Source organism: Ipomoea nil, unplaced genomic scaffold, assembly GCF_001879475.1.
Source record: "Ipomoea nil cultivar Tokyo-kokei standard unplaced genomic scaffold, Asagao_1.1 scaffold0317, whole genome shotgun sequence".
NCBI classification, from domain to species: domain Eukaryota; kingdom Viridiplantae; phylum Streptophyta; class Magnoliopsida; order Solanales; family Convolvulaceae; genus Ipomoea; species Ipomoea nil.
Genome location: NW_017616745.1, coordinates 6873205 through 6939505, shown reverse-complemented (window position 1 = coordinate 6939505; position 66301 = coordinate 6873205). Strand labels below are relative to the sequence as shown.

Genomic DNA, 66301 nt, shown 5'->3' with positions numbered 1-66301 from the left:
ATCACTTCTCATCTATTATAAATAAATATAACAAAAGAAAGAAAGAAAAGAAGGCCGAGAAGAAGAAAAAGAGGAGGAGATAGAGATCAACAATTTTCCATATCTCACAAGTGGTTATAATTGGTCGAAGTGACGTTTTTTTAATCGAAAGGTCTAGTTTTCCATTCTTCCAAAAGGTTGAACCCTAACCCTAAGGTTCCCCACACCCTGATCCGACAGAGTATTTGGGAGAGAAAGGTCTAATTTTCCAACTAGTACTTTTGAGTGGTAGAAAAATGTGAGGTTTTCAGCTAGGATGACGATTTCAATTTGCCCCGCGAATATTCACTCAACATGGATCGACTTTTTTTTTTTTTTTTTTTTTTTTTTTTTTTTTTTTTTTTTTTTTTTTTTTTTTAGGTGATAGTGGGTTGTGGGTCTTAAAATAAGTATGAGTATGTAGTTAATTATAAAAATTTGTAAAAATTTTGCTAACTTTTTATTATTTTATTTTCTAAACTACTAAGTTTATTTAAAAGAATTAACAATTTAATTATTATATTTGAATATTTCTATTATTTTATGTTTTAGTATAAATAATAAAATTTATTATTTTATTATGTGTAAGTAATTTAAATATTACTTTTATTTTATTTTATTTTTAAATAAGATAATAAGTGGTCAGTACACGTAGTGGCATTCGCACCTGGTTGGATGGAGGTGACTTTTGAAAAAAGTCCACCCGATGCAGGGTGGGAGTGGGTGGAGAAAATATAAGGTGAATTGAGTGATTAATGTAGCCCTCCCCAACTCACCCCGACTCATTGTTATCCCTATTTTAAGCTCCGTGTGTTAAGTAGTGTATATTATGTAGTTATTGATTTTGTTCTTTAATGTAGCATTAATTCTCAAAATAAGATCCTTCCCTAATAGAACTTAAATTAATTTCAACATCCATATATAAAATTGGAATAAGGGTCAAATAGGCCATCGAACTGCACATGCACAATAATGCAATTAAGCCACCGAACCTAAAAAAGCTACAATTAGATCCCTAAACTAACCATTTTCTTACAATTTGTCTATTTTGTAAGTTTTCTAGGTTGTTAGAAGGTCACCTTTAATTTAAAATATTTTTTAAAATATTTATTATTTAAAGAATTATTTTAAATTAAAAAAAAAGAAGAAGAAGAAGAAGAAAAGGGGATCGTCTCCGGCCATGGATTCGTCTCCATGGCCGGAGACGGTCTGTTTTTTATTTTATTTTTATTTTTTTAATAATTATTTTAAATAATAAATATTTTTTAAAAAATTTTCAATTAAAGGTGACCTGCTAACAACCTAGAAAACTTACAAATTAGACAAATTGTAAAAAAATGGTTAGTTTAGGGATCTAATTGTAGCTTTTTTTAGGTTCGGTGACCTAATTGTATTATTGTGTGCAGTTCGATAGCCTATTTGACCCTTATTCCTATAAAATTTAATCCGTGAAATTCGTAAATAATTTTACAATTTTAATATTCTCAATCACATGCATTTTAAAGTTTGGGATTTGACTCTCCCCTTTAACCATTGTTATATTGTTATAGAGTTAATTCCAGCAATAGTCCTCTGACTATTGCGATTTTCTAAAATTAGTCCTTAACTTTTAATTTGGACAAAAAAGACACTTGACTTTTTAAAGTGTTCCACCAAAGGTCCTTCCGTCCAATAAGAGTTTGTTGACCGTCAGCGTAGGGGGCAATTCTGTCTTTCATATTGCTTTCTTCTTCCTAGTATATCAGTACACTTACGTTGCTTGGCTTATTTGACGCGATCCAGCCTCACCTATGACAGTTCCGGCGGCCTTCCAGGCTGGCGATGGCTTCTCTCAACCTCTCGGAGACGTCGTGGAGGCTCAACAGAGTGATCGCCGAGACCGGATTGAAGATTGACTGCCGGCTGCGAAGTCTGGGGTTCCGAGTCGTCCGTCGCATGTGGAGTCTTTTCCGGCGATGGAGGCTGTGCATAGCCAATCGGAGGGTGGAAATGGAGAGGGGAGTGCATCGCGACCCTTTCCCCCCAATCAATTTGACGATCGCCAACCTCCTGAAATTCTGGGTTCCGAGGGGTCGCCGAGGGATTCCGGCCGGTTGCGGAAGCTGCCGTCGTTCGGGATGGTGAGGGGAGTCGCCGTATGGTCGAAACCAACCACCACACCGGTTAGATTACTTCTCCGGCCAGGATGCACATCGACAGCCTTCGGCTGAGATTGATGGAGGCACGCCAAGACAGATCAATCAGGCGGTAATTCATTTTCCCGGACCAAAATTCTCCGAGAGTAGGACATTTAGCCTCTTCGCAAACAGTGTGGAGCTTCAACTCCCTCAACTTCTTCTTAATTTGTGTGTACTTCTCTCCTACAGGGATCGCTTCCTTCATCCACTTCGGCTTCGGGAGCGGCTTCTTCTTCGGCCCGACCTCAACGGAGTACTCGTTATCCGATTAAAGCCCCATGAAGTTTCCCAGCGTCGGCGACTCGGAGGCTAGCCTGCTCCGCAATCCATCCAAGGTCTGGGGGTATTGATGAGTAGCACGGGAGGAAGGCGGGGCGGAAGATGAAGAGGAGAAGGACTGTGGATAGAGAGAGTGGTGATGAAGGGGCAATAGAGAGGTGGGACTGCCGCAGTGGCGGGTGGATTTCAGTGATCGGAAAGCGAGGGATGCGAAGCGGTAATTCATTTTCCCGGCGATTATCTTATCTGTTTATGTAATTTGGAGAATTGATTTGTAATGAATTATCATTTCCAATATGCTATGCTTATCAGTTAATTGCCGAGAATTTGTTCAGTTAAGTGTTACAATTAGGGATTTTAGCAGTCAATTAGAAGACCAAGTAATATAATGTACCATTCTACCCTTCACTTGATAGACACAATATAATGAAAAGACACAATTATCCCTTAAATTAACATCCAACAAACGAAAACCTAACGGAAGGACCTTTGGTGGAACACTTTAAAAAGTCAAGTGCCTTTTTTGCCTAAATTAAAAGTCGAGGACCAATTTTGAAAAATCGCCCTCGACTATTGCTGGAATTAACTCTATTGTTATATTACAGTGTGCACTTATCACTCAATTGTAAGAGTGAAAAAAATATATAATGTGCGTATACGTACATATATTATATGGACATATTATTGGCTAATTTTCATGGTCTTATTTAATATAATTAAAATAATATCTCAAATATGCACATATCTTTCTTCTATTATATTTATATATTATGATTTGAGTAATGTTATTTCTTAGCTTTATTTGGTGTCCACATCTTAGTTTGGTAATAAAATTCTTTTTATTCATTAGCTACGTACCGCGAATGGTCTAAACTCACCTGGCCCTAAAAGAATAATCTATTTATTAATCAAATACAAAATGAACCGATCAAAACTTGCAACTAACGTAGAGAGATGAAATCAAGAAGGAAATGTAACATTACTCTTCTAATTTCATCTTAGTTTAATAAGATGATAAATGTTAAATCAACTAGTGTGGTATTAGGTAAAATAATCGCTATTGATCTTGATTTTTGAACTAAAATATTGTATTATTTCTCTGTTATTGTTTGTGTCAATCAATTATTTTTCTAACTTTAAAAATACTTAACCTTAGATTTGAATAACTACAATTAAATTTATCTGAATTTGACAACTATATTGGGTATTTAGTAAGTCAGTTGGTTGATTAAACTTTTGAAGTAAAATATTGTATTATTGTTTCTTTATTTTATGTGTACACAAATTATTTTCTTTGATTGATGGGAAAATTCACAGCTACTACCCACCTTGAACATTGGATGAAGTCTATCCTCAATATAAGATCTTAGCCGTTAAAGTACCCTGAAAACGTAAACTAGTCTAGGCAAGTCCTGGTTGACCAACTCAACTGCGAGGTTGCCCAACCAACTCAGTTAGAGTCTGTTGGTCTCAAAAGAGATAAAAAGTCTACAGAGGGGGAGGGAAGGGAAGGGGGGTTGAATAGACTTTTTCAAAATTCTACTTAAAATAAATTGCGGTTAAAAACAAAGTGTATTAACCAGTTGGAAGCTAGTTAATATGCAGCAGGAGTCTAAAACTTGTAGCGCGTTTTGTTTGTTTGTTTGTTTGTTTTTTGTTTTTTGTTTTTTTAAAAAAGTGAGCTAAAAAGCGTGCTTTGTGTGTGAACTGATTCAATTAGCTGAAAACAAATAAATCGCATAAAGTAAAGTGCATAAATTAAAAGATAGAGAGAATTTTTATAGTGGTTCGAAAATGCCTACTCCACTCTTCTCCTTAACGTCGAAGGAGGTTCCACTAATATTATATGCTTAAATATAGTGGAAGGGCCACACAGTGTATCATGAAGGATTGTTGACCAAGGTTGATGCTCCTTCGATCCAGATGTACACTTCGCAGATCTTCAACACCTGATTTGTTACTCCAAGGATCAACCACCAAGTCCTCTTGAGCAAGAAATCTTGAACCACAAACAAAATGATTATGATTTTTTCTTGTTTGCACAAACTGATGGACGTAAATATGGATATTCACAAAGAAAGCTCTAAGTTACTTCTGAATACAACGATGAAGCTTTGTCTTTGTCTTGCACTTGAAAATCTCTTGAAAACTTTGCAAAAGCACCACAACAATTCATTAGCAAATCCCAACAATCCAACTACTTTTCTGAGCTCTAGAGTCCTCTATTTATAGCAAAGAGGTAAGGGCATGCTGGTTATTCTCCACAAATTCGAATTTGACCGTTGCCCCCTAGGCCCCTAGTGTGACAAGTCCAACGTGCTGCAAATGTACCTTTGTCTTCTTATGTGTAACAAACTTTGTCCTTTCCTCAGAGTTAGCACAATTTTTAAAAAGAAATGTGCAACATAGCACTTTTGTCTTTTCCTCATCAGCCACTAGATTAATACACATGTCTCCTTCTAGAAGAGTCCTCAGTTTTTGACTTGCATTGAAAGAGACTTCGCTGATTGAAAAGACTTAACAATTTTATGATAACTTGCTAGGAACCCAACTTGTCATATGTCCGATGGTCATACTTCTGCTTGTCTGCCTTTGATGTTCAGTTGTTCACTTGTCTGTCTCCGATGGTCTGTTGTTTGTTGTTTTGTCGTCTTCAACCCCACTGAAATACTATAGCAGCAGATCCTTTGACAGAACCTCAGCTGATTCCTACGTTGATCAGCTTGAACAAACTCAAGTTGATTTACAAGAAAAACTCTAAGTTTTGACGATGACTAGAGATAAAAGAGATGAGGTATCTAAAGTCCTAATACATTCCTAGCACCATTAAAATCTAAGACACAATGATTTCCAAGTCCTAACAAAGTCAAAGTCCCATTAATTATTTTTCTAACTTATATATAGATTTGTAAGATTTTTTTTTTTTTTTTTTTTTTTTTTTTGAGTTAAGGAGTTGAAGTAAGCTAGGGCAAAGAATGTAGAAAGATTAGAATATAATGGGTCATGGGGATTATAATTTTTTTTTTTTTATCTTTCATTCTTAATTATAAAATGAAAAATATTAATTTGAGCAGAAAAAGAAAATAAAAAGAGAGGAATGTAGGGTCGTTGCCCATTTAATGAGAGCATTTGGTCCTACAATCCACAATTGATGATTAGATACAGCAGTAAAGCTGAAACTAACCCACACCCCCAAAGATTTCAATTCGATGCTCTTCAAATTTTAAGTGTTTCATCTTACGAAACACTATAAACCTCATCCTGCCTGCCCCAAACCAATTTTAGATTTTTTTTTTTAATTCACTATTCTTATTATTCCACATTACCTAACAAGATAACCCATGTTAACAAATAACAATTATCGCGCACACACACATACAAGCCTCAACAAGTAAAAGATCCAACAATTTCCAGCCTTAGATGCAATTCAAATCAACAACCCAAATTGAATTTTAATTAAAAAAAACGCGGTGGCATATTTAGAATTTTGAATAAAGTCAGCTTGTCTTTTGTATTCGAGTAAACATTTATCCTTCTTCGAGTGCTAATTTTTCCTTCTTCGAGTGCATCACTTTTATTTCAATACTTAGTTTCCCCTTTGAGTGCATATTTATGTGCCTTTGAGTGCAAATCTTTGGCCTTCAAGTGCACGTTTTGTAGCATTCAAGTGCATGTTGTCCTTTCTAATAGTGCATAATTAATTTCATTCGAATTTTCTCTTTTAGTGTCCTTTTTTTTTCCTCTCACTTGCCTTCTAGTGATCCTCTTTATGATTTCAAGTGCTCAATTTAATGCCTACAAGTGTATGTGTGTCTTACTATTGTGTAAAAAAAAAAAAAAAACTTATCATTCAAGTGAATCTTTTTTTTCTTTCGGTGCAGATTTTTTGTCTTCAAGTGCACAGTTTTATGCCTTCAAGTGCACAACTTCTGGGCAGTATTTGTTATATTTTGTGCATTCTTTTCAATAATATATAACTAAATTTCTACTGAAATTTGTGAGATTTACAAACGATTTGTATGGGTAATTGGCTTAATAACACTTAAGTTGAATAACCTCCCTTTTTGGTACCATAAATTGCATCAATTGCACATATATTTGCATACGAATGTAATTTTTTTGCCTTCAAGTGCACAAACCGCATTTTTGCACGGGAAGTGACATGTGCACCTGATCCTAAACACACACACACACACACACACACAATTGCCAACTGTAGATGCAATCCAAATCAACAGTCCATATTGCATATTAATTAAAAAATGCGCGGTGGCATATTTATAATTTTAAGTAATTCAGATTGTCTTTTGTATCCGAGTGCATATTTTTCTTCTTCAAGTACATATTTTTTCTTCTTCAAGTGCATATTTCTCTTCTTCGAGTGCATCTATTTTGTTTCAGTACTTAATTAGTTTCTTCTTTGAGTGCACATTTTTGTGCCTTTGAGTGCAAAATTTGGCCTTCAAGTGCATGTTTTCCTTTCTAAGAGTGCACAATTAATTTTCTTCTAATTTTCGCTTTTAGTATCTTTTTTTTCCTTGCATTCTAGTGATCCTCTTTATGCTTTCAAGTGCTCAATTTCATGCCTACAAGTGCATGTGCATCTTACTATTGTGTTAAAAAAAATAATAATACTTGGCATTCCATTGAACCATTTTTTTTCCTTCTACTGCATGTTTTTAGCCTTCAAGTGCACGTTTTGTAGTCTTCAAGTGCATGTTTTCCTTTCTAAAAATACACAATTAATTTCTTTCAAATTTTTTCTTTTAGGCTCTGTTTGGCAAACCCAGCTGAAAAGCTATAAGCTAGGAACTGAAAGCTGAAAAACTATAAGCTCGGAGCTGAAAACTAAAGAGCTGTTAAGCTAGCTGTTATGATTGAAAGTGTTTGGTAAAATTAGCTTTTTGATAAGCTGATAAATGTAAAAAGACTAAAACGGACATCTTCATAAAATTTAAATTAGTTTGTTTACATATTATAATTTAACATTTTGTCTTTAAAAAAAATTAACATTTTGAAATAAAACTATTAGCATAATCATGATCTAGCATCTCATAATAAAGTAGCAATATTGTTGCAAATCTAATAATAATAATAATAATAATAATAATAATAATAATAATAATAATAATAATAATAATAATAATAATAATAATAATAATATTTGCGGTGAAAGTTGCGGACAAAGGATAAGAGAAAAGAGTTTTAATTAGAAAGGGCAAACTATGTCATTTCTTTAAAATAATAAGGATAAAGATGAATAAAAAAGTTAGGAAGCTAGAAGCTTATTTTGGGAAAATTACCAAACAGAGCTTATAGCTTATTAGTAGCTTAAAATAAGCTATAAGCTCTGCCAAACGGAGCCTTAGTGTCCTTTTGTTTTTTGTTTTCCTTCTCTCCCTTGCATTCTAGTGATCCTCTTTATGCCTTCAAGTGCTCAATTTAATGCCTACAAGTGTATGCATGTTTTACTATTGTGTAAAAAAAAAAAAATACATAGTATTCAAGTAAACCATTTTTTCCTTCAATGCAGATTTTTTACTTTCAAGTGCACATTTTTATGTCTTCAAGTGCATGTTTCTTTGCCTTCAAGTGCACAATTCTAGGCAGCATTTGTTATATTTTGTGCATTCTTTTCAATAACATATAAATAAATTTCTTATGAAATTTGTGAGATTTACAAACGATTCGTATGGGTAATTGGTTTTACAAAAGCATGAAAGAGTGAGTCCAGCATCATGTCATCGAAACATAACCGTACTAACTATACCTTTTGGTGTAGTGGTAAACGTTAATCCTAATAATTAATAATTAGTATTAGAGCAGGTCACGACTTTTAACGTAGCATTAAACGATATATTAAATAATATAGGCTAAAGTGCCAAATCGCACCATGAACCAATTGTGATATGTCATGCCGCACCTTGATCTTTCATAACTGCCGATTTGATGCACAAACCAAATTTTTTTTGTCACCTAGCATTTTTTACAAGTTACTTTTAAGTTTCCGGTTATAAGTTGCTGATGTGGATATATTTTTTTATTGACTTGTTTAAATATGTATTAAAAATATGACATGTCAGCCATTTTTGACTTAGCTTTTTCAACATTTCCAACCTCCACATAAAACCCGATAACGTCTTGTTACGTCAGACTCTCACTGGAGCCTGAAGCTCGCCGATTTCGGGTCGATGAAGTGGTTCAGAGGGTACGAAGAGAAGGTGGCGATGAGTGGGGTGGTGGGGATGCCCTACTATGTGGCACCGGAAGTGTTGATGGGGAGAGAGTATAGCGAGAAGGTGGACGTGTGGAGTGCCGGGGTGATTCTGTACATAATGCACGCCTTTCTAGGGCCATACTCCAGCGGAAACTTTCTTGCGTTGAACTCATTGAAAACTTGGCAGAAGGCGAAACTAACTTAGAACTAGTAATACTTTGTCATTTAATTCGTTTTTCTTCTGAGTAATTTCTGAACGTTGTTCCATTGACTACTACACCATCTATATTGTCTCCTTCCTTCAATATTCCTCCCATTCAGTAGTTATTTCTTTGTAAGCAAATGCAACACATCTCAGGCTCTTACATGTAAAGCTTTTATCTCTCCACTTTTGACATTACTTTCCAGTGCGTTTCAACTCCCTTCCCATGATTCTTCATCACTTCTTTTCTTTTGTGAGTTAAAAGCTTTGACTTGGGTTTCCGTTTTGCTTCTGGAATAAACCCCCAGATGCCTCCACAGTTGGAAAAAATGGAAATGAATATTCCTCCACAGTTTCCTCAACAACAAGCTGGAAAGTTTAGTAGTATTCAGAAAACGTACGGTAAAGTAAACTCACCTAGAAACTTATGAAGAATTAAGGCTTGATGGATCACTCACCTAGAAACTTATGAAGAATTAAGGCATGATGGATCACCTGGTCCAGATCACATCCCAGCATGCCTCCCCAATCACAGCCTCTATCATCATTCCCACCAACTCCAATTAACTATTATCCTAATTCCTATACTTCCAACCGCCAATGAATTCCCAGAGTCCTTAGGCAACAAGATTTTATAATCAGGTTAAAATCCATGGCTAAATCAACAACTGGACCAATGATGAGCAGAACGGAATTCACGATATCACTGGCTTTGGTTTTGCTGCCAATGAACTCCTTGTAACAGGAGACACATAGAGGATTTCTGGAGACAACCGGTTCAGATGAGAGGAGAGGGGAAAAGGGCGGAGCTCGTCCCATCGCTGCTTCTAGACGCCACCAACCACCGCTGTCCACTGCTATTGTCGGATCTGTTCACGCTGGACTAGAGGACGCCAAGGAGTCGTCAAATCTGCATTGCTGCTGGCGCCGTGCTACCATTAACAAGGAAGAGGGGGCGAAGATGAATAGAGAAGCATGAGAAGGGATGGGAGCTGCCATCGTCGCTGGCTACTTGCTTCGCCGGAAAGGAACGCCCGACAACGAGAGAGAAAGAGAGCAAAAGGGATGAGAGAGGCGAAGGCTACGGTGGTGTCAGTTTTTTTTTTTAATAAAAATTAAAAAATACTTACATGTCAATACTACCGGCTCCATGTCATCAGGTTTACCTGCAAACCTGTAAAAAATGCTAGACGTCAAAAAATTTTTGGTTTGTGCATCGAATCGGCAATTTTGAAAGGTCAAGGTGCGGCATGACAAATCGCTATTGATTCAGGGTGCGGAATGACACTTGAGCCAATAATATATGATAGTTCAGTCTATTGTATTTTTTGTGTTGCAAAGTTAAAAATGTTTTTACTTTAAAAAAAGAAAAATCTTTTATATTTAGAGGGGTACGTTAAAATAGTTACATTGAAGGACGAGGAGTGTATTTAGTTGAATTGTTAATGTCGGGTACAAAAATGATCAAAATACTTAAAATATAAGGTTAAATTAACCATATAAAATTTACTGCTTAATGATATTAATTATAGGGGTAGATACATACATATTAGTCCGGCACCAATAATGTAGGTACGAAAGCTGATGATCTCTCTCTCTGGCAGATATATTGCATTTGGAACCCAAACTAGTTAGTCAAGATCATAGCTAGTGGGTCGATCTTACAAGGACCTAGATTCCTGACCTCATGTTAATGTCGAGAGCTCGGGATACAACTCAATCTGTTGATTAAATTTAAAGTTATTATGTTTTACTGACAGTTACAGTTGTAGTAAAGTGTACTGTTCGATTCTTATAAAGGGGAAGTATAATTGATAGACTTTGATCGGTGTACAGACACGAACTTTGAAAACTTTATAAAAAGTTATTGAAACATATCTCATAATTTATCTTTTCGATTAAAATTTTGGGGAGAAAAAACAAGAACTATTAGGGTTGGAATATAATTCAATTGTGTGAGAGGATGGTCATGGTCTGCGCATATATGCAAATAATGCACATATGGTTAGCTGGTGCCACACGCCCACACCCTTCAATTCCTTGTCGTTAGGGCAGCGATTTGATTCCTTTGCCATGGGGGAATGCATTATTTTGTTCCCTTTTCCCACTACACTTACCTTTTAATTTGTCAGACTTCTGGTGAAAATATAAGGGTGTTTGGTAAATAGCTGCTAGCTGATTGGATAGTAAGTTTAATTAGTTGATAGCATTAGTTGATGGGAGAAAAGTGTTTGGTAAATTAGCTGTTTAGCTGATTACATGTAAAAATACTTTTTCAAAAAGCTGATTTTTGAATTTTAATATTTTGGAACAATAAGCTGTTATAAAAAGCTAATCAATCAATCACTCATCTTGATTGTTTAACCAAGTCAAACAGGACCAAAATTAACTGATAAGCTAACTATGTTACCAAACAGGGTCATATAGTGCGTTTATTAACTTAGGATTTTTTTTTAATTTAAAAATGGTTGAAAGAAACTCGTGTCATCTTACCACATTTCTATAAGTATGTTTACTTATCCATTTAGAAAACAAAAAATATGAATAATCTATTAGCAGAACCCTTTTTTTTTTCTTTCTTTTTTTAATATACGTCTACCCAGAATAATCTGATCGATTTAACATAAGATTGAGACCAGACAGATATCTGGAAACATGAACATACAAGAATTATGATAGGGAGATCGAATTAATTAGTGTGGACATGAACCTCATCAGCTCCATATGTTTTAATGCTTTAATTTTGCATATGTTTGGGAATCTTTTTCATTATTGGTGATCATTCATTTCTGGCCTCTAACTTAGCCTATATATGCTGTAGAGGGATCCAGATGAGATGTAAATGTTATCATCTCAGCTAGGTTCAATCACTTGTCTTCACCTCCATCCATCACTTCAATCCATTTGACAAGAAATCACTTGGAATTTTGCTACATAGCCCCATCTTGTAAATTTAATTTACCTCCTAGTATTTACTTCCAAATGTATGTATAGTGTTTGATTGATTAGTTTATCCGAAACCTTCACTTGTTATTAGTACCTAAAATGGTACGGATTAATATGACTTCTTTAGTAGGATTCGAACCGGCACACTACATCTGCTAACAAAACAAGATAAGCTATTACGCAAGTATAAAGAAATAAAATTGTACATTTGTTATTAGCTATGACTTTTAACATAATAGTAAGCATTTAATCCTGACACACTACTGGAAATTATGGAATTTCCGACCACCTGAAAAAGATCTTAAATTAAGTCGAAAGTCTTGTTTCGATCACTTTTGGTATCCGAAAAAACCTTTATTGCTGTTTCTGACCACCTTTACTTTCAATTTGATTTAAGATTACTTTCAGGTGGTCGGAAATTCAATAATTTCCACTAGTGACATGGTCAACCAATGTGTGCCGTGGCTAAATGAATTCTTTTTAAGCTCATAGTGAGATAGCCAAATTCATGGACAATCTAAGGGTGTGTTTGGTTGGTGGGTTTTGCCCATAGGAATGAGTATGAAAGTGATTGTTGTTGTTTGGTTGATAGGTTTTTAGAACACCACTATGGGTTTCGAATACCCCATCAATTGAAAAACCCATACCCAAATAATATAAGGGTTTCATTCCCTTATTCATTCCCAAGCACTACTATTAGTAACCATTCCCATTCCACCCTACTACCAAACATATTAAATACTTTCACCAAAACCCATTACCATTACCAAGTATTTGATACCGATTCCGATTCCAATTCCTACGTGCGAACCAAACACACCCTAAATTCTAAAGAGTTTTATTGAGGTGAACATTAAAATTAAAGATAAATTTATGATATTTATGTTAGCAATTTTAGATTTTTCACAATTAAGCCACCTTTGAGTATAATTTAGGAGCTAGGCTCTTTCTATTATATTCCTGATGTAGTTTGGTAGGGAAGGGTTAGTGCAAAACTTGTATATATACTATCATTATTAACAAAGGGGTGGAAAGACAAGCTGCAGTGAGGAGACAAGATCTAGTGACTAGATTTTGGCAACATTATATTTTTTGTGCAAACTCCTTTCAATCACAGCCAGTTACTTTAAGTTTAAAGTTTCTTGTCACCCCCTTCTTAATTGAGTCCGTCACACAAAATCTACTTAATGCAATTTTTATCTCTCATGTAATGTGCAGACTATTACACAAAAGTGACATTTACCTTATCTCAAAAGGTTAAATCCCTAACCTCAAGGGTCCCCCACACCCCGACCCGGTAGAGTATTTGTGAGCCTTCTTCTCTCAAAAGGTTGATTCCCCAACCTCAAGAGTCCCCCCACACCCTGGCACGGACTCAACAGACAGGGCCAAATAACGAGGCGTACAAGGGATCTGCCCACTTTAATTTGGGCATAATCTCCACACTGTCGCTACTGAAGTTCGAACTTTGGCATCTTCTCTCAAATACTGCATACTGAACCAATGAACTAAATCCATACGGGCAAAGTGAAATTTTCCTAATATAATGAGTACACAATCTCCAACAGTGATAGTAAATTTTTCTCGTTACTTTAAAAAAAAAAAAGAAAAAAAAAAGAAAAGAGAAACGGAGTGTGGTACAACTATATACATAATACATTAATATCTGATTATCATCAATAGCTTCTTGATATTTGAAAATGAAATCTGTTGGTATATAAAGATTGTCCCAAACCTGGGAAAGCAGCATCATGAAGCTGCATTACTATAGACATTTCCTGATTATTGGACCCATCTCACTATGAGAATTGAATTTCCATCAATTTTTTGGAAAAAAAAAAATGCTCCAGGGTGGCTCCCCCTTGTCTTTAATTTGCTGAGTCAGTGCCACTGTTTTTTGTTTGTTTCTTTAATTTTTTAAAATTTAATTGGAGGATCTTTTCTTAAATGCAATGTACTGGCATGCTAATCTAATGTATGCTTGATATAAAAGAGAAGATTTTGTTCCAGTCTCTTTAATTTCTCTTTTATGTATATATATTCGGGTGTCAGCCAAGCACCTTGTGCTCAGATGCACCTCTATGGCTCCCCTTGAGGAAAGGTCACAGAATCGAACTCCGATGGTGGGGTATTGACTCTTTGGACTGTAGTAGTTGAGAAAGTATAAAACATATACTACTTTGTAATAGAGTCAATAATATTCAAAATACATAAATAAATAAATAAATATATATATATATATATATATATATACATATATATATATATAATCGGTACCTTGTAATAGAGTGAATAGTACTAAAAATTAAAAAAAAAAAAATCAGGTGTAATGAACTAAAGCAAGTCCTCGATCTAGAATAATTAATGACTCTAAAGTAAAGAAAAAAAATGCAATAGTTATTTGGTAAATATCACAAACTTTTAAGTGTTAAAAGTTCTATTTATCACGATCAACTTGTAACTTGCTTGGAAACCAATTGTTAAGATCAAACGCTTACCACTACACCAAAAGTTATAGTTAGTAGTAGTGGATGAGCAATTTTATTTCACTACAAGAAAAATACATATAGACAACAGTTAAAAACCCTTATTGTCTTTTAGGTAAAAAATATATACATATATATATTGTTAAAGTCGGCGTTGTTGTAAGTCTCGTTCAGAAATAATGATTTTTAACCGTTGTATTATATATCAAACACAACAGTTAAAAATAGTTGTATATAAATTGTTGTTGAAGTCAGTGTTGTTGTAAGTCTCGCTCAAAAACAACCGTTGTCTTATATATCAAAGACAACAGTTAAAAAACGTTGTCTTTACACTATTGTTGAAATCGATGCTGTTGTAGATCCAGTTCAAAGACAACGGTTTAAAACCATTGTCTTATATATCAAAAACAATGATTGAAAATTGTAGTCTTTCGACTGTCGTTGAAGCCGCTGTAACCGTTGTCTTTGTTCATAACGACAACCGTTTAAAATGTTGTCTTTAACGTTGAAAACTATTGTTGATTTTGTATTTTTGAAGATCTCGGCGTAAAGACATTGGTTTTTTAATTGTTGCATTTTTGCTAAAGACAACAGTTTTTTCCATTGTCGTATATATGTTATCTTTAATTTGTTGGTATTTATTATTATAACAACAATTTTAAACTGTTGTTATTGTAATCAATAACAACGGTTGTTCACAGTCCGTTGTCTTTTAACATGTTTTCATTTGAAGCATAATATGCAACAATAACAGTTTATCCAAACACTATAGATATAAAATTGTTGTTGTAGAAGTGTTATGTATTCAAAATGTGCTTAAAGACAATACACCAATGACAACGGATAAATAAATCAAAACTGTTGTCCTTTAAAAAATGCACAACAATAATGGACTTTTAAAACCATTATTGTAGAGTGCTGTGTATTTAAAATGCGCTTAAAGACAACACGAATACAATAGATTATATAAAACCGTGTAAAAAAAATACACACACAAAGGCAATGGATTTTTAAAACCGTTGTAGTAGAAATGTTGTCTTTTACATAAAAGACAATACTTTTATAAAAACTCGCTGTCTTTGTATTATTGTCTATATGTATTTTTTTTTTTTTTTTTTTTTTTTGTAATGTAGTGTTCCCTTATACTTATTTAGGAGTTAACATTACATTGCAATAGTAGGATGTTAAACTCGACCATCAATGTTGCTGCTCAACAGCCTTCTAGGCATTCCTAAATAATAAATGCATATTTCCTGTTTTTAGATGTTTTTTAGGGGAATAGAAATGAATTTTCTTCATGACTGAAAGAATACAACTTACGGCTGATTGATTTTCTATTTTAGATAATTTTCCACGATTGTATGCTCCCACAACAGTCTGTACTGGTAAAGCTTGACCATATTTCTTGTAACTATTTTTTTTCACAAAGAAATTTACAATTATTATCCGATGATGATGTGCACTGAATAAATTCTACTCTTGTATAACAATTTACAAATTACACAAAAAAACTCTACATGTGTGACGAGCTCGATGGGAGGGTGTTGGATATTTCTTGTAACTTTTGGTTCTTGTTTTGATGTTATTTTTCCCTAAAATTCATGAAGAAACAAAGAAAAAGAAAAGGAGAATGAAACTTATGTGAGGAACAATAGGGAATTAACTGTGGAGTAACAAAATATAAGCCTATGCTGTTGATGATTGATGATGATGTTCAATTCGATCTTGTGTGTAGTTAAAACAAACGTATAGATCTAGAATTTCTACTTTTAGGTGTGTGAAAATTTTGAAAAATAAAAACAAAACGTATTTTTTGCAATAGTTGAAGAAATCAACAATCTCATAAAGGAGTAGGAAAAAATAATAATAACTGCTATAAAAAGAGGGAGCAAAACTAAACCAAATACCAACCAAAATATGGTGGATTTGGTTACCATTCAATTATTCACTACTACCACATCACATCACAACACCTTAGATTTAATTAATTGATAATTTTCACAATAATAACCAATCAATCAAAAAATTGTTCCGTCTCAACTAAAAGCATAAGCGTTGTTCCATCTTAATTAAAAATATGTGTATATATATATATATATATATATATATATATATATATATATATATATATATATATATATATATATAGAGAGAGAGAGAGAGAGAGAGAAAAGGTTCAGGGGAGAACAAGCTACTAAGTAAAAAATGAAGACAAATCTAATTTATCCATTTAGGTAGATCAACGTACGGTTGGGGTTGTTGAATGATAAGGAAAAAGTGCAGGGTTAATTTTATAAATATTATAAATTTGAAAATTTGTAATAATTATAAAATTGACTACATATTTTTTTTTATTAAAATCTTCAACCATTGATGAACCTTGTTGGGCGGTTGAGATCAGTCTTCACTTTTTATATGAGGAGTTATTCACATTTGACCCAATTGTTATATCATGATCCAGGGTCTACCTTGTATTGTGTACCTTAATTAAAAAATTATGTGTCCGCACAGACACATAATATATGCTAACTGCATATATAATTTAAATATCATTTTGGATCAGGGTCCACCTTATGGACACTGGTCCATGGTATAATTTGCCTTTTAACACACCCCCTATATATATTATCTAAAAACATAATAAGTGTGAATGAATGTTATACCTTTCATTTATGTCCATTTTTTCTGTTAAGTTTTTTTTATACATTATGCTATAAAGGTTGTACTTTATAATATTTTGGACAAATATATTTCTACCGTTATAACTTCCGTTATCTTTTCCACTATTGTTACTATGTACCTACACCCAACATATATTTTCTTATCTTCTTCAATAATAATAATATTTATACATTATAATTTGGAGTTATTTTATACAATATAAATATCAAATGTATAAAAATGTTTACATTATTATTATTATTATTATTATTATTATTATTATTATTATTATTATTATTATTATTATTATTATTGTTTATATAATTTAAATATCAAAAATCTTAATATAAAATAATAATATTAGACACCTAATTTTTGCGCATCGCGCATAAGAAAATACTAGTGCTAAACATACGTCCGAATGTGTGTAGGCCATTTACTTTTTGATTGGTTGCAAACATGTAAACCATGACATTTTGTCAGAGTTTGAGTCCAATACTAAATTGAATGATACATTAAAACACTTATAATTCTTTACAAGATCGCCTATCATCGGATTTCGATCATATAACCATCCGATTCATTTTTATAATAACAGAAGTGTTATCACACTACATACTACATAGTAGTTGGTGTAATCAAGTATCAATAACAGCAATAAGATACAAATTTAAATTATTTTATTACGAAACATATATAATTTATCACTAAATTACACTTCACTATCAATCTATGATAATGACATTGGATCAATGAATCCGACATATTAGCTTCCGTCCATGTACGTTTCACATGAAGAAAAACGTGAATTGTCAACAAAAGCCAGCCACCCTTGCCTACCTTTTTTTTCTCTCATGTTCAAATTCATGTCCCTTTTTGTCAATATATAGACAACATATACACATTTTATGTTGCAACTTTTAAACAAACTAACCCCATTTTGATTAATATACTTTTCCCCTCGATACAATGGACCCAATGGTTCAATTATAATACTTCAAGAGTTCAAGGAGAAGAATACGCCTATATTACATAGATCATATTATACTCTCTTTTTCATCAGATGACACGGAGATTCAAATCTATTGACTCTAATACTAAATTAAAACAAGTGTTCCATCTCAATTAAAAAGTTAAGTTGATAGTTGGACTGTACATTTATGTTTATATATTTTATGCTTAACAAATTTTTAATTAATCAGTAATAGTCAAGTACACTACTTCTAAATAAACATCCCAAATGAGAGATCACATGTTCGAATTCAGTGGGGACATTGACTCTTTGTGTATGTATAAACAGATACTACATTGTAATAGAGTTAGTATAGTAGTACTCAAAAAAATATAAATATGATACTTTGAATTAAAGTTGACAAATATAATTATATGAAACTGTTTTTTTTTTTTGAGTACTACTGACTTCGTTACAATGCAGATAACTATACAAAAACAAATTGCGAATGTCTAGACGAAGGAGTCAACAAGATCAGAAAACAACAAGGGTTTTATGCCGTTTTGTGAAGTATCATACATATACAGTTTATAAATAAGAGGTCAGCACAGGTTTAGCTCACTGGTTCAGTAGACAGTATTTTAGAGAAGAGGTAAGGTTTGAACCTCGGCAACGGCAGTGCGGGGATTATGCTCAAAGTGAACAAATCCCTTATGTGCACCGACATTATTAATTTAGTCCTGTCTACTAAGCCATTGAGTCACCGTAATTTATATAATTTCAAATACTCTGTCAGGTCGGGATACGGGATTCATTAGCGTACCAATAAGGAGAAGAAGTTTATAAATAAGAGATAATTAATTTATAATTATCCACCAGAACTATGTGGTCTAATGGTATCCGGGTTGGACTTTCATTTGGAAGGTTGTAAGTTCGAGCCTCAGTGGAGGCGTTATTGGCTCTTTGTGTTTTTAGTAGGTTGAGAAAGTATATGAACAGATACTACAATGTAATAGAGCTAGTAGCATTCAAAAAAAAAAAAAAAAAAAATTTATAATTATCCAATTCGCACATTGATTCGCTTTTATCTACTTCGAGAGAATAGTCCATTAGCTCCAGTTTTGGGTAATAATAGTGAAAAGCATATAGCCACTAGCTAGTGTACAAATTTACACCAAACTAGCTAGTGTACAAATGTACACTAATCATTAAACGCGTTTAGTGTGAATTAATTGTACTTAATCAACAGGAAAATCATCTCTGGGGCCCTCCATATCACCCAAAAAAAGTGTGTTTATTTTAATTATTTTATTTATTTATTAAACTAATATATGAGTAGGAGTACTTGTCCCCCGGCCTAGCATTTATTTTGCTAAAAAAAATTTTTTTTTTTAAAAAATCACTGTTGTAATTGTATTATAGATATCTCTAAATTTTTAACGAGATGGCATATTTAATGTTATGTTTGAGTTTTAACCTTAAAAATCAAATCCATCACGTCCTATAATTCACTAGAAACTTAAGAATTAAATTTACGCCAGATATAGTAACCTGTTTTATACTAATTGTCAAAATTAAATGTTTAACATTACATAAAAATTTATAATTAGTACGTAGCAAAAATATAACTTTAATTATATTCTTTATACGTAGCGGTTACTATCATGTTTTGATGATTAGACTTGACCTTTTAGACATCCGTCCAACCATATTTACTACTGAGAATCTAAAAATATTATTTTTCATAAAAAAGTACTTCGTATATGATTTTTGTAAATATGCATAAGAGTTAATTCCACCATAGGTCCCTTGTCTTTGGTGACAATTTCCAATTTAGTCCCAGACTATCGTTTTTGTCATTTAACATCCCAGACTATTATTTTTTGGACACTTTTAATCCTTCTCATGACTTTTTCTATTTTTAGTAAGGGCATTTTTGTCTCTTCATATTTTTCCTTTGTTATTTTTTCAGTTTCAACCAGTTTTATTGGTTTAGGACTTTACTAAAAACCGGTTGAAAAATATGGTTACTAAAAACTAGAGGTTACTTAAAGTTCTAAACCAATTAAACCGGTTGAAATAAAAAAAAAATAACAAAAGAAAAATATTAAAAAAAAAAAAACAAAAATACCCTTACAAAAAATAAAAAAAAAGTCATGAGAAGGATTAAAAGTGTCCAAAAAATAATAGTCTTGGATGTTAAATGACAAAATCGATAGTCTGGAACTAAATTTAAAATTATCACAAAAAAATAATGAACCTATAGTGAAATTAACTCATATATGCATAATATATGTCATGATGACCTAGGTAGGGTTTTCATGCATGCATGTCTGTAACTATAGTCATGGATAATTGTCAACATACAGTACGCTGTACACTTACACAGGACATAAACTACAGCTGCTGGGATAAATAATTAATTAGAAGTAAAGCATAAAATTCCTGTAATTAAGTAATTAAATTTCAAAAAGTTAACAAAGACAAAGACATCTTAGTATGCTTAAGAATAATTAATACTTTTAAAACAGAGTGATGTTGGCTGCATTAATTTTTTTATTGGTTATATTGTAAATTAGTACAAAGGTTGTTTCTAGATTCGTATCAGATCAATAGCAGTCTCCATCTCCTAATCTCTGCTTAATTAATCACTACTAATCTTTATTTAATTAGCAGCCTCCATTCACCATTTCAAAAAATAATTAATTTTTATTATTAAATTAACAACTAAAAGATAAGAAGTAGAAGAAGGGTTCAAAGTCTTCTCCTAAAATATTAATAAAGTTGCTTGCTTATAAGTCACGAGAATCATCAAATCAAACACTTATTTTTACACCAAAAATTATAGCTAGTAACGAAATGAGTAATTTTATTTCTTTATACTTGTGTAGTAGTACAGTTAACACCACGTCCCTAACAATATAATTAGTATGATTGTTAATTAACAAACATTTCAATAGTAGAATGCAGGATTTAACCACATCTAGACCTTTGCCGAACAATTAGCGCAATTGTTGACGAATGCTTAGATGGTAGGATGTTGGACTTAGCACGCTCCACGCTTCCGATCAACAATTAGCACAATTGTTGACAATTTAGATGACCAAATCTAGTGTCCTTCATTTAAACATAGCGTTGGTTACTATATAAGTGTTGGGTGGCGAGTTAAAAGGTCGAGTCAAACGTCATGTCATCCAAACGTGACATTAATTAACATCTGCTACGCAATTATAAGGAAATAAAGTTAAAGTTATAAGAAAATCTAGTGTCCTTCAGCTATAACTTTTGACGTAGTGATATGATTAGTGGATTCGAGACTGTTGTGCAGTTGAGACTGATAGGTTTTGAAAGTGATTTTTAGGTAACGACTTGAAAGGTCGTCCGAGCGTAATATTTTGTCCTATAAAATTAAATAAAGTTGCACTTTTGTGTGTGGAATGGTTAGTGGATTTGTATATATACTAGGACTAGGAGTAGTAATTTAAAATGCAATCAAAATTCAAAATGAGATTAAATTAAAGCAAAAAAACAAAGAAAGAAAATGAAAAGAAGAACAAAATTAAAGCAGATTAATTAGGGCCCCATTAAATGTCTCCTGAGTGGACTGAAGGATGTGATCTTCAGCTTTTCTCTCCCACTGAACACACACTAATCATTCTCTCCCCCAAAAATACGTACAGTACTACTATACCCATCCATGAATTCTTCTTCTTCAACCACCCACGACGGAGCACCGCCGCCGCCGCCGCCCACCACCGCCGAGGGCTCCTCTCGCTCCGCCGATCAGCCGCCCCTGAGCCGCTACGAGTCGCAGAAGCGGCGCGACTGGAACACGTTCGGGCAGTACTTAAAGAACCAGCGGCCGCCGGTCTCCTTGTCCCACTGCAACTGCAACCACGTCCTGGAATTCCTCCGCTACCTCGACCAGTTCGGAAAAACTAAGGTTCACTTGCCCGGTTGCGTGTTCTTCGGGCAACCCGATCCCCCGGCCCCCTGCACGTGCCCTCTCAGGCAAGCGTGGGGCAGCCTCGACGCCTTGATTGGCCGGCTCCGGGCCGCCTATGAGGAAAACGGCGGCTCGCCGGAGAATAATCCGTTCGGGAACGGCGCGATTCGGGTTTATCTCCGGGAAGTCAAAGAATGTCAGGCCAAAGCACGAGGGATCCCTTACAAGAAGAAAAAGAAGCGGAAGTTAAATCCAGTTAGGGGAATTAACGATCACAATCATAACAGTACCTTGAAACAGTCCTCTTAATTAATCCAAGAAATATATGGTAAGTCCACTTCTTCTCACCGTTCATTCAATTATTATATTCCCAGAATTCATACTTTCTTCTTTAATTTGTCTCATCTCTACATATATGCTTGCTAGGTTAGGTTATAGGCTTAATTCACTGATTCAGTAGACAGTATTTGAGAGAAGAGACCAATATTTGAACCTCAGTAGCAGTGTCCGGATTATGTCCAAATTAAAGTGGGCAGATCCCTTGTGTACATCTGCTGAGTCATTGAGTCACAGTAATTTACGTCTTTCTAAATGTTTGTCGGGCCGAGGTTGGGAATTCAACCTTTTAAGAGAAGCTTAGGTTATATATGGTCGGAAATTTAGGTGATAAAAAAGAAACTACCTAACTTAGATCAAGTTACAATCTACCATTAACTATGTTACATTTACAGACAATTAACTATAGATATAGTCCATCAATCAACTATTTATAGCTATAACGTTCTAATATATATGTATTGGCTAAATTTTAGAAGGTTTAATTTAGTAGAATGAAGTGGTTCTTTAAGCTTTGATGATAAGAAGTATATAGGTTCATGTCTATGGGGATCGATATACATATATAAATATGTATACACAACAGCTTTTAGCAGCAATTAAGAAAAACCCTAATCATAGCTACCAACTAACATAAAACCCTAAATTCCATAGTGTTGTCTGGAGGACTATGAAGCTAAGAGACCAACCAGTCAACCACCAACATTGTACATCTCCAGATCTTAGAATAGAGATTTTCTTTAATTTATTATGATCTTTTTACTGTATGATGACGTCAAATTAATTAAACACTAATAATCATTCTTAATTAAATAAATAATTTGGGTTTTGTGTGTGTAGTGTGTGTAGTGTGTGTATATATATATATAGCTTTTGATGCCTCATCACTAGTCCCTTCTGGGCCTTCTAAGATTCGAAACGATTTTGTGCGCCCCATGGATGACCCCTATGTTGTATATATATATTATCATACTTTTAATGTCAATTATATGGAAATTTATGGTTTAAATTAAACCAAAAAAAATGATTAATTTTATTTTTGTCTTCTACTAAAAAAATATTTAGCTTAACGACGATCCCAAAACAATGTAATCACTGTTCATATGGTGTTTATAGAGGTGAACAAAAATAGTAACTTTCTATATATGTGTAGATATATATTGGGGAATTGTTGTATTAAATAATGCAGTATAGTACTAGTATGATAATCTGATCTAAAAAATAATAGAGTTATTCTCGATGGTAAAAAAAGTCGCCTAACATAACATAATTATCGACTGTCAAAGTTGTAAGGCTCAAATATAATCACTATTCAATTTGCAGTAGTATGTACAAATGAAGAACAAAAATAGGAACTTTCTTTTTGAGTTAATTATCTATATATGTATAGCACTATTGTGATCTAAAATAATGAAATTTTCTTCTTCTCCCTCCCCCTCTTTCTTTCAAGTGATTGGTACTAGTTTTTTATTTTTTTTTTTTAAACAACTACTAAGCATAGTTTAATTTGCTTAAAAGTAAAGTGTAACACTATATATCATACCATAAAAATCTTATGCACATAAAAAATGACAAGTGTTATTCTTGATGGTAAAAAAATCATTTAACATGACATTGTTGTGGGTATTAAGTAATTAGACAGCCTTATATTAGATAAACTTTGAGCAAATACCAATTTTGGTCCCACGAGTATTAGCAAAATGATGGGCTTGGACCTTTGGTCCACATGTTTAATTCCTACCAATTTTTATCCACGATTATTGTTTTAGTAGCAATTTTCATCCACGACTATTATTTTAGTACCAAAATTCATTATGTCGGTACCCCCTCCATTTAAGACATGCCGGAATCTAAAAATTTTAAGGGTATTTTTGTCCTTTTCAAATTAAGATCCCAATTTGAGCATGAATAAAGGGATTTAAGCCTTAAGATCGATCCCAATTCGCAGTTCTCCTCCTCATCCTTACGTGTAAGGATGAGGAGGAGAACTGCGAATTGGGATCGATCTTAAGGCTTAAATCCCTTTATTCATGCTCAAATTGGGATCTTAATTTGAAAAGGACGAAAATACCATTAATAATTTCATATTTAAGCATGTCTTAAACGAATGAGTGACCGGCGTGATGAATTTTGGCACTAAATTAAAACAATAGTCGTGAATAAAATTAGTACTAAAACAATAGTCGTGGATGAAAATTGATAGGAATTTAACATGTGAACCAAAACTGTCATTTTGCTAATACTCGTGAGATTAAAATTGGTATTTGCTCATTAAACTTTTTCATGTACATTAGAGTACCTATAATACAAGTCTATATATATGCACTTATTTTAATTAATGAACTTAATTGTGAGCATAAGTGGCATTGAGGAGTTCTTATATACAATGATCTTCATTAATTCTTTTTTTTTTCAATGACAAATAGTTCATTGAATTTGTTGAGTTTGTGCATTTAATTGAATGAAAAATATGTGCAATCACATCATCAAACAATTTGTAAGCAAAAGAAAAGTGTAATTTACATTTTTTACACGCATGTTACCATCAAGTTTTAGGTAATGATTAGTTAGTTGTCTACTTTTTTTTTTTTTTTTTTTTGAATGCTACTAGCTCTATTACATTGTAGTATCTGTTCATATACTTTCTCAACCTACTGAAACACAAAGAGCTAATAACGCCTCCACTGAGGCTCGAACTTACAACCTTCCAAATGGAAGTCCAACCCGGGTACCATTGGACCACATAGTCCTGGTAGTTAGTTGTCTACTTACTTGAAAATATTAATTATTTTTTAAGTTTAGACATAAACAAGAAAAAAAAAATTATTTGAAAAATTAAAGATTAAAAATATCAATAAGGGAGGGAGCCAACCCTAGTCGTTGCCTCCCCCTTCCTTTTCAAAAAAAGTAACCATCATGGTTGCTCTTTTCTAGATCTAGAGAGGAGCAATAGTGATTGCATATTTTGTTTGTGTGTATGTTTTGGGGGTGGGGGTGGGGTAGGGGGTGGGATTGGGGGTAGGGGTGAGGTAGGGGTGGGGTGGAGGAAGGGGGTTTACAGTGCTGATCGACATCGTGTCTCTAGTACAAATTCAAATTAATAAAGTGCAGAAAAAATGTTGACTTTGTACCTAAGCACAAACTCAAAGCCTCCATTATTCATTTTGGAGTGATACCGAGTATAAGAGTCATGAGTGTCGATCGACATCTTCAAATTTTTCGTATATATCAAACTACATTCTGCTGAATACTATGGCATACCAAATCATCAGTAATTATTGGAAAGAGTTTTTCGCACTTTTGGTCTCACGACTACAGTGGCATTATTAGGATTGATCCACGACTTTCAAACTTTGCAATCTCGATCCACGACTATTATTATTATTATATATATATATATATATATATATATATATATATATATATATATATATATATTTGCAAAAAAAAAAAAAATCCTTCTGGTCCATTTATCATCAATTTTTCACCGTAGTAAGAATCATTTCCGTCAAAAGCGGGCCGAAAATGGGCCGGAAAGACCATTTTTGCAAAGAAAACAATAGTCGTGGACCGAAATTACAAGATTTGAAAGTTGTAAATCAATATTGATAATGTCACTATTGTCGTGGGTTCAAAAGTGCAAAAAACTCTTATTGAAAAAACACAAGTTCCCTAAAAAAAAAAAAAGTCATTTGCATTTTCTTTTATTGTTTGATGATACAATTACACATATTTTTAGTTCAATGACTTAATTACACAATCTCAACAAGTTCCGTGACTTATTTAATAATGTTTCTAATGAAAAACAAAATGCATACATTCATGGAGTAACTTATTTTGTCTTTCTATTTTGTTAACATTTTATGATATCCTCTAAGATGTCGCAAAAAAATACTATGTCAAATCGGAATGTAGGGGACTTTTGAGATTCAAAATTCAACCTTTTGGGACAAGAAATGTTTAAAATGCTCATCATATTGAGAAACGTTTAGTTGAATTAATTAAGTGCAGTGAACCTAGTGTTTATTATTCACAATTTCAATTAACATAAGCTATAACTATGATGAAGATTTGTTATAAGCTGGGATCTTTTGTGTGCTCAGGCTTAGTTAGCCCAACTTGATAACACTCGTCTCTGCATGCCAAGTCAATTAGCAATCGTTATACCGTAGATGATGGTCTACCTTGTAAGGTGGATTAATAACATACACTATCATTTTTAGTGTATTAAATATTTATTTTAGTGTATGTCAATTATTATACCATGGATCAGGGTTCACATTGCATTGTAAATCATGATACAAAAATTATGTACTTTCAGTTAACACATTATGTACCTATAGTTAACAATTTTCTGTACATGTAAACAAATAACTTGATAATTGATGACACATAATATGATAGCTACATGTACAGAAACTATCAACTGCATGTACAGAATGTGTCAACTATATAGATACGGAATCTGAAGGTTATTTTTGGACCATGGTCTATAATGCAATGTAGACCCTGGTCCATGATATAATTTGCGGTTAATATATTACCTAAAATGAATATTCAGCATATATTAAAAATGAACAGCTATTAGTGATTCACCCTGTAATGTGAACCATATATGATTCATGGTATAATTTCCCATCAATTAGTATCTTATGTTTGAGATTATGATATAGATAAATAATAAATGTGTAATCCAACTATCAACTTAAACTTTTAATTAAAACATAATTGATCTTTTAATTTGATATCAAAGTACGCATTTACTCTGATCAAGCAATTACAGTTTAATTATGCTCTCGAGAGTCGAGGCAATTCTCTCGGGATTGAGATGCAACTATTTTTCTTAGTTCCCTTTTCTTTTTTTAGTATATACTTTAACTTATTTACCGTATCTGATCCATGAATTATGCTAACTCTGATTTGGATGAGACTCAAACTTGAGATCTTAGCTTTATTAATTATATTCATGTATCGAAAAATCTCCAAGAATTTACAGGGATATAATGTTCATTGCAGGTCAAGTAGGGAGTTCAATCTCTTGAGAAGTAAAGATGGAGAAGATAGAGGACACTGCAGCTTCTGGAAAAAATGAATCCCCATCTCAAAACTAGCTGCCTAGGAACTGTTATTTGTGTAGATTAAGGTAAGGAAAAAAGATTCTCAGGATATTAAGGAAAGAATGTCTGGGGTTGGAGACTTGGCATTTTCATCTTTGTTTTTGTTTTTTTGGGCCCCAAGCTTATGTATAATTGTATAAAATTGCACCAAAGTAGTTGTTGCTACTCTAGTCTATAGACATAATAAATACATATATGAAATTATATAATGCATGTATGTCTGTGTGTGTATTTATATACACATTTGATATACAGTATGCATGAATTGGAGTATATGCATTCATTTAATTAGGAATGACCAATTCACTATTGATATTTATCAATTTTTATTATCGTCTTTTAATTAGACCATAAATGGTCCTTTGATTATTGGCTTTTTTAAATTTTCTTTGTCGACTTTCAATTTGACCATAAATTGTCCATTGACTATTAATTTTGTTCCAAATTTGGTCCTCCAGTTAAATATCCATTTAATAAACATTAAATTTAAGGGTAATAATAATGTAAAAATTTGGTTCTTCACATTCTCATTAATGATAAACCCAATGCATTAAGTTTACTAATCCAATTTGTCTATCTCAACAACAAGCAAATTTTTACATTATTACCTTTAAATTTGATGTTTACTAAATGAATATTTAACTGGAGGATCAAATTTAGACCAAAATCAATAGTCAATGACCATTTATGGTTAAATTGAAAGTCAGAGATGAAAATTGATAAAGTTCAATAGTCAAGGGACCATTTATGGTCTAACTGAAAGTTGAGGATAAAAATTAGTAAATGTCAATAGTTAAGTAACAGTTCATGGAATTTACTCTTTGTCAATTATTCTGGCAACTATAGCAGTAATATAATAGTGAAGGATATGAAGATTGTCTAAAAATCTTTTTTTATTTTTTTATTTTTTATGAAATCAATTGTTTTTAACTAATCATAAATCTGGAATTTTTGAACAATGGACAAATGGTTTGAGGCTAGTGGTGATGGAGGGATTATAGCTTTAATTTAAGTTTATGAGAAATGGCATAATCATAGAGTTATGTGACACATTTCCCAAAAGATCTAATAATTTGAAAATTCAAGTTGGCTCAATTGAGAGGAAGGGTCACATAAGATAGAGCCTATGATCCTTGTTGGCTTGCTCTAGTGATGTCAAATTTATTTGTAGCTTATTTTGTGTTTGTGAGGTAAAGAATGTAATCTTGAATGTGTAATTTAGATCGATTTGCAGATAAATATATAAATAAATAAAGTAGGGAAATTTTGATCCCTACTCCGTCCCCCCCCCCCCCCCCCCCCCCCCCCTTAATTTTAACACTAAACTAGGTAGATTTCACGCGAATGATATACAAATGTAAATGAAATTATAACCCTTCGCACTAGTTGCAAACCACACCAGTTACATAGGTTACTTTAGTTATCTCCTTTAACCATCATTTGAATGGCTTTCTTCATCATGTTGCGGTCATTGCCTAATCTTTCACTCCAAGAGTTATCTACCAAGTTACCTTGAGCAAAAATCTCCAATCTTCTAACCACACACAAAGAGAAAGGTTTTGGCTTTAAAAGACAGTTAGACATAATTTAATTAGATGATTCTTTTAAACTTAGAATGCTTAAAATGAAACTTGAGAGTTTGATCATATTGCTTGTGTACTCAACCACTTTGCTCAACGACTACTTTTTAAGCTCCAAGATGACTATATTTATAGAGTGTACGTGTAGTAAATGTCAAAATTCAAAATCAACTTGAAAGTATCTATTGGTGCTCTTTGAGATGGTAGAAATGTATATTAAAATTTTAAACGAACAAATTTTTCTGTCTATTTAGGAGAGTCACAATTATGTTGTTGGACTACAATGTCTTTGCCAATCGTTATACCGTGCACCACGGTGCACATAGCAATGTGTGCTTCGCGCCTCCCAAAACGACGTTGTTTTGTTAAGGTGTGTGGGGAGTTAACATGACAGAGTGTATCTGTATTCTGGTATATAATTATGTACATTTTTTATACAATTATGTACATTCTTTTATACAATTATGTACATCCGAAACATGAAAATTTTTTTAAGAGTTAAAAATGTATGTGTATTATGTTAAGAGTTTATGTGTATTATGTTCAGAGTTTATGTGTATTATGTATTATGTTAGATTATGTGTATTATCTTTTCAAAAAAGAGTATGTGTATTCTGTTATACAATTATATATGTACATTTTGTTATACAATTATGCACATTCTGTTATGCAATTATGTACATTTTCAAAACATGAAATTTTTTTATAAGAAGTTAACAGTAGACACGGAAAGCGAAATTTCCCCCGAAAAAAATACAAAACGATGTCGTTTTGCACCAGGGTGCATAATGCAATGTGCACCCTGGTGCACGATATAAATTGCCGTCTTGGCAATTTTACCAATTTATATTATGGACCATGGTCCACATAGCATTATGGACCTTGGATCGAAACGATGAGGTACAAAATTTATACTCATAAGGTATAGAATTTCATAACACAAGACACATACACATAGTATATATTTACTTATTTTTTTCAAATCTAATTTAGGTACATAATTTGTGTTCATAGACACAGAATTTCCCAAGACAAGATACAGAAATTCATAACATAATACATAATTATTAATTTATTTCAGGTATAAAATTCATACTCTTAATGTACAAACTTTCATAACACAAAATAGAGTTAATAACCAAAATGGTCCCTCGACTATGTCGTAATTACCAATTTGGTCCTCAATTATCATTCTTACACGATTTAGTCCTCAACTATGTAAAATTTATCCAATTCGGTCCTTGGTTAAATTTTCTGTTTCTTGAACGTTAAAGTTGAGGGCAAAATTGTCCTTCTACTAGCTTTCTTCCTCCTCCCTATTAAACAACGCCAACCATGCCAATAGTAGTTCAGAATCACCCACTCCACCGGACCTTGCGAATTCATTGCCTCATCCCCGCGCCCCATGGTTCGCACGACGCTTGAAAGACTCTTAGGGACGAACGCAACAACCTGTTCTTCAGCTTTGGCTTTCAGAATGCCACTTTACTAGCAACATCCCGGGATTCACCGGAGAAGATGGAAGCGTTCCTCCATCGCCAGAGCCACTAGATGGTCAGTGAGAAAAAGGCACCCCAGTCAGAATATAATCGATCAATATACAATATACAATTTGCAGTCAGAATATAATCGATCAATATACAATATACAATTTGCAGGGAGATTCTTGAAACAGGAAAAGGGCGTTTAGAAGCATATTGCAGTGCCACCATCGGTTCTTCCGTTGATTGTTCATCAACCTTCCAAGTTTCCATTGGATTCACTGAAACACATATATACAGTATATATAAATATAAATGTTCTTCATCAAAGAATGTCTTGCTAGATCATCGGCTTATTATTGCTTTTATTTGTTTATATTAATCTGAATCGATTATACGGAGCATTGCACAGATTACTCTGCTCTTCAGACTCTTCATTCACCTCAATCCTTGATCTCACTCTTATATTTATCTCCCTATCTCCCTGTATATCTATGTATATATTTGTATTGGTCATCGTGACCGGAAAGGGGTTCGATCATGGCGTTTGCGACTGCGATTATTATCCCTTTGGGCCTCATGTTTTTCATCCCTGGTCTCATTACCAATCTCATTCAGGTTTTTCCCTGATGCCCTTTACATAAAAATTTGATCTCGAATTGGTCGTTTAAATCGACTGGGAGGAGAGTAAAAGTTGGTGGGGATATATGGTTGATGTTGTCTGGGTATTTGGAGATATCTGGTTGATGTTGTAAATGCCCCATGGTTGATCTTGGCCGCTCCCTGCAATTGCCCTTTTCCCGTTCCTCCATCCCGTTTCAATAATCTCCCTGCAAATTGTATATTGTATATCTGAAAGCCAAAGCTGAAGAACAAGCTGTTGCGTTCCTCCCTAAGAGCCTTCCAGGCGTCGTGCGAACCATGGGACGCGGGGATGAGGCAATGAGTTCGCAAGGTCCGATGGAGTGGGTGTTTAATAGGGAGGAGGAAGAAATCTAGTAGAATGACAATTTTGTCCTCAATTTTAACATTCAACTAACAGAAAATTTAACCAAGGATTAAATTGGGTAAATTTTACATAGTTGAGGACTAAATCGTGTAAGAATGATAGTCGAGGATCAAATTGGTAATTACGGCATAGTCGAGGGACCATTTTGGTTATTAACTCCACAAAATATAAAAACTCACAACATAAAACACTGCACATGTACTAGGGTCCAGAGTACTATGGACTTGATCCATGGTTTAAGGATTGGCACACAACTTAGCGGGCTCAATCATTTGGGTTGTCTTAAGGAGATTGAGGATGAGCTTGGACCTCGTACTTAGACAATAGTTATGCTGTGCAACCGAATGTACCATGCGCATGGTGCATACGATGCAAAACGACGTCGTTTTGACTAAAAACGCGCGTCCCACTTAAAAAAAAAATCAGGTTCAATTCTCGGCAATAGCATTATTGTGGATATATAGTTATGAATTTCTGGATATATAGTTATAAATTTGTGGATATGTAGTTATGAATTTATGGATATTTAGTTCATTCATTATGGATATGTAGTTCATTCAGTGTGGATATTTACTTCATTCATTCACTGTGGATATATAGTTATGAATTTATGGATATATAGTTATGAATTTCTGGATATATAGTTATGAATTTATGGATATTTAGTTCAATCATTGTGGATATTTAGTTCATTCATTGTGGATATTTAGTTCATTCATTGTGAATTTTCACTTCATTCATTCATTCATTGTGGATTTTTACTTCATTCATTCATTCATGGTTGATTTTTACTTCATTCATTCACTGTGGATATATAGTTATGAATTTGTGGATATATAGTTATGAATTTCTGGATATATAAAAATGTTATTGCCGGGAATCGAACCTGATTTCTTCTTTAAGTGGGACGCTCGTTTTTTTAACCAAAACGGCGCCATTTTGCAACCGTATGCACCTTGCAAGGTGCATTCGGTTGCACAGCATAATTTGCGGTACTTAGATGGCCAAGGTAGATCCTAGGCGCAAATTATGCCCTGGAAACGTGTTCACCGTGAATGGTGAACACAAGTCCAAACGACGTTGTTTTTAGGCAAAAAAAAAAAAAAAATCGCGAATGTGGAGTTAACGGCGCGCGTTTTATCAAATTATGAATTTTCTGTTATGAGATTATGAATGTAATGAAAATTCATAATCTCATAACAGAAAATTCATAATCGCATAAAAGTAAAATATTTATTAAATTATGAATTTTCTGTTATGAGATTATGAATGTAATGTAGATTCATAATCTCATAATAGAAAATTCATAATTTCATAACAGAAAATTCATAATCTCATAACAGAAAATTCATAATCTCATAACAGAAAATTCATAATCTTATAACAGAAAATTCATAATCTCATGGTTCCAAAGTGAATGTGTAGGCATGGTTCCAAAGTGAATGTGCAGGCATGGATTCATAATTTATGAATGTCCGTGATTTCAGACAGGAATGTGTAGGCATGGTTCCAAAGTGAATGTGCAGGCATGAATTCATAATTTATGAATGTCCGAAATCATTGCTCACCTCAAATTAAAGTGAAACCGCGAAATGTGAAAATGAAGAAGAAAAGTCACGCAATTAATTTTTTTTTTTAAAAAAAAAAAAAAAAAAAAAAAAAGAAGAAGAAGATAACGGTGTACTAACACCGTTGGAACCGTGTTCACCATGAATGGTGAACACGGTTCCATGGCATAACGATTGGATCCTAGGATGCACGAAATCAACAATCCCTATCCAAGAAGCCCAATCAACATGGTTCATTAAAAAACCAAGGCAAATTATATCATGCACCAAGGCGCACAATGTATTGTGTGCCCTGACCCAAACAACGTTCTTTTGTACTTTTTTTTTTTTTTTTTTTTGGAAATTTGGATTCCCATATCTGCTGTTAACTTCTTAAAAAAAATCTCATGCTTCGAATATACATAATTGTATAATAGAATGTACATATTTGTATAATAGAATGTACATAATTATATAACATAATACACATAATCTTTTTTGAAATGATAATACACATAATCTAACATAATACATAATACAGATAAACTCTTAACATAATACACATAAACTCTTAACTCTTAAAAAAAAATTTCTTGTTTCGAATGTACATAATTGTATAACGGAATACACATAAACTCCATTGCGTCAACTCCCCACACAATTTAACAAAACGACGTCATTTTGGGCAGGGCGGGACGCACAGTGCATTGTGCGCCCTGGTGCACGATATAACGATTGAAAAACCAATGCATATTAAGTGGCTTGAATCATGCATATGATACATTATTTTTAAGGAATTTTGCACTTTTCGTCCCTAAGTTGGGTAATTATAGAATTCGTCCCTTAGTGTTGGTCATGCTCACTTTTCGTCCCTAAGTTATCATTGGTGTTACACTTTTCGTCCCTGAGTTATAGGGTAATTGTAGAATTCGTCCCTGAGTGTTGGTCATGTACACTTTTCCTCCCTAAGTTATCATTGGCGTTGCACTTTTCGTCCCTGAATTATACTAAAATTGCAAATTTCATCCCTAATCACAACTACATAAATGGTATACTACGTCACTTAATACACTGTGATTTTTAAATAATCACCGTCTAATATATTTTGTTATACTACGTCACTTAATAGACATCGATTTTTTAAATAATCGTCGTCTAATATATTATGTTATACTACGTCACTTAATAGACGACGGTCTTTTAAATAACCGCCGTATATAGTTGACATACACGTCGGTTTCCAAAACCATCGTAGAAAGTGTATATTTACAACGACAGTCACTTACATGCGCGACATTTCAAAAACCGCCATGTGTGTGTAAAAAAAAAAAAAAAAAAAAAAAAAAAAAACCGCCGTAGTAGCTATGTTATGTAGTAGTGAATGCTTTATTATTAAGGGGACAAAAAGTGCAACGTCAATGATAACTTAGGGACGAAAAGTGAGTATGACCAACACTTAGGACGAATCCTACAATTACCTTATAACTCAGGGACGAAAAAGTGCAACGCGAATATGATAACTTATGGACGAAAAGTGAACATGACCAACACTTAGGGACAAATTATACAATTATCTTATAACTTAAGGACGAAAAGTGCAATTTTCCCCTATTTTTATGTATAAGGTACAATATTTTTTATGCATATGGTACATTATTTTTATGCATAAAATATATTATTTTTATATGTAATGTTCATTATTTGAATGTGTAAAAATGTATGAATACATACAACTTGAGGGTTCATTATTTATATGTATAAGGTTCATTATTTGAGTATGTACAAATTGATTTAATGTTGATTATTTAGGCATGTATATTCAACATGGAGTTCATTATTTGTAGAACATAGCTAGTATAAACTTATTCAACACACCCTATCCCATTTACTTAGAAATTTAATATTTCACGAACCTCTGCGGCGAAAGTGTGGGGATTATGCACAAAATGAGCGTATCCCTTATGCGCACCAATATTTGGCCCTGTCTGCTGAGTCATTGAATCACTGTGATTTACATCCTCCCAAATGATCTCTCGGGCCGGAGTGTTGGGGGCCTTGAAGTTGAGGATTGAACATTTCGGGATAAGAAAAAATCTAATATTCAGTAAATCATTATTCATTATTTATAGCATAAGATTCATTATTTGTGTACATAAAATATATTCTCTGTGAATATGTTTAGATGCATGGTCCACGGACAAATTTGCCTTAAAAAACTAGTCTGGATATTGATACAACATTATTGCATTCAGAAAGATTGATTCAGCTTAATTAGTTACATGTAATAATGGAGTTAAAACCAACCAATTCGCTCAGCCACTTTACCTACCTGTGGTAGTTGGCATATAAAAATCATAATCATTGTACGTACTACTCTCTAAATTAACAATAAAGGTATGCTTTGTGCACATCAAACGCGGTTAGAGTTGCCAAATTACTAAAAGTTTTCAAACTCGATAAGGATACAAGTTTGCCTGAAAGTTCAAAGTAGGTGTAAGTGGTAAAGCAAGGCCATAGCATATAAAGCCATCTAACCTTCTTGGTAATGGGTAAAAATGCATACCACACATGTCAAATCAAATACTCATTCATAATTAGTTATTTACTCAAAGCAAGGATGTAGAAGGCCCTAAGGCCATCTCCATTATAGCATCCAGAATGGTTGGGGAGAATTGGGGGAGAATGTAAGAGTGATTAGGAAAGAGAATGTGGAAAGGAGAGGAAAAATAAAAAATAAAAAAACCAAAACCAAAAAATAAAAATAAAAAAAAAATAAAAAGAAAAGTATGTCTCGGCTCGCCTGACGCGCAGCCGGGCGACTGCACGCGCCCGGCTGTGGGCATGCTGTGCGCCAAACGCGCACAGCATGCGATCTCACTTTTTTCTTTTGTTTCTATGCTCCCCATATTTGCAGGCCCATTCTCTCCACTATTCTTTCTTCTCCACACTAGTTATTCACCCCATTCAAAAGAAAGCATCTGACATTATCTCCACATTCTCCCCTTAGTGTGGATGCTCTTAGAGCATCTACATCTGTAGATTTTGTAAAGTTTTTACACGTTTTTTAAAAAATGAAATGTGATGTGGAGGAGTGAGAATGTGGAGAGAGAGAGGAAAAAAAATACCTCCTACAAGGTATTAGATTTTTGTAGGTTAGTGGGTCTCAACATTTTAATTTATTGAGCATTGAATGCCGGGTGAAGATCAAAGTTGCGCCCAGCTCCGCATTTATCCATCTAAGCAGATTTTTTTAAAAAAATTTCAGCATTGTTTTTTTTTCTTTCATCCCATTTTTTTTTTCCTAATCACACTTACAAAAACTCCTCAAAAACCCACAAAAAAAAACCCCACTATTATGGATGATCTTAGAAGGTTTCTCAAGGTTTTTGAGAAACTTTTTGCCAACATGGAAGAGAAAGATGAAGAGAGAGAATATAAAATGCCTCCTACAAATATGAGGTTTTTGTATAAATGTAAGGTCCACTTTGACAGCCTCTCTCAATCTCTCTTTTATGTGTTGTAGAAATGTGGGGTTCACTATGATTTAAAAAAAAAATAGCTTTTATTGTTGTTTTTTTTTCCCTTTCTTTCTTTCTTTTTTTTCTCTTCCATCACATCTCTCTTTCCTAATTACACTTACAAAAACTATTCAAAAATCACAACAAAAAATTCCACTATTGAGGATACTCTAAGCGCTCATCTGACATCCAAAGCGCCTAGCAGCTCCTAGGAAATTATTAAAAAATAAATAAAAATAGACACTCGGGTATAGTTGAAATTGTCACTTGGGGATAGACGGCCAACATTTGCAACATATATAATATTAATTAATGGTTTTAATTATTTAAAGGCATTAAAAGCTTAAAGCATTAATCACTCATAGTATTGTGGAAATAAAATTAAGATAGGTTTTTGCACCGATGATGGTGGGGTTTTATGGAGTTTTTTGTCTTACAATTCAAAATATTTTATGGGTCCCAATCAATAAGTAAATGAAGTGCAAGATGCACATTTCATGCACTTTCGCGCCCAACATGACATGTGTATTGCACACACCAGCTGGGCGCGTAAAAGTATCTTTTTTTCTTATTTTTTTTCTTTTTAAATTTATTGTCAGAATTGTTTTTTGTTTCTTTTCTTTTTCTCTCTCTCATCTCTCTTAGTTACCTGAGAAAAAAAATTATGTCTATTGAGGGTCTCTCTATCTGGGTCCTGTCTACAAGCGAATTTGTTCCTCCGCAGAAGCTCCAATCAAAGCTTGAACTTTGAAGCTTCTTTGCGCTTTTGCTACTGCCTACTGGCAAATCTAGTGATCAAATGGTTGGCTCCGGTGCTATGAGAACTATGGGCTGAGGGATTGAGGTTCGATTGTGCGAATTTGGGTTAAGTGACTGACTTTCCTTTCCCACTTGTTAATGATTCCAGATTTATGATTTTTTTAAATGGTTTGTTTTGCTCAAAACTGTGTCGTTTTGAGCAAAACAAACTGTTTAAAATAAAAGTATAATTTGGCCACCTAGTCTATTGGTCGCATAATACCCACCTACCAAAGAAATCTCATCCGCCTAAACCAATTTTTACAACACTTGACTCAAAGCCGCAATTTTTTATTTTTATTCTTTCATTTTTAGTCAAAGCTTGAGCTTTGCTCAGTAGTTATACTCTCATTGTTAGAAGATAGGTAGGGGTTTGTCTACCCTTTTCATCAATAAATAATGAAACAAAATCTAGCCACTTAATATTGTTTTAAAAAAAAACATCATATTGTGACAAATAGAAAGTTGATAATAAATAAAAACAAAGTAAGATCATGGTGAAAAGAGTCCAATGATCCATCTTCATTCCCCTTATATGTACCAAAAAGACATGTAGCAATAATTTAAAATGGCAACATTTTTGCTGACAAGGACACATGAATAAGTAAATTTAATAATACAAAAAATAAAAATAAAAATAGCCTACATACAAGGGGGAAAAAATGACAGCACTGATACTTCAAGAACTACAATGAAACTATGCCCTATTTCTGCTCCAAGTGTCTCCCCAGCAGGCTAGCTATACATATCTGCATCAAAAAAAAAACCAAACATAAAAACACCATTAAACCACATGAATCCTGCAACTGCAGATTAATGAAACTATCCAAATTAACATATCACTCAACAAGCATTATCCCGATATAATTACAACTAGGATAGAAGATCATCGCAATGCTGTTTATATATAATGCTTGATGAGGACTCTCTCAACCTCTAAGTGGCGGTTAGTACTCAGCTGGACTCGATTTAAATGTGTAAATGCAGCAGAGCATTTGAACAAACCTCTAATCTCAGGACTATAACAAGAAGGCATAAGTTTAGAGCTTAAACCCTGGAAAACTCAAGTACCCGCATTTCTACAAGGCAACAAGCAAGCAAACTCAATGAAATATCGTAATTTTTTAATTTTTTTGGTTGCCCAAAACTATCCCTCCAGCCGATAGCCAGAAGACTAATCCTCCGTCCCAACAGCCAGCACACTAATGGGCTGTTTGGTTCACGGAATAGGCCTGGAATGACATAGCATTCCCAGTAATAGGCATATTCCTCTGTTTGGTAACCACTTGTATTCCCAGGAACATTGTTCCCGGGAATGGCCTATTCCCCTTGCAAGTGTAGAAAATGACTTCGGCCAACATATTTTATCGGTCACCATGTCCTACTCAAGTTCAAGATAAATATGGAGTAATACATTAGCATGCATATCACCGAGGAAATGTTCAAGAATGCTCGGTTCACGAAGTCAAAGAGAGTTGTAAAGATAAACAATGCTGAGATTCAAGCAGATCACTTAATCAATCGTAACCTACAAACTCTTCAACTATCGTACAATCTACTTAATGAATGGGAGACCCGAAATCTTCACTAAGTAAAGATAGATATAATACAATATGCACCAAGAATAAGTGCAAACTTTCATCATATCAAATGAGAAGTAATCACAACCAAACACATCAGTTGAACACATTAAGAAATCGGGATTTTATAATACTTGACTTAGAACTCTGCAAACTTGAATATACAGAATTAACAAAGCTAAATCAGCTAGAGAACACATTAATGGGATATGATTAGAACACGGAATAAAAAAAGGAAAAAGTTGAGAACTTTACTAAAGAATGAATTGATAGATTGAAGAAAAGAAAAGTTGAGGAGTTAAAGAATTTATACCATCTGATCCAGAACGCTTGGATTGCTTAATCTTCTCGAGCTGGACCTGAGTATCCATATATAATTGCATCCTCTGAACCTCCAAATCCTTAGCGAACTGCATCCTTTGCTTCTCCAACTCAATCATTTGTCTCTGTTTCATCCCTTCAACTCGCTCGTAAATCTCTCCGAACCGCTTGATCGCCTTGGCGAGCCTCCTGATTCCTTCTTCCTCAGTAATCTCATCACTCGTTTCCATCTCCTCCTCGGAATCCCCCCGGCCCTCCTCTTCCTCGTCTTCGTCGGCCTCGTCGTCGTCAGTAGCGGCCGCTGCGGCAGCCACGGCGGAGTAATTCTTCTTGAAATAAGAGTCGTCCATGGCCGGAGGCGGGCGCTTTTGAGGAAGAATCACCTGCTGCGCGACCGGCGGCGGCCGCCGGAAGGGCAGAGGGACTCCCATCGGCGGAGACGGCAACGAGAGAGGCGAATACGACGGGAGCGGTGAAGGGGAAGGGGAAGGACTCACCGCCGCCGGGGAAGCTTTAGGGAACTGATTTTTGCCGGAGTTTCCGATCAACGCGTCGAGGCGGGAGAAGAACGGCCACGTCGACGCTAGGGCTCCGTTAGACTCCGCGATCTTCGCTTTCTCCGTCTTGTACTTCTTCTTCAGAGTATCGATCCGATTCTTACACTGCACATCCGTCCGGTGGCCCTTCTTCGTGTGGCCGTGCAGCGAATTCACGGCGTCGGCCACCTCCTGCCAATCCTTGTGCCGGAGATTCCCCCGGTTCAGCTCCAGATACCGCCGCCCCCACGCGTCCACCAGCGTCGACGTCGCCTCCTCGCTCCAGCAATCCTCCCGGAACGGCAACGGCCGCGACGCCGGAGCCGCCGCCGATTGGGGAGCAAACGAATCCATCATCTCTCCCATGGATCGGAGCCGGAAAACTCAAAATCAGATCGAAATCGAATGGCGAAGAGAGAAGAGAAAGAGGTAAAAGACGGCGAGGAAGAATAGAAAAGGCATCGGGTATGAGATGATAGAAGGTATCGCCGGTTGGCGATGAAGCGCGTGAGCCGCATGTTTAGGAGGCAAAGCGGTACGGTGATGACGACATTGTCGTTTGGGGAGATTAATCGGAGAGGTTGCTGGGGCGCGTGGACGTAACGCTCACGTTGGAGTGCGTGGGACGGCTGACGGTTTTAGGTTTGGAGCTATTTTAGGTTGCGTTTACGTTGGTGTAATCGCCGATTACGATTTTTTTCATATTCTTTTTGCTGAATTTTTTTTTAATTATTTTTTTTTTTTTAATTTCTTTTTTCTGGGAAGTGTAAAGTAGAAGAAGACGGAACGGGAAGTATGGGCCGGTGAGCCGTTGCACGTTAGGGATGAAAAAGGAAATGCCGTGTCCGGTCCGGCCCTTTCTAGCAATTTTTTTAGAATTAAGTGGCCCCCTGTACTTTCTATTTCTTCGATTTAGCCTCCAAAGCCAAAAGAAAAAAAAAATTCACATTAATGTCATATTAATTTAGAAAGGATCACACTTGTATGAGACCGTCTCATGGAACCTTATTCGTAAGACGGGTCGGGTTGGATCGAATCAACATGTAAATGTCATACTTTTATGCTGAAATGTAATGCTAATCACGAATAATTTTTTTTTTACTTATAAGGAAAAATGTAATACTTTTGCATTTTGATGTAAAAGTATTATATTTTCCATCAAAATTATTACATTTTTCATAATAAGTAATGTTGGCAAGTGCCCCTTATAAAGGAAAATATAACACTTTTGAGAAAAAATGTAATACTTTTAAATCGAAATGTAAAAGTATTACATTTACCCTTATAAGTAACAAAAATATTTTAATCCTAATAAGTATTACATTTGAGCATATAAGTATGACATTTGTGCGTATAAGTATTACATTGTCATCTTGACTTGATCCGAGCCGTCTCACAGAAGTTTTTGCCATTTAGAAAATGTAAGATTTTAAGAAAACTGTTCGAAGTGTATTTTTTTTTTTTTAACAAAAGGAAGGGTGGAACACCGAGGAACAAAATCAAACTAGTCGCCGCAGACATAAGGGACCCCTATACAATCATTAAGAACGCAACCTACAAGCTTGGTATCAGGCAAAAATCAAATAAAGACAAGTCGAGTTCAAAGCCATGGTTCCTAGCGAGCCAATCCGCAATTTGGTTATGTTCTCACAAAATGTGATAACATTTGACATTCCGGTCTTTTCTTATCCACTGTTTGCATTCAGAAATAATATTGTTTAGGGTCCCTCCGCCCTTGGCGTCAAAAAGGGCCGGGGGTCATTGATACGGTTGACCAAAGCGGGTCAAACTGTATTTTTTTAATATTGAAAGTATGTAATAGTAAGATGTTTAGTTGAAGGTTATTTCTATGCAATCTAATCATCATTTTATATTAATACCCGAATGGACAGCTCAGTTGGTCATAGGGGTGTAGATTGAGAAGAATGACAAGGTGTTCAGCCAGAGTTATGTGGGATGCGCAGTAAGCAAAGGTCTAATCTCTGTGTTCAGCCAAATGCTCTGTCGGGCGTGGGGATAGGGGGCCCTGGGGGTTGGGGATTCAACATTGAGAAGAATATTAATACCTTTATGACATTTAATAATAATAATAACAACAACTATAACTAATGTTCAAAAGTAGAGGAAGAAGAGAGTAATAACTTTTGTCATTACCAAAGTATCGAAAGCTAAACAAAAATGATAATAAGGTATAAGCGTTCCCAATCAAGTGTCACACTAGTCTAGATGGCCCTAAAGTATATGTTTTACTGGCTCTATTAGCTCCTTGTTAAATTTTACATATTAATATAGAAATCATTTAGATTTTTTTACTTGGTATAAATAAATATAATAAACATATTCAATAGTTGTATTTTTTTTTTTTACATACTTTATTGATATTCACATCTATGATACTAATTTAATCGAACTTCCAATCATGCCTCTTTTAAGTTAAAACTTTTTAATAAAACTTTTAATGAAAAGTTACACTTTTAGTCCATCAATTATTCTTAAGTTACAAATGTATTTATTTTTCAATTGCTATATATATAAATTCACAATAATTGAAAGATATAGACTAAATTTGCAACTATGTCAACAATTGAAAGACTAAATTTATAATAATTGAAAGATAATGATTATATTTATAATTCAGAATAATTGAGGGGGCAAAATGAAACATTTTTCTTTTTAAATTACAATTAAACTAACCTTGTACAAGCTATGAAAAATGTAAATCTCTTAATTATTGTTAATATGTTATGATTTATAAATAATAATTAAAAAGTTGAAAGAATTAATCTCCATATAAGATTTTGGTAATTATATCCTTGCAATAGGAGCATATTTAAATATTTAATAGATTGTTAGTTGTTACTACAGATAGATAAAATGATTTTGGGTTTATGTATGTTGCCATGTATTTAGTTGGGCAACTTCAACCAAGTTAGTTAAACAATTACTTAATAATTATAAGGTTTCAAGTTTGACTTCTCATAAAAATTATCATATTTTTATTGACTAAGTGTTGAGGTCGGGAAAAGTGTTCCATACTCATACAAGTCTCCAAAATTATCTATTTTCCCTAAACTACTTGAGAAGTAGCAACATGCCACTTCTTCGGCATGTCCAACATGTGGGTTTATGGAGTTGATCAGTCAAGTCGGTAGTGATAAGTGTAAAAAGATTCCTAGAGTTGGTCGATGTTGTCATGTGTCCGAAGATTTTTGACGGGGTGGTGTATATTAATGGTAGATATCATAACTAAAGGGGGTTAGATCGGCATAACAAAACACAGGTCGGGAGGTCCGAATCCAACCTAAACGATGGCAGTCCTTCTCACTCATTCATGGGCAGGGTACTATAGTGTGCGGTATTTTCCCATCAATTAGGTTTATCGACCTCCTTGTCATTTTTTTACCTGCTAGAGTTACAAGGTAAGTTTCACTCATAACGCACTTTCAATTAGAGATTATGAGCTTTCTTGTAAACCAAAGTAGGGAAAACAATACTTTTAGCCTCTGAATTGTTTTACTTTTGCATGTAAATTTGATCCCTATCAATTGATTTGAATAAATTTAATCCTTCAATTGTCCAAAGTAGGTCATATTTAGTCCCTAAAATTATATAATTACAAAGTCTATTAATAAATCATTTTTATGAGGTTGTATTTGTCAATTTAGAAGCTTAATTCTCTATAGCTACTGCTACCCAGGATGTTTTTTATGAATTCAAACAGCATCACTATAGTTTCTTTCTCATTTGAAAACCCATGAACTGTCAAATAAATTTTCTTGCTGTGGTGTATCTATTCAATTCATGGGAAGAGATTAGATGCGTTGCATACATGCAAATTAGCTTCTGCATCTCTAAGCCGCTTTCTATATAGAAAGGAGTTCTGCGACACAACCTGTAGATATTCATCTTCTCAATTCAAGTTTCGTTGTTTATTAATATAATTTATAATTATATAACTTTAGGGACTAAATGTGACACAAAATGAATAATTGAAGGATTAAATTTGTTTAAATCAATTGTCAGGAACCAAATTTCTAAAAGTAAAACAATTCAGGGGACAAAAGTACTATTTTCCCATCAAAGTAAGAAAACATTTTTGTTTGTTGAGTTTTTGAGCGTGTTAAACATTAAACATTATTTCAAATTTCTAAAATATGTATAATTTTAAGAGTAAGAGTTAATTTTACTAGAGGCCCGTTGTCTTTAGTAAGGACGTTTTTATCTTTTCATATTTTTCTTTTGTTATTTTTCTGTTTTCAACCGATTTAATCGATTTAGAACTTTAGGAAACCTATGATTTTTAGTAATCATATTTTTCAACCGATTCTTAGTAAAGTCTTAAACCAATTAAACTGGTTGAAATCGGAAAAATAACAAAAGAAAAATATAAAGAGACAAAAATGTCCTTATTAAAAATAGAAAAATCATGAAAATGACTAAAAGTGTCCAAAAAATAATAGTCTGGGATGTTAAATGACAAAAATGATATTTTGTGACTAAATTTAAAATTGACACCAAAGATAAGGGACCTATGGTGGAATTAACTTTTAAGAGTAATGTAATACTTATAATTTCAAAAAAAAAAAAAAAAAAAAAAAGAAAGAAAAAGGTGATTACTAAGCTGTGGTGCTGCTATGCATATTTGCAGTTGTTAGTGCGCCTTGACCCAAAACGACGACGTTTTTATAAGTACGTTTTTATAAGTTGGTAGGGAGTTGACGTGACGGATACCGTTCCATCCGTCAAATCTCGTTACATGTTTTTGTTTTAACACTTGTGTTTATGTGTATTATGTTAAGAGTTTATGTGTATTATGTATTATGTATTATGTTAGATTATGTGTATTATATTAGGAGTTATGGGTATTCTACTATACAATTTTGTACATAAAAAACTGAGAATTTTTACAACAGAAACGAAAGACGAAATTAAAAGATACAAAACGACGTCATTTTGGGTCAGGGCGCACAAGCACGATATAATTTGCCGCATATTTGAGGTTGAAGAATGATCTCGTAGTAGAAAGATTTCTTTTATGGCAAAAGCTTCGATTGATTTAGTGATTACTATTAGATTATGGAAATTAGATAATGTAAATATTATTATTCTTAGAATATTTTAGATTAATTGTATTATTCTGTACCTTATTTAGGAATATGATCGTTGCCCATAATTGTATATATGAGCCTCAAGGCAAATCAATAAACTGAGGGAAAATAATATTTCTTACATGGTATTAGAGCAACTCAGGTTTTTATTCATTTAAACTTTATTCGTTCTTTTCTTCCTCCCTGGGCAGCCATATCAATGGCAGACAATACAATTGGCCAAAAATCCTCTTCTTCCTCTCAATCTCAACCTACTCCTTCCTCCTCTCTTTTACTTCATCCGACCCTCACCGTTTCTAATATCAATACCTTCATCAAGGTCACACTTGATATTGAAAAGGGCCAATTACCTGGTCAGAACTATTCAAAATACATGCCAAAGCCTATAAAGTTCTAGACCACATCATTCCTCCATCAAAGGAGCCAACAAAATTAGATTCCTCCCCATCTCTTATAGACACGGATCTCGAACTCTGGTCAAGAGTTGACGCCATTGTTTTACAATGGATTTACGACACAATCTCTGAAGATCTTCTGCATACCATTATTGAACGAAATTCTACCGCTGAACACGCATGGAACAGGCTAGAGGACATTTTTTCAGACAATAAAAATTCAAGTGCACTCTACCTGGAACAAGAGTTTTCTGCGGTTCGTATGGAGCAATTTCCAGATGCCTCTTCCTACTGCCAGCATTTAAAAACACTAGCAGATCAATTATCAAATGTTGGCGTTGTTGGAATTTGGGATTCGGATGTCGCAGACAGTAGTTTGCTGTTGTTTATGTAGCTGGACGAAGGTTGTGTATTTAGTAGAATAGTATCTGCGTCGTGTTGTATAAACACTCCCTTAAAAACATTTGCGACCAGGGAATCGCTTGTTTTCGACAAGGCACACAGATACGCAGGATGGAACCTGCTTCTACAGCTCAGGCGTGAATTCGTAGATCAAGGTGTGTTGAAGGAGTTGGAAAAGACATGTTATATACTGATAGCTACAACTGCCTCTTCCTTTCCAGCCATACAGAAGCGCTACAACTTAGGAGATGAAGAGGGATCACTGCAACACGTTCTTTTAACGTGTGTAGTGTGCGGACAAGGTGGTCAAAAGACCCATAAAAATAGGGGTTAAAATATAAAGCAAGAGCAAAATTTTGACTCCACCACACCGCGCGTGCAAACCGAACCAGGCGGCGGCGGCGGCACGCGTGAGATTTCCCCTTGTTCCCTCTCCATAATACTTCAAACCTTAGGAAAAGAGTTGGTGTTTAAATAGTGAGAAAAGGTGAGCTAGTCTTTCAATGTGGGACAAAGAGCAAAACTAAGTATGCCTCTTTAAATGTTCCCAACAGGCGCTCCTGTATCAAACAACAGGTTAGTACTTCAACTTGTCTCTAGTTTAACTGATGCATATGCTACGGTTAGAACACAGATTCGTCACGACGACCCCATTCCCCTTTTTTACAAAGCCCGATCCATGATTATCTTGGAGGAAACAGCGATGGCGAAAAAGGCTGCTAACCCCTACGATTCCACTACTCTTCACGCGTCTGCCGATGATCAATCCACCGGAAATTTTGGGGAAAATCGAGGAGGTCGCGGTGGCAGAAACAACGGCTTTGTTTCACGCGATGGAAACTCTAACGGTGGTGGTAACTCCGATTCTCGAGGCGTCCACTCCACAAATCGCGGCGGAGGAAGAGGCGGTCGACAATCTCACGGCAGGGGCAGAGGAAATCGTAGTGGCGGACAATCACAATACCAGCCGTACAACACATTCTAGCAGAATGCTAATCAGCAATAACCCAAGGTGAGTTAGTGTTTGACCTTGGCTTTTGTTGATAGTCATGGCATATGCAAACATCAACGAGAATTGTTTACGCTAAAACTTGATGGGCAATCTCATATCAGAAGGAGTGAGAGACATTCGATGGATAAGAACTTTGGTTCCTTCATGTGTCCCGTTAACTATTCTTGCTCTGTTCATTCATCGTAAACATTCTTTTGCTCGTCGGTCAATTGTGTTACCAATGTTTCATGCTCTGTCTTCAACGATTCCTTGTCATACGCTAACTCTTCGGCTATCAACATGTTTTCACTCAAACCCTTGCAAATGATTGCCCAACTACCCCTGCGATGCACAAATAATTTTTTTTTTAAATTATATATTAGACAATAAAATTAAAGATGCCATTATAAACAATTCTAATATTTGAAAATGTACATTTATTTGATTATAAGATTAGTGCAAAAGTATCACTCAATTTTTTTTTTTGAAAGCCACCAATGAGGGTGATTATATTATAGATATGCTGAAATAAAATCAGGTGGGATAGTATCCCAGTACATCGTATGAGTCTGAGTAAAAGCATGTGCTGCTAGAGAGTGCGCCATAAGATTATCTAATCTAGGAATGTAAATAACAGAGCATAAATTAAACGACGACAAAATTGTCCTGCATCCATCAATAATATAACCAATGTATGTCTGCATCCGTGTGGTTTGTGATGTCAAGTGTTGTTGTAGAATACGGCAATCCGTATGTAATTGTACCGCAAGCAATCCCTTATCCTTCAGCCATAACAAAGCTTCTTTACGCGCCATCACTTCTGCCATCAACGGGGACAGACAATGAGGTAGTCGCATATTGAAGCACGTAATAAACTCCCCTCCGTCCGAGACAAGAATTGCTCCTGCCGTTGCCGATCCGTCCGACACATGGAAGCCGGCGTCTACATAAAGCCTGGGCAGTCCGCTTCCGGCCGTGGGAGCAGGCGGTGTATGATGCACCGTGGACGGTGGTCCGTGTACCGCACTCCATGATTGCCACGCCGTAGTTGCTGCACTCACCACTCTCCTGGGTAATGGTAAAGCGTTGTCCCATACCACTTGGTTCCTCGCCCGCCAAATATAATAGAGATTCGCTGCTGCCATAATAAATTGATCATTGGTAAGTTCCTTCATAATTTCAAGAAACCAAGCCTCAAAAGAATCAGCCATAATATGCATAATAGGCAATGTAGTTTCCCGCCATACTGCTTGTGAAAATTCACAAGACACTAAAGCATGTATTGTATTTTCTGGGTAATTCATGCACATCGAACATATTGGGTCAACTTCTACTCTCCTCATGATAAGATTAGTTGTGGTGGGGAGAACACCACTCAAAGCTTTCCACATAAATAATTTCCATTTAGGAGGTACTTTCAATTTCCACATATGTAACCAGGCATTAAAATCCATGTTCCTGTGCTCATAATTTCCAACAACAAGCCTATATCCCCCTTTTACTGTATAGTTTCCATTCGGGTCCCCCTGCCAATACCACATATCCGGGTAATCCGGGCACACTGGTACTCTGCTGATTCGTTCCACATCACTCTCCTCAAATAAGTCCCTGAGTATATGCGGATCCCAGGTTCTAGTATCCTGATCAATCAAACCCACTACTTTTGAACCTGTCAATTCTTGGGGCATATCAGTTTGTATCATCGGATCTGGGCCATCAGGTAGCCATGGGTGTCCCCATATTAAAGTATCCTTACCATCCCCTATCCTCCTCCTTATCCCGCCACAAATCAAGCTATGTGCTGCAAAAATACTCCGCCAACAAAAGCTAGGATTATTCCCCAATGCCGCCTCTTCAAATGATGCTTTCGGGTAGTACCTTGCCTTATAAACTCGTGCTACCAAGGACTCAGGTTTAACCAGAAACCTCCACCCCTGCTTACCCAGCATTGCTAAATTAAAAGCTCGCAGGTCTTTGAACCCCAAACCTCCATACTTCTTCGGAACACACAACTTGTCCCAAGCTTTCCAGTGAATACGACGGTCCCCCCCAGATCCCCACCAATATTTATTCATTGCTCTTTGAATCGCTTGGCATACTGCTTCAGGTAGCAAGAACACACTCATAGAAAAAGTAGGCATTGATTGTGCTACACTTTTCAAGAGTACCTCCTTCCCTGCCTGGGATAACAGCCTTTTATTCCACGTGCCTATTCTCTGTTTTATCTTGTCCTCAATATACGAGAATACCGCCCTCTTCCTCCGCCCAATAAACGAAGGCAGGCCCAAATACTTGCCAAAATCAGCTGCTTTCGTAACACCCAATAGCTGCGCTACCTGATCCCTGCAATCTTCTGTTGTATTTTTACTAAAACACACACTGGACTTATGGTAGTTTACTGCCTGACCAGACAAAGCCTCATATTCAACCAAGCATCGTTTTACCTCCCCGGCTTCCACAACATTCGCTTTAAAGAAAAGCAAGCTATCATCTGCAAAAAAACAGATGGGATATTGGCGGTGCTCCCCTGGCTACTCTGCATCCATGTATTTTCCCACATTGTTGTGCCTCTTGCAAAAGCATAGATAATCCTTCTGCGCATATTATAAATAAATACGGAGATAGAGGATCTCCATGTCTCAAACCTCATGTGGGTACCACCTGCCCCGCTGACAAGCCATTTATCATAAAATCATAAGAAACCGTGGTGACACAATGCATTATCAAATCAATCCACTTCTCACTAAATCCCAGGGCTGTTAACATCTGTTTCAAAAACTTCCACTCCATCCGATCATACGCCTTAGCCATATCCAGCTTTAAGGCTCCCCATCCTGCCACACCACACTGTTTCCTACTCAGGTAGTGGCCTACCTCTGCAGCTATCAGTATATTGTCTGTTATTAGTCTATCCGGTATGAAGGCACTCTGAGACTCTGAAATCAAACCCTCCATCAACGGTTTCATTCTGTTTGCTATCACCTTCACCATTATCCTGTACACCACATTACTCAATGCAATTGGCCGCAGGTCTGTCACATATTCAGGCAAGCTTTTCTTTGGGATTAGTACCACATTCGTACTATTAACTTCTTTGGGAATGAACCATTATTCAAACAATTAATAATAAAGGCAGAAACATCACCCCCCACCACATCCCAGAACTTTTGGTAGAAGCCCGGATTCATTTCATCCGGTCCCGGAGATTTATCAGGGAACATATCAAACAACGCACTTTTTACCTCCTCAGCAGTAAAGGGGGCATTCAGCGTGTCATTTTGTGCATGTGTCACTCTGGGTTGTATCAACTCAAATAAATTAGTAGTTACATCCGGAGAATTTCCCGAACTGAAAACCTCATGGAAATAACTCATAACAGTTTGATTCATTGCATTTCCCTCCACCCACACCCCATCAGTAGTTTTAATTCTATTCAATGCATTTTTCTTTCTACGGTCAGAAGCATACCTGTGAAAGAATTTGGTGTTCGCATCCGCCCCTTGTAGCCAATGTTGCTTTGCCCTTTGCTTCCAGAAAGCATCATCCATTGCCTCCAATCTGCACAACTCAGCTTCTAGATGACGAAATTCAGCCAATGAGGCTAAATCCCGCCTCCCCCTCAGTCGGTCCTGCTGTTTGAGCAATCGTTTTATTTGGGCCCCAAACTTATGAAAACGATCACCCCCCAGGCATTTAACATCCTCCCACAAAGCTGGAGACAATCCTGCAAACCCATTACTCTCCCCTCCCCCCAAGCCCTTTCCACCACCTCCCTACACCCCTCATCATGCAGCCAAGCCATTTCAAACCTGAAACTCTTTGGCCCATGTCCCACCCCCCCTATACCATCTCGGATTTCCAGGTACAAAGCCGAATGGTCAGACCTGCGCGTCAGCATGTTTAATACACTGGCCTGTACATTCAAACTCCTCCATGACTCAGTTACCAGCACCTTGTCCAATCTCTCCTCCAACCAGTACACCGTCCCTTCCCTTTTCTTCCACGTATACGGATATCCTTGCATGGGCATCTGAGCCAGTTGGCAATCATCTATGGTTTCCCCAAAACCGCGTAGGAGACCATTCGGATGTGGATTTCCCCCACGCTTCTCACTCTGGAACAACAAATCATTGAAATCACCAATCACAACCCATGGTAGCTGTGATCGGGCCGACAGAGTCCGTAATAAATCCCACGCCTCTTGCCTTCGACTACGCTCCGGATAGCCATAAAATCCAGTCATACGCCATGTCGCACACCCCGGTACTGTCACTTCAATATCCACATAATTCCTTCAGTATCACTCAATTAATTGAATAATATATTACTCATTTGTCTACAATCATCTTTAAAAAATCGATATATAATATAATTTATGTAATTATATTATTACTAAAATAAATAGGAGAAGAAAGGATAAATAATTTAATTGTAATTATTATAAAAATAAATCCAACGATCCATGTTTAACTTAATTACCATAATAATTATTAGTCAATTAGTAATATCAGATTCATTTTCAGCCAATTATTCTTTTTTTTTTCTTCAAACAATTAGTCAATTAGAATATCAAATGTTGTGATATTTTTACCTAATTTTCGTTCCATTTTTAATGATGGTGTAGAATATTATTATTGAAATATTTTAGTTCCATTTTTAATTTACCTTTACTATTATTTAAAATATGAATTTACTATGGATGATGTAGAATATTATTATTGAAATATTTTCGTCTAATTTTTAATTTCCGTTCCATTTTTAATTAAAATGCAATGATCTGATCATTTCTTTTTTCATTTTAGTTAATTACGGATCATTTTTTATTTGCAGTCAATTATTAATATACATTTTCTTTTATATTTTCAGTCAATTAGTAATATCATATTTCTTTAACATAGAATTATAGTACGAATAGGAAAATAGAAAATAATGTATTTTTATTAGAAAGAGATATTTTTTAGGAATTGGGCAAGAATTTAAAGTTCAGGATTTTATTTTTATATATAGTATAGATTAGAATATGAATTGTATTACACTATTTTATAATACAAGAATAGAAATTTTAACCTTGAATTATAGTACGAATATGAAAGTAGAAAACAATATATTTTTTGGGGTAAGAAAACAATATATTTTTATTAGAAAGAGAGATTTTTTAGGAATTGGGCGGGAATTCAAAGTTCAGGATTTTGTTTTTATATATAGTATAGAAGTATATATATATATATATATATATATATATATATATATATATATATATATATATATATATATATAGATTAGAATAGAAATTGTATTATACTATTTTATAATAATATTATAATAGGAATTTTAACATAGAATTATAGTACGAATATGAAAGTAGAAAACAATATATTTTATTAGAAAAAGAGATTTTTTACGAATTTGCCGTGAAGTTAAAAGTTTAGGATTTTGTTATATATATATATATATATATATATATATATATATATATATATATATATATATATATATAATAGATTAGATTAGGAATTGTATTACACTATTTTATAATATTAGAATAAAAATTTTAACATAGAATTATAGTACGAATAGGAAAATAGAAAACAATGTATTTTTATTAGAAAGAGAGATTTTCTAGGAATTGGGCAGGAATTTAAAGTTCAGGATTTTGTTTTTATATATAGTATAGAGTATAGATTAGAATAGGAATTGTATTACACTATTATATAATATTATAATAGAAATTTTAATTTAGAATTATAGTACGAATATGAAAGTAGAAAACAATATATTTTTATTAGATATAGAGATTGTTTAGGAATTAGGCGGGAAGTTAAAGTTTAGGATTTTGTTTTTTGTATATATATATAGTATAGATAGTATAGATTAGAATAGAAATTGTATTACAGTATTTTATAATATTAGAAAATGAATTTTAACATAGAATTATAGTAGGAATATGAAAGTAAAAAATAATATATTTCATTAGAAACAGAGATTTTTTAGGAATTGGTTGGGAAGTTAAAGTTCAGGATTTTATATATATATATATATATATATATATATATATATAGATTAGGAATATGAATTATATTACACTATATTTTATAATAGGATTAATATTTGATGCACCCTCGATGTAGAGATGCTACTTAAATTTTTTTAAGAAGTTCTTTTATTTCTAATTAACAAAAATCATCGAATTTTCTATATCTATCTTAACTGCTAAATCTATTTAAACCCCTAAACTCCTAAATCTATTTATATTTCTTAGAAAACAAAAAAAATACTCCGTATTGCTTTACTAAACACGACAAAACAGAAAATTAAGATAGATTCCTCCGCCCGAGAAGTAAACACTTGACCGGAAACCACCACAATCATCGGCTAGAACCACCGTAAAAATGCCGATTTTCAAGACACCCTTCAATGGCTACTCCGTGAAATTCAGCCCATTCTACGAGAACCAACTGGCCGTGGCAACCGCCCAGAATTTCGGCATCTTAGGGAACGGCCGGGTCCACGTCCTCCAGCTGAACCCCAACGGCCCAATCTCCCAGCTCGCCGCTTTCGACACCGCCGACGGCGTCTACGACGTCTGCTGGTCCGAGGCCCACGACTCCCTAGTCATCGCCGCCACCGGCGACGGCTCCATCAAGCTCTACGACATCGCTCTCCCGCCCACCAACAACCCCGTCCGCTCCTTCCAGGAGCACACCCGAGAAGTCCACGGCGTCGATTACAACACCGTCCGGAAAGATTCGTTCTTGTCGGCTTCTTGGGACGATACGGTGAAGCTCTGGACCGTGGATAGGAATGCTAGCGTTAGGACTTTCAAGGAGCATACTTACTGCGTCTATTCCGCCATGTGGAATCCCAGACACGCCGATGTCTTTGCTTCGGCTTCCGGCGATTCTACTGCCCGTATTTGGGATGTTCGAGAACCAGGTTCTTCATTGCTCTTCTTTAGAGATCACATTCACTTCAATTCTCACTCTCAGTAATCTACTTTTCAATTCTAAATTTAATCATAAATTCTACCTTATTAGAACCATGATTTTCATCAACTTTATTGTTGTTTGCCATTGTTGTTCTTGGAGCTGGGAATGTTATTAAATCCATTATTTCACAGGAAGCTACAAAGGGGATTCTATGATTGCTTAGTAATCTTTTGTTTTTTTTTTGGGGTGACTAGGAAAACCCGCAGCCACTATCCTTGTGACCCTAGCAGGCAAAGAATGCTAAAACAGTATAGGTGACTGGCTCAAACCAAGAAGGCCAATAGGCCGCTCATATTGGGAGTCGAACTTGAAATTTTGCCAACCGTGACCAATTTGGGTGACTAGGAAAACCCGTAGCCACTACTGGATGTTGTGTTTTGGATAAACCTCACCTTGTGACCTTAACTGGCAAAGGATGCTAAAACAGCATAGGTTGCCTATTGATAACCGGCTCAAACCAAGAAGGCCATAGGCCGTTCGTATTGGGACTAGTTTGGGTGACTAGGAAAATTGTAGCCACTACTTGATGTTGTGTTTTGGATAAACCTTACCTTGTGACCCTATCTGGCAAAGGATGCTAAAACAGTATAGATGACCGGCTCAAGTTCAAGAAGGCCAATAGGCTGCTCATATTGGGAGTCGAAATTGGAATCTTGTGTTTATCAAGCAACCGTGACCAATTTGGCTAGGGTTGCCCCATTGCTTAGTAATCTTAATTATCTAGTTGGGAAATGTTTCTAGGTTTACTAGGATAACCAATGCATACTTGTTTTTAGTTAGTTAAATATATGCTAAATTTATTGAAAGAGAGAACTTGGCAACCGCCAATGACTTTGTGATTCTCTTTTTTTTGTTAGTACTACTGACACTGTTACAATGTAGTATATGATCATAGCTACTTTCTCAACCTACTGAAGCACAAAGAGTCAATATTGCCCCCACCGGGGGTCAAACTTATAACCTCCCATTTGGGAGCAAAAAAAAAAAGAGAACCTGGCAACCTGCCAAGTCATAGGAAGTTTCTTTGTTAAATGTTCAATAGTTGTGAGGTTAAACGAATTAGATGGATTGGTGAGACTGCATCTTTTAGCTGGAAGAGAACACATCGAAACGTGGAAAAGTTCTTTAGTTATGTGATAGAAAGTTAACGTCTTTGATTGCTGAATATCTTGCTGTCTAGATTTCAATTACGGAGTAGTAAAACTACTATCTATCATTCAAATTATTTGACATGGATTTTTTGACAGGTTCTACCATGATTCTGCCTGCGCATGAGCACGAAATCCTCTCGTGCGACTGGAACAAGTATGACGATTGTATCATTGCAACTGCCTCGGTTGACAAGTCGATTAAAGTTTGGGATGTGAGGAATTACAGGGTGCCAATAGCGGTGCTTAATGGGCACGGGTATGCAGTTAGGAAAGTGCGATTCTCACCGCATAGAGGAAGTGTACTTTTGTCGTGTTCTTATGATATGACAGTTTGCATGTGGGATTATATGGTGGAAGATGCTCTTATTGGAAGGTACGATCATCATACTGAGTTTGCAGTCGGGGTGGATATGAGTGTTCTTGTGGAAGGTCTTTTGGCGAGCACAGGATGGGATGAACTCGTTTATGTTTGGCAGAATGGAATGGACCCAAGAGCACCTTGACAAGGGAAGTCAATTTTTTTTGTTTTTTTGTTTTTTTTGTTTTTTTGTTTTTTCGTGCTATATTTGTCGTTGAGTTACAAACGAGTTACTTATATATACTTCTTTTCAGCTTCTAATCGTTGAAACAGCTACAATTTTCATATTTCTTGATATAGGCAATACCTGTAGACCAAATACTATAGGTCTTGCTGAAAATATTGTAATAATCAGTTTGTAATGTTAATTACTTCACGATATTCATTTTAGATGTAGGTATTACATTATCTTGTGTTTTGACAGATGACATGACTTCAGCCAAGCACATTACAAATGGTCTTGTTATAAGTGCTTTTTACTATATTTCTGTATATTTGTGTAACAGTCACGTCAGTACCATATTAGGCAATGGTGATAAAATTCTAAACTTGGCCTTGTGTAACAATCACGTCAGTACCATATTGGGTGGCGTTAACAAAATGTTGAACTTAACCTTTCAGGCCGGTCTTGTAATAAAATCTTTATACTATATATCTTTATATTGTGTAATTGTCACCTCGGTACCATATTGGACGACAGTGACAAAATGCGGAACTTGACCTTTTAGGCCAGTCTTGTTATAAGAGTTTTTTACTATATTTCTTTATACTTCTGTAATTGTCACCTTGGTACCACATTGGGCGACGGTGACAAAATGCTGAACTTGCCTTTCAGGCCTCCAATCAGCATTATTTTAGGTGATTTGTTACATGCATGCAGCTGTTAAAGAAGTGTTTGAAACTTATAATTTGAGTTGCAGATATACAAAATTCAATTTTGTGAATGGCAGTGTTGAAAAGTAATCTGTTCAGAAGCCAAAAATCTTAAACATAAAACGCAATATTTACAGATTCCTCAGACAATTCATTTTGTGTTTCATCAAAGATGGGAAGAATCCATTAGTAAACAGTGTACTCAAGTTCAAGCAGGCTTGACAAAACTTGCTGACAGCTAGGCCTTTCATCTGGTCCTGCCCAGCAATCTGGGAACACAAAATCTCTACAATGTAAGACTCAACATAGCCAAAACATGCCTGAAACAAGAGCTATAAAAGAAAGAACACAATTTCAAGAACCTGCTATAAGCTTCCCCACAGGACCTTCAGGGATCGATAGCCGTTTTCCATCATTAGCGACAGCATATACTACCTGGTTTAAGAACACGATAAACTAGTTTACTTAGGCACCAATTATGAGAGGATAGCCTTGGAGTAAATGGTCGTAGGGTAGGAATAGGATCGACTCTTTTATATGTGCACCATGTTAAAAAAGCTCGATTTGGGTCAGGTCTTCTCCCAAGTGGGTGTGACTTGGGCAAAATCTAGAATAATCATGGTTTCTGTAGTTCAAAAGCGGTACAATGGTGAACAATGTTGAAAAAATCGCTAGGCGCCCTCTAGGCGCCTGGGGACCGCCTAGAGCGCCTAGGAGTCCGACCGCCTAGCGCCTAAGCGCCGATTAATCGGCGCAAAGGCGCGATTTTTGCAACACTGATGGTGAATGGTGATTACCTGGACAGATGGTACACCGTCCCATGGCCTGTTGAGTGTGAAGAGCTCCCATATTATAACGCCAAGGCTGAAAATGTCGCATTTTTCTGTGAAGGGTTCATTGCGGATGAGCTCGGGGGCCATCCATTCTGGAGTACCGGCTGCTGAAGAATCTCTCATGGGGGTTGTAGTCAGTAACCTGGAGAGGCCGAAATCACAAATCTTGACTTTCCAGTTTTTATTTACAAGGCAGTTTGCGCTCTTTAGATCCCGGTGGGCAATTTTCATTCGGTGAATGCATATCAAGCCCCTAGCTTATCAGTAAGAAAACATTAAGCAGCAGAATTGCGACAAGACAACATAGATACAACAAAATAGGACGAGCATAAGCCAAAGAACTTCAGCATAGAATAATACTCGTTTAACACGAGCATTTATTAATCGTTGTTTAGTAGATGCACCTGCATATATCGCAAAGCATTTTCAGCCTCCTTCGCCAGCTGAGTTTATTTTTCTGCCCACTCGCATGGATCAGATGATACAGTGATCCCATCTCCATAAATTCAGTTACCATGGATAACCGAGGAGGTTTTGTGCAAGCACCAAGAAACAGAATGACTACACGAGAATACACATTTAGCTAATCATGGTTTCTGTAGTTCAAAAGAGAAAAATTCTCGGGGGGGAAGACGTGGGATCAGTTGTCTTTATATATCTTACGCAGAATGAATAAAATGAATGAGCAGAGTGAATTACCGTTTGGATGGCGAATACGGCTGTTAGATGGACACAAAGGAAAGAAAAGTCAGATAAAAGGAAGTTTTTCTTTTGATCTTTCCAAGTATGAAAGGAAGCAAGAGAGAAAAACATTGACAACAGTTATTTAACTAAACTACCTCAATAAAGATATTTCATTGGCAAAATCTTCAATGTTTTCTGTGCTCAAGTCTTGTTCCAGGTAAACTTTTACTGCAACCTCGATTCCATTCCAAATCCCACGAAAAACTTCTCCGAAAAATCCTATAGAAGGGCAATAGTTTCATTAGTTGAATTTAGGAAAGAATGAAAATCACGTGATTAACGGATGATATAGGGGACTTCGTGTGTAAAGCATACCAATCCCAACGCGTATTCCAATATTTATTTCCGAGAAATCAATATTCCACTCCTCGTATGGTAATAATGGCTTGTTCACAAGTTTTGATGATTCCAGCACTTCATCAAATCTTGAGATCATATCAGGATTTTTGAAAACTCCTGATCCATCGGCCATACCAGGGATCTGATTTTTTATATACTGAGGGGATGAAGGCAACGAGATCGCTTTATGAGAGTTTATTTGCCTTCTCTGAAAATCATATGCTCGGCTACTTCTACCACTATCCTCATCATGCTCATCACGATGGAACCTCAAAGCCTGGCAATTGGTAGTATGTGGTTATAGACAGAGAACGATGAAAACAGATCAGAAAAGCATTAAAAGTGAGTGTATAAATTACTCTAATCTAGAACAGACTGAAAATGAATTGATTAAGAACGGATACAAGTCTACATGAACACCCATATACTATATGCAAGATCGATAGATCCCTAAGAAGCGAGAAATACACAAATGGGCATCAAAGATTGCAGTTGGAGACAAATTTCACAATGTCAAATAAAAAGGTCCTCATATAGTAAAAATTTCAACGAACTTTATTCGATTTCTAAGCATATAAGGATAGTATGAAATCAAAATTCAAAAAGTATTATTACTGGACAATATCAGAGAAATTGATCTATGCTAAACAAAAATAAAAACAAAAACAACATTTCTTTGAAATCTAAAGTGATATGAATTATGATAAGAAGCATTTTAGCAAATTCAAACCAATTTTAATGGGGGAAAAGGATAGGAAAAAAGAAAGATAAAGGAGAAGTGGAGAGATTACAGAATAAGTGGTACATTGCAAAGCTCAAGAAAGTGGCTACTATTATAACAACAGATTAAGAAAGCATCAAGAGAAGAACATACACTTGCGTGATGATCTGAATCATCTCTTTTCCCTGCAAAAAAATCAAGAGTTGAACCGTCTTGTTCCCTTGGTGGTCGGCTTTGTTTGACAGCTTCATTCATTGCTCGCACAGCCCTGCAAGATTTCATTAAAGAATAGTCGCAAAAGAGAATATAATAGCCTATAAATCTGTTGTACACAGAAAAAAAAAAAAGTTAAAATTATTCACTAGCCTAGTAGCCTTTGCAATTTCCTTATCTTTTTGGGGGACGGGGGGAGGGAGGGCCATTACTTCCTATTTTGTTTTATTGTACTAATTTTACGGAATTTCTAATTCTAGTAAATAGCTAATTGTGATAATGTTAAACTGTTTTTTCTCGTGAATGCTTTCTATAATGAATCTCAATGTGGATTCTTCTGTCACGAGTTCAAAGTGAGTTGTCAAAGCAGAACTACGTTGTCACTCACGCAGGTCACGCAATGTCACAGGTAAGAAATACAAACACTAGATATAAGCAAAATGACTTGCAAAACGCATCATTAAAGCTATTAATTAACAAGTTCCTCTACAAACTAGTATTAACCAAAACATTATAATTTTTCATCAGATTTTCAATACAAAGATTAATTTTTGTATCCCTCACGCAATGCAAGGGCTGCACACATGTTATGCTAACTACATAAAGGAAAATTATGTGCTAAAGAACCATAAGTGTTTTACTTTTGGAACAAAAAAAAAAAAAAAAAGAGCCCTGATCAACCTTACAATATTATCACTGATCTCTGGAATCATGCTAACGCTTCGTCGTCTTCTTCTACGAGCTTCTATTGGTGATGCACCAGCAGATCTGCAACCATAATTCCATATATGTAAGGTTATTGTTATCGCAAATGCATCAAAAACAAAAACAAAAAAAATAAAAAATAAAAAACAAAAAACAAAAAAGAGAATAATTCCCCTTCCGTTGGCTACATTCTACTAGATTTTCCTTTTTGAGAATATGTTGCTTTGACTTAATTTATTCTCTGACTTATGGTCATTGTTCATAAAAGTGCACGAAGGAGAATAAATTACAAACGGAATGCAAATTAGTTTTAAGAAATAAAATCTAAAAGCATACTGTAGCTCAATAAAATAACCAACAATGGCATTCACCTCTATTTATGAGATTTAGAGAAACCTCCCATTCACTCATGGAGTAAGATATATGCATTGAATGCTAACTCTATAAACATATCTTTACTCAACAAAGTTTCTTCCTCCCCAACAGGCAATTAAGGAATAATTCAAATTAGAAGATAAAACTCCAATCGTTATACCGTGCACTATGGTGCACATAGCACTGTGTGCCCCGCGCCTCTCAAAACGACGTCGTTTTGTTAAGTTGTTTAAAAAAAATCCTTTGTTTCGAATGCACATAAACTCATAACAGAATACACATAATCTAACATAATACATAATACACATAAACTCTTAACATAATACACATAAACTATAAAATAATACACATAAACTCATAACATAATACACATAAACTCATAACAGAATACACATAAACTCATAACACAATACACATAAACTTTTAACTGAATACACATAATGGGGTTTGGTTAACATAATACACATAAACTCTTAACTGAATACACATAAAATCGTAACACAATACACATAAACTTTTTATTGAATACACATAATGAGGTTTGGTCTGTTCGGACGGACGGAGTGACGTTAGCAAGAAACGCGCACGTTTTGTGCCTGGGCGCACATTGCTATGTGTGCCGTGGTGCACGATATAAATTGCCATAAAACTCTATTACAAAAGATAACAAACAAACCTTGGTGCACTTGTGTCATCACTAAATCCTTTTGCAGTATATTTTTGACCCCCAAGAACAGATCTTCTGTGTCCTCGAAACAGAGGATGCTCTGGACTAGAAAAACATTTAATAATTTAACTGATCAAATGAATATTCTGGGAACAAGGTACACTTTCATCCAAAAATACAGCAATGATAGTCAACCTTGTAAAAGGTGACCACAACTCATATTTAAAGTGATGTGCAGTGTCTGTTTCGCAGACCTTATTTTAATAGCTTATTTTCCTATAGTTTAGGTAAGCTACATAATCATTAATTGGAACATAAAGAATCCACTTATCATTTAGTTACTAAGATATAAGATGTAAATGGTTTATACTAGCTTACAACTTTACGAGCTGATTTAAGTTATAACCTACATATTGCGTACTGTAAACCTTACTCTATAGTTCAGCATATAAAAACTATAAGCTGATAAGTTCTGATTCAACATTTCAAAGTAACAAAAAAATTCATGAACCTCGCATAAAATATAGAAGGCCTACTAATTACACCTTGGATTGGTGGCCCAATGTTCAGATATGATTTTCTTCCTATCGTGCCACCAAAATGAATCGGCAACATCTGGTTCAGTTTGTGATGAGCTGAATAATTGAGAAACAATAAGGAATAAGCATAAGAAAGATCTCAGTTATACAGAAAAACAGTATTCCATATCATATTTAGAGCAAAAATTAAACTGATTGATTCCACTTTCAATGTATTGTTCATATAGAAAGAGTAACAATACTCATCAATCATAGACTTTGATCGTAACCTTCTGTTCCTTAGAGATGGGATGGACACAGTAGTTGATGCTTCTAGTTTATGCTGATATGAGGGTCGAATGCTCTCTCCAGAGGAAATTCTGTAATGAAATGGACAGAAGAATTTGATTCAGAACAAATTTACAATTTCCATCACGTAATTAACATTACTAAAAGAAGAATGGATTTGAAACAAACATCAAATAAATTCATCTCATGAAAAAAGACAAGCAGAACATTTATGTCTTACCCTTCAATGCCTAGTTGGTCTGAGACAAGACAGATCGGACTGTTGGGTTCAATAGGAGAAGAATCACTTTCAGCAGAATAGATATCACGACTGGCACGTATGTGAGGGAGAAAAAGTGCCTGTGATGTATAAGGTATCAATTTTCCTGGAGAACGCAAAAGATCAACCAGGAATTCCACTGAATTCAGAACCACTGTCACGCATATGTGCTCATATGAGTCATCACGCTTGATTACTCCTTCCCTAGGTGGACCCTAAGAACAAGAGAACTTTAGAGGAGCTGGACAATCCATGTAAAAAAGGTAGCATCGATGAATTAAGGAAAGAACAGCAGGCTGACCCTAACAAAGAGAAAACTTACCACAATTAGCTTACACTCAAAGCCTACAGTATCTGCAAGGACTTTGAATAAAATTGCCTGGTAATGGCAGGGCTTACTCTTCATTTGACAGAGCATATGGATACCTTGATTGCCCAGAGCATGAGAGACCTCCTCAAGTGCATTTGTTCTGTACTTTGGACGTTTATAAAAATCACAAACCTATAGATGATGATGTCCAGTCAAAAACAGACAATATGGTATTTCACAAATGCATTAACTTTCCTGCTGAAGACTCTTTCAAAAGAATGTTAAATCTGCATGGAGTAGACGTCTTTTAAAAGTCAAGCCTTTTCCTTGACTAAATATTCGAGGGAAAAGGAAAGCAATACCCACACTTAGCTAAATTTCGCTACACCCATAATGTATTCAGTCAATTAAACATGCACACTTACATATACATCAGAGGCATAAAACAAAATTGTGAAGTAAAAATTCACTACTTCTCAAGAAAAGGAATAATACAGTGGGGACATTTGAAATGCATCAAAACCTCATCTGTCCACATGGTTCTCTGTAGGTCAGAGAAAAACCTAAAGGAAGCAACTAAAGAACTTTCTGCCTCTGGGACCAAGCAACACGAATCACCAGGAATTCACAATCGCAAGATAGAAAAAAGAGAACAGAACTTGCATGGCACTACATGTCTACATGACACAACAGGTGCCAGGTATTTATGTGTTTTTTGTTCTTGTTTATGAAATTTTGAAAACATAATATTTCCAAATCTTAGAGATCCAGAACACTTTCTGATGTTCACACTAGTAATCGAACTCTCAGGAATAGAAATTTTCTTAAAACTAGCTGTATATAAACAATTTTCTAAGTCAGTCACATTGACAGTTAATATATATGTTTAGTCATTTTTCTTTAGAAAATTTGACTATTTTGAAACTAGTTTGATAAAATCTTCAAAAGATTAACAGCTCATTTGTTCTGTGACTTCTGTCAAGTGTAAAGCATGGTCAAAATTAGGGTGAATGCAACTTAGAGCATCCTCAATAGGCATGGATTTTAGGAGTTTTTGCAGAGGTGACTAGGAGAGAACATGGGAGAGAGAAGGGAAAAAAAAAAAAAAACTGCAAATGAAATAACGCGCCCGGCTGGGCGCTTCTGGTGCGCATAACGCGCACCAGGGAGCAGTTTCACTGATTTGGTGGGGTCCACACATCTGACAAAAACCAAGGTCTTCCTGCAAAGACCTCAATTATTCTCTCTCGTCCACATAGGATTACATTTCCTCAAAAATCACCCCAAAGTCTCTATTGGGGATGCTCTTATTAATGTTAACGGGGATGCTCTTATTAATGTTAACAGGGATGCTATTATCTATGTTGAGTTCAATAAAAGGGAAAATAACACATAAAAGTCAACAGACCATTATAAGTGTGTCACGTAACAACTAGCACAAAAAGGTCAAAGTTTACATTGGGGTGGGGGTTAATAGTAACCAGAGAACATACCAATTCAGCTATCTTCTTTATCACTGCAGCAGGACTTGAACTCAATCCTTTTACTAAAGTAAGAGTTAGTTGCTTAATCATGGAAAGTTTCTTATCTTTGAGTGTATCAACAAGAATAACATTAGGTCTGAGACCCTCTGCATCCAAAGCAAAAAGGTCTTCTAAAGATGGGATAGTGTCAAAAAGCTCCTTGAATCTTCTTTCCTACAAAAGTTGAGTAACATTGAAGCAAGTCTGAATCCACAAGAATAATTTATTACCAAACCAAGAAAGACATAGGAACACAAATTGACGTCATGAAATTAATCATAAAATAGTAGTTGATCAAAATCTGATGATGCCAAAAACTAAGCATGAAAATTTTGAATGGTGCATCTAGTTATTGAACTTATTACATTCTTCCCATCCTTGTCATGCTAGTTCAAATTAACAAAGCCTCATTCCAGAGATATAAAATTGAAGGTATGAATAATTGTCATGCTACTGACCGGAATGACAAAATAAAAACCATCAGGAATTGGTTCAGCAAGTTCTCCAGTTTCCCACAGAATCTGTGAGGCTCTCTCTGCTGCCGAACTCTCTAGCTCATGTTTGTTTGTTAATCCTTTTGAAGTTGAGGTTTCAGCAGAAGAAACAACAGAAACTGACTGTAATTTTTCCATAAAATCAGCTGGCCACCATGGAGCATCAGAATTTGATGCCTCAGATGGCCCAGTATCATCTCTTGGTTCCTCCATCTCAATGAAGATTCAAGATAAAATATCATATTGCACCATTTCTAATCTCAAGAAAATGATTTTGCACAAAGTTGAAAATCTCCACAGGTTCAAACAAAAATTTGCTTGTAGTTCACCAAGATTGAGAACTTCATGACCTACAAAATTGCATGCCAGAAATTAAAACGTGCACATAATTTTCACAGCACTTGAACATATGTAGTCCTACTGTAATGGATGTTCATAATTAAATCCTAGGATGGTAAAAGCCATTATGATGAAATGCACGATGTGAAATATATAAGAAATAAGATGAGATGGATGAACCAAAAATGCCCAGAAGTAGTGTATAGTCCTCAAATATACCACAAGAAGTTCAATCCAAATTATTGAACCATTTAAGAGATGTAAAAACCAGATTGTATAATTTGGTTTCACTATGGAAGCTGCTAGCAGCAGAATTCAATAGATTAATTAGCAACCCAGCCATTCTTGCCCATGACAGTGGAATGAGCTTTATAATTTGAAATGGGGGAAATAAGATTTTTCAACTGATATGTAAAACCCAAAAGATGCAAATAATACTATTTAGTAGTGACTTTACTGGATCATGAACTAAGACCAGCAGCAGCATCATTGCCAAATGGAAGCACAGGAAAAAAAAAAAAAAAAAGTATCAAAAGGCAGTTAAAAGAGCATCACTTCATGCTTTTCATAGGATAATGTATTATTTCCATAAAACCATATATAGTTCTAGTGACTTCCAGGCTTCCAGCGATACAAGTTCCACCTGTTACTTCATTTGATTAAAATAACCGCTTTTTATTTCCTTGAAACTGCATTTTCATTTTTTTTTTCCCTATTTTATCCTCCAAGTATAATATACCATGTTTTTGGAGTGACGGAGGGAAACCTGCAACCACTACCTGAGGGTATGCACTGGGCTGCCTTGTGACCCTAGCCGGCAAAGGACCACAAGGATGTAAACCGGCCTAGGTTGCCCATAGCTGACTGGCTCAAACCAAGAAGGCTGGGATTCGAACTAGTGACCTTGTGGTTACAAGTTTGTATTCTTAGCCAACTTGGCTAGGTTACTACCTATAATATACCATGTTGATACTACACAAACAGTGAATAACTTGACAGTCACATCCACAACCACAGTAACTGATTCAATTAAACCAAACAACATGCTTACTGATCTTAGTATCTTACAGGTATAATTATGAACCATTGAACCCTTAAGCAAAGTTATGTAATATTGTATACCACACCCTGTTCATCACAATTGAACCTAAAGGTTAACAAGTAAAAGAATTGAAAACTCAAAACCTATTCCTAGAAAATTGAAGTCCCATAAAAGCCAACTATGAACTAACCAACAAATTCCTTTAAATTCTTGAATAAAGCTTAGAGTCTTTGAAAGCTCAAAGAAGCATTTCACTAGTAATTGCACACATAATGCAGAAAAAAACCCATTATTTTCAGCTGCACAAGTACTCCTATTACTAAAACAGAGCTTTTCAGTATCCTGAATCCTGAATCCTGATACCTAGTTCCTAATATTGATTTAGAACCCGGAGGTTATTGCTAATCCTGAAGCAAATCATCCAATACAGACCTCCAATCAAGCTTAGAAATGCGCTAAGCATCTATGAGGCGTTCAAGTCTGAACAAAAGTATCAAATTCAAATGTATTCCCAAATGTATAATGTCAGTGAAAAGGGAAATAAAAATGAAGGAAACTGAACCACACATTTATTTATTTATACAATATAAATGGCTAGAAGCTCAGATTCAATCATTCTAAAACTGGGCATTCAAGAAAGAAGAAATCAAACACCATTACATGGCTCTCTGATTGTACGGTTCCGCAGCGAAAACACAGCCATGGGTGTAAATCATATCGCGAGCGAAAACTGCAAATGCAAGTACTGGGATGATTGGAAAGAGAGAGAGAGAAAGAGAGAGAGTACCGGAAAACGCGAATCCTTGAATGGGCTCTTCGAATCACAACACGTGAATCTGAATCTGAGTACGCTGACTTTTCTTCCTTTTTCATGCATTATCTGCAGCTTTAAATCTACAGTTGCATTATATGTAAATGCAATTTCCTCGTGGGGTGTGA

General features: G+C 35.1%; 5 protein-coding genes and 1 long non-coding RNA gene across 9 annotated transcripts in view; 4 read left to right on the top strand and 2 right to left on the bottom strand.

Annotated features, from left to right (window-relative positions):
* Positions 1-8665: 8665 nt before the first annotated feature.
* Positions 8666-9872, top strand: LOC109166838 (serine/threonine-protein kinase gad8-like). Its single transcript, XM_019315718.1, has 3 exons — positions 8666-8802; positions 9159-9300; positions 9639-9872. The coding sequence occupies exons 1-3, from the start codon at positions 8666-8668 to the stop codon at positions 9870-9872; spliced, it is 513 nt and encodes a 170-aa protein (XP_019171263.1).
* An 11623-nt stretch (positions 9873-21495) lies between these two features.
* Positions 21496-27623, top strand: LOC109164792 (protein LIGHT-DEPENDENT SHORT HYPOCOTYLS 10-like). 2 transcript variants are annotated; one of them, XM_019313347.1, is made up of 2 exons: positions 21496-22212; positions 27237-27623. In XM_019313347.1, the coding sequence occupies exon 1, from the start codon at positions 21636-21638 to the stop codon at positions 22191-22193; it is 558 nt and encodes a 185-aa protein (XP_019168892.1). In that variant the 5' UTR covers positions 21496-21635; the 3' UTR covers positions 22194-22212; positions 27237-27623. The 2 variants fall into 2 exon arrangements, with proteins under 2 accessions (XP_019168892.1, XP_019168887.1); XM_019313342.1 differs by having other exon boundaries at positions 21499-22209; positions 27236-27623.
* A 10119-nt stretch (positions 27624-37742) lies between these two features.
* LOC109171351 (trihelix transcription factor ASIL2-like) lies at positions 37743-40264 on the bottom strand. The gene is made up of 2 exons (XM_019320434.1): positions 39164-40264; positions 37743-38019 (listed from the first exon to the last, which is right to left on the bottom strand). The coding sequence occupies exons 1-2, from the start codon at positions 40071-40073 to the stop codon at positions 38006-38008; spliced, it is 924 nt and encodes a 307-aa protein (XP_019175979.1). The 5' UTR covers positions 40074-40264; the 3' UTR covers positions 37743-38005.
* A 2-nt stretch (positions 40265-40266) lies between these two features.
* Positions 40267-40835, top strand: LOC109171352. The gene is made up of 2 exons (XR_002052588.1): positions 40267-40349; positions 40473-40835. It is a non-coding gene; the product is annotated as an uncharacterized LOC109171352 (long non-coding RNA).
* Positions 40836-52869: 12034 nt separating this feature from the next.
* On the top strand, positions 52870-55359 carry LOC109171350 (peroxisome biogenesis protein 7). The gene is made up of 2 exons (XM_019320432.1): positions 52870-53536; positions 54837-55359. Exons 1-2 carry the CDS (start codon positions 52993-52995, stop codon positions 55241-55243), a joined length of 951 nt encoding a protein of 316 aa, XP_019175977.1. The 5' UTR covers positions 52870-52992; the 3' UTR covers positions 55244-55359.
* Positions 55360-55979: 620 nt separating this feature from the next.
* LOC109171348 (serine/threonine-protein kinase EDR1-like) overlaps positions 55980-66301 on the bottom strand; it is a 10387-nt gene continuing 65 nt past the window's right edge. The window contains exons 1-17 of one of the 3 annotated variants that reach the window (XM_019320429.1): positions 66150-66301; positions 63946-64331; positions 63458-63661; positions 61977-62156; positions 61616-61869; positions 61377-61466; positions 61114-61203; positions 60578-60673; positions 59503-59589; positions 58762-58876; positions 57864-58164; positions 57644-57767; positions 57504-57523; positions 57209-57365; positions 56769-57057; positions 56334-56406; positions 55980-56240 (exon numbers count right to left, since the gene is read on the bottom strand). The exon at positions 66150-66301 is cut by the window's right edge and continues 59 nt beyond it. In XM_019320429.1, coding sequence (XP_019175974.1) covers positions 56158-56240; positions 56334-56406; positions 56769-57057; positions 57209-57365; positions 57504-57523; positions 57644-57767; positions 57864-58164; positions 58762-58876; positions 59503-59589; positions 60578-60673; positions 61114-61203; positions 61377-61466; positions 61616-61869; positions 61977-62156; positions 63458-63661; positions 63946-64194 — 2412 coding nt within the window. In that variant the 5' untranslated portion in view covers positions 64195-64331; positions 66150-66301 and the 3' untranslated portion in view covers positions 55980-56157. Of the gene's footprint in view, positions 56241-56333; positions 56407-56768; positions 57062-57208; positions 57366-57503; positions 57524-57643; positions 57768-57863; positions 58165-58761; positions 58877-59502; positions 59590-60577; positions 60674-61113; positions 61204-61376; positions 61467-61615; positions 61870-61976; positions 62157-63457; positions 63662-63945; positions 64332-66022; positions 66110-66149 lie in introns of those variants that run through there. The other 2 variants (XM_019320430.1, XM_019320431.1) reach the window with 2 other exon arrangements.

Excerpts from the sequence above, each read along its gene's own strand:
- LOC109166838 (XM_019315718.1), top strand. The coding sequence starts at position 8,666 with ATGAAGTGGTTCAGAGGGTACGAAGAGAAGGTGGCGATGAGTGGGGTG. Across the intron at positions 8,803-9,158 it reads TGGAGTGCCGGGGTGATTCT|CTTTGACTTGGGTTTCCGTT; the intron begins GTACATAATGCA and ends GTGAGTTAAAAG. Across the intron at positions 9,301-9,638 it reads TTCAGAAAACGTACGGTAAA|GAGACACATAGAGGATTTCT; the intron begins GTAAACTCACCT and ends TCCTTGTAACAG.
- LOC109164792 (XM_019313347.1), top strand. The coding sequence starts at position 21,636 with ATGAATTCTTCTTCTTCAACCACCCACGACGGAGCACCGCCGCCGCCG.
- LOC109171351 (XM_019320434.1), bottom strand. The coding sequence starts at position 40,073 with ATGGGAGAGATGATGGATTCGTTTGCTCCCCAATCGGCGGCGGCTCCG.
- LOC109171350 (XM_019320432.1), top strand. The coding sequence starts at position 52,993 with ATGCCGATTTTCAAGACACCCTTCAATGGCTACTCCGTGAAATTCAGC. Across the intron at positions 53,537-54,836 it reads TTGGGATGTTCGAGAACCAG|GTTCTACCATGATTCTGCCT; the intron begins GTTCTTCATTGC and ends ATTTTTTGACAG.